The 62,803-nt window shown below is 41.1% G+C and overlaps 1 protein-coding gene across 1 annotated transcript; it reads right to left on the minus strand.

Annotated features, from left to right (window-relative positions):
• Nucleotides 1-19,614: 19,614 nt before the first annotated feature.
• Nucleotides 19,615-46,605, minus strand: AIFM1 (apoptosis inducing factor mitochondria associated 1). Its single transcript, XM_031945243.1, has 16 exons — nucleotides 46,382-46,605; nucleotides 39,137-39,279; nucleotides 33,235-33,334; nucleotides 32,380-32,504; nucleotides 32,141-32,271; nucleotides 31,177-31,267; nucleotides 29,624-29,708; nucleotides 28,913-28,989; nucleotides 28,177-28,285; nucleotides 27,012-27,119; nucleotides 26,025-26,113; nucleotides 25,116-25,256; nucleotides 24,553-24,695; nucleotides 22,702-22,826; nucleotides 21,163-21,359; nucleotides 19,615-20,502 (listed from the first exon to the last, which is right to left on the minus strand). Exons 1-16 carry the CDS (start codon nucleotides 46,485-46,487, stop codon nucleotides 20,431-20,433), a joined length of 1,842 nt encoding a protein of 613 aa, XP_031801103.1. The 5' UTR covers nucleotides 46,488-46,605; the 3' UTR covers nucleotides 19,615-20,430.
• Nucleotides 46,606-62,803: the final 16,198 nt, after the last annotated feature.

Genomic DNA, 62,803 nt, shown 5'->3' on the forward strand with positions numbered 1-62,803 from the left:
CGCTTTAACTACTGAGCTCCCTGGCTTCCTTTAAGTCCCAACTAAAATCTTACCTTCTGCAGGAAACTTTCCCTAAGCCCTCTTAATTCCAGTGCCTTCTCTCTGTTAATTATTTTCTATTTATCCTACACACAGCTCACTTTATATACTAGATATCTGTTTGCACGTTGTCTCTCCTATTTGATGTGAAGCTTCTTAAGGGTAAGGACTGTTTTTTGCCTCTTTTTTTTTATATCCCCAGTTCTTACTGAACTGTCTGGTGCATAGTAGGTGCTTAATAAATGCTTATTGAGGGGCAGCTAGGTGATACAGTGGATAGAGAGCACCAGCCCTGAAGTCACGAGGACCTGAGTTGAAATCTTAACATTTCCTGGCTGTGTGACCCTGGGCAAGTCACTTAACGTCAATTGCTTCAGAAAAAAAAAAAAAAAGAAAGAAAGAAAGAAAAATAAAAAATAAATAAATGCTTATTGATTGATTATCCAGAGTCATACAGCCAGTAGAGGGGTGGAACTTGAACCCAGGTCTTTCAGGTCACCTTTATCCTACACAAACTTAAATAGAAATAGATCACTATGGCTGTATGTTGACTTAGAAAAGGACAAATTAACATTAGTCATGTTTTAGTGTTTGTTTTAGTTTATTTCATTAAATGTTTCCCGATTACATTTTAATCTGTTTGGGGCCACACCTGGGAGTTTTGTGGGCAGCCTTAGGCCTGTGGAGTTTGACATCTCTATTCTGTCCCACTGTTCCTTTTTTCATTCGGTCCAATCCCACTACAGGAGCATCAGTTAAGTGTCGGGCACTACCAGTTCCTGTCTTCTGGGAGTTTATATTCTTATTGGTATTAGTTGTACCAGGATGGAGGATGACAGGACTTCCTTTCCTCCCTGAAGGCAGCGGACTAGATCCAGTGATGTCTTATGGGTACCCGGCGTCTTTTTTTTACGACAAGAAATGTAAGCCTCTTGAGGGCAGAGACTATTCTGTTTTCTCTATTCCTCGAGCCTGATGCACAGAGAGGGGACTTTCTGGGCCGATGGATTCCTTCCACTGCAGTTCTAGAATGTTGGGCAGGCACCTCTCCAACAAAGGCTTAGTCTGGCTGACTTCAGGACTCCTTTCTACCCGTGAGATTCTGTGATGGTGATGGGCAAAAGGGCTGAAGGGTCCCCGTGGGCCAGAGAGAGCTAGCTTAAGAGCAAGGCCGGAGGCCATGGACCCAAAAGGGACCATGGACATCATTTCCTTCGAGAACCTTATTTTGGAGAGGGGAGAATGGCCTTCCCGTGAGGTGCTAGAGTGCCCGAGATCCCACACCTAGCAAGAAAAGAAGCCCTGGGTTTGAACCTCTGCCCTCTGACTCCCAAACTCTCTTTCCACTGTCCCAGGAAAAGCCAGGCCTGAAGGCCTGGAATCATGAAAGGAGATAATTCTCAAGATATATATTAAGAGCTGTTTGGTGAAGGTTTTTTATTATCTTCTGTCCCCAGAGCTGCTTCAGGTGAAAGTTGGATGAGGCTCACAGATGACACTGAGGGACAGTGGGTGCCCCCCCCAAAGGAGCTGGGTAATAGGGAAGATGTTTTACTCCTGTGTCTGGAAAGGGAAGTAGGGCTCCTTTCTTCCCCCAGGATCACAGATCTTTAACTGGAAGGGATCTCAGGAGCCCATCTGGTTCAACTCCCCTCCTCTTACAGATGGGGAAACTGAGGCCCGGAGAGGTGATGTGACTTGCCCGACACTGCCTGGGCAGAGGTAGGATTGGGCCCCACGTTCTCTGATCCCTAAAGCCAATCCTCTTCTCACTGCTCTATGATGGCTCCCTGTTCCAGGGTGCTTGGCCGGAGGTTTAATTAACCCATCAGTCACTGTTCAGGAAACCCAGGAGCTACTTCTGCTGGCCTCTCCTTCACTTTTAGAAAGTCTTGTTAAGTGACTAAGGGATGGCAGAGTTTCACTGCTTGATAGGGGTGGGGGGGCGGAGTGGAGAGCCTTCCTTTGCCACCATCAGAGCCTCTGGATTTCCAGGTCAGGTTCTGAGCTTTGAGAAGCAATGCCGGGTGCCTGGGCTCTGGCAGGTCACGCTGTGAACCAACATTGAACCATTGGCTCACTAAATCCTAACCTCCTCCCCCTCCTCCCCATTCTCCTCCTCCTCCTCCTCCACCCTCCTCCTCCTCCTCCTCCTCCTCTTCCTCCTCCTTCTCCTCCCCCTCCTCTTTCCCCCTGACCCCATCCATACAGGTCCACCCTCAGCCACAGCCTGAGTCCCAGCCCAGCACAACTCCCTGGATGTGGCAGGAGGGAGAGAGGCTGCCCTTCTGGGTGGCTCTGGGGCGGCTGGGCGGTGCAGTGAGCAGGGTAACCCTGCGAATGGGAGGCTATCCCAGGATTCAAAGGGTTCTTTTTGAATCTGACTCTGGGGCCACCTTGTCTATTCTGAAGTAGATTTACCCGCCTCGATGGCCTGGGGAGGGTTCAGAGCGAGCAGCTTGGGGGGGGGGGAGGGGGAGAGAATGAGTCTTTAGAGGGACCCGAGGAGGCGATCCCAGAGGGGCTGAACTGGGAGGATGCTTAAAGAGCATCTAATCCAACTTCATAGAGGAGGGAAGGCTCAGAGAGGGAAAGGGATTGCTCTAAGGTCACACAGCCAGAATGAGAACTGACCCACGACCCGGAGCCGGCCGGAGGGGGAAAGAGGGGGAGGGGGCGCAACTCTGAGTTTGGGCTCCCGGGCTCCTGACCGGCAAGCACCGCTTCCCGCTCCAGCCCTCAGCGCCGCCACCTACTGAACGGGCTTGGGCAAAGCGGCTCTCGGGCCCGCGCTGTTAGGCGGCGGCCTCCCGGCAGTCCTGGCGGTGGCGTTCAGGGCTCTAAGCGTGCTCCGCTCCCCCAGGACTAGAGGAACTGCGTGGGGCGAGGCGGGGCGGGACGTGCAGGCCGGGGCCCCGGCCCAGCGGAGCCCATCCCCCACCCCGCCGGCTCCAGAGCCCCGCCCAGGCCCTCTCCCTCCCCCCCCCTTCCCGCCGCCCCGGGCAGGGGCTCCCCGTCCCCCCCAGGCAGCCACGAAGGCACCCGCAGGCAGGGCCAGGAACCGCTGACTCATTAAGGATCCCCCTTCGGCCGGCCCAGCCCTGGAAACTTCCCCGGGTCTGGGCTTTCCGGCCCCCTCTCCCCCTACTCCGGGAACCACCGCGGAGCCCGAGAAAGCCGGTCCTCGGATCCCGGGGCCGGGACACCGCGGCCGCCGTCTCGTCCGGTTTTCCACAAGCCGGGCGGGGGGGCGGGGGTGCGGGAGGGGCGGCGGAACACCGCCAGGGCCACACGGCCAGCCCGCGGGATCGGACAACCGGGCTCTGGTCCCGGCTCCGGCGTTCGGTGACTGGGCCCTCGGCACGTCCCCGGATCCTTTCCAGTCGGGACAAGCTAAGGGGGAGGAGGGGCCTGGACTGGAGAGGGAGAGCCCCCCCCCTCCGCCCCGAGCCTCAGTTTCCCCATCTGGAAGAGGGTCCCGACGACGCCCGGGGCGGGAAGCGATCTCGGGCCATTTTGCCCACTTCGGGAATCCTGGGAGGGCGGAGCGGGCCAGGGGTCGGGAGCTCTTCCCCTCTAACCCCTTTCTGGCCCTTTTCCAGATGGGGAAACTGAGGCCCGGGGAGGCGGAGTGGCCAGCGGGGACGCTTGTTCCTGTTACCCCCGAGCGTGTGGGCGGAACCGGGGCTACGTTCTCTGCATCCTCTCACTCCCAGGCTCTCGGCGGCAGCGGCGCCCAGCAAGGCCGCTGGTAAAGCACTTGCTGTGTGCCGAGCTCCCTGCCAGGCGCTGGGGAGACGGCAGCGGGAGGGGGGGGGCGCTCCCCGGGCTCCGGGAGCTCCCTGCGCCAAATCCATTGTTGTTGTTTGTTGTTTTCCCTCCGTTCTCCAAGGCAACCGGGACAACATCCTGCCAGAACTGGAACAGCCAATATTCCAGTGTGACAAGGGCAGAGCCAAGGGAAGGCTCGGGGAACAGACTCCCGGTGGCAGAGGAATCAGGGAGGGCTTCCCGGAGGAGGGGGCATTTGACCCGGGTTTGAACACGAAGAAGAAGAGGATGGACAGAGCGGACGAGAGGAAACACCAGAGCACAGACACAGATGCAGCCGAGTGTGTTTGGGGGCTAAAAGTAGTTCCGCGTGGCCGGGCCTGAGTGCATGGAGGGAGGGCAGAATCCTTTTAAGATTATTGTCGAAAATTATGAAATAGAACCAGAAATAAATGATTAGCTATTATTAAAATAATGATTAAAGAATAAAGAGTCATTAAAACAATGAGCCACGGGGACGGAGCAGGAGGGTTTGGTCCTGCCCTCCCAAGCTCGGCCAAAACCATGGACATTTACTCTAGGGCTTGGCCCTCGTGCAGAGAAGGGAGAGAAACAGCTGGGAGTGGGGAAAAGTGGGGCATTAGATTGCGGAGAGCCTTGAATGCCAGGTTGCTTGGAGTTAGAACTTTGTTGTTGTTCGTCCTTCATTCTCAGAGGACGGATGACATCAGGAGGGCGGGGTCTTGACTTGTGTGGGAATTGGACTTCAGTGAGGCAGGGCTGGGCGAGGTCACCGGCCTCAGTCTCTCCTCCAGGATCACGTGACATAGGTCAGGACTAGCTCTAAAGATGACAGGATCCATGTGTAGGAATGATCATTGGCATAGTGGAAGGAAGGATGGAAGGAAGGGGGGAGAGAGTGAGCTTTTTTTTTTTTTTTTTCCCTTTTAAAGCTTTTTCTTTTCAAAATCTATGCACAGATAATTTGTCAACATGGACCCTTGCGTAGCCTGGTGTTTCACATTGTCCCCTCCTCCCCCCCCCCCCATGGCCAGCAATCCAATATGTGTTAAACATGTTAAATATATGTTAAATCCAATATATAGAAACATATTTATCCAATTCTCTTGCTGCACAAGAAAAAAAAAAAAGAAAGTAAACGAGTAACAAAAGAAAATGCAAGTGAACAACAAAGAGTGAGCTTCTAACAAAGGCTGGGTGGCTGCCTTTCCTGGATGTCGGGGAGATGAGAATCCTCTTCACATTCAGCTGGATAGAACAGATGGCTCACAGAGCACTTAGGAAGTGTCTACTGTATACTGGGCATTTAGAACAGAAAGGTGGCTTTGAGCTCCCTTCCAATATTGACATGCTGGGATTTTGTGGTGAGAGAAATCAAGAACCAAGGGGGCTCAAACAAGGCGGCTATTTACACCTGGGGAGGGGAGCGATTGGGACTTGAAGGGCAAAGCGGGGCAGGGCGGAGATCTCTTCCCAGATTCACCTACTCACCCTCACTCTATTCACTCTCTCTGCCACGTGCTGGTCCCTAAGCAGACCAAGAGCCCCTGTTCCCTTTTGCCAAAATCCCATGAAAGAGCCTCAGAAGAGGCCCGGCCATGGTGACGGAGCAGGAGAGGGCTGTCCTTGCCCGGCCCGGGAGCTGGAGGGTTTCTTCCTGCCCTCCCAAGCTCGGCCAAAACCATGGACATTTACTCTGGGGCTTGACCCTCATATAGAGAAGGATTGGCCAAAAAGCCCTCCTTCCTGTCACTAGTTCACTCTTGGGCTTTGGGGAAGTCCCATGCCATCCATCAGGAAAGCGAGCCTCAGTTTCCCCATCTGTAAAATGAGGGGGCTGGGCTGAGCGCCGGATCCAGCCTTTGGAGGATCAGCGCCGACAACCATCGGGATGGCAAGAGGGAGAACAGCGGGGCCCCCATTTCTCTAAGTGCTGTCAGATTTCCAGAGTGCGTCCCACACAGCCACCCTGGGAGGCAGGTAACTGCTCTCCAGATTGCTTCAGCTCCCATTCTCTGAGTGAATGAGCCAGTCCCAGCACCTGCCTAGGTGGGCGGGAAGGATTATGCAGCCTTCCCTCCGTTCTCCCTAGGGGCAATGCATGCAGGAGGAGGGCCTGGGTGGCCCAGGAAAGGGGGGAGTTCTAGGCCTCTGGGATGGGGGCTCTAAAAATGAGTTAAGCAGAGACAGCCTGGGGGTGGGGTGGGGGAACAAATCATTGGGTCTCTAGGCTGAGAAAAGGGATTGAGGAGAAAGGGGAGGGGTCCAGGAACTCAAGGAGCGAACTCAGAGAGGGAGATGGGGGCAAGGGAAGAGACCTCTGAAGAATAACTAGCCATTGGCCCCAGGGCAGTCCATGCAGAGGACCAGAAAAAAAAAGCTGAAGCGAAGGCAGGCTGGACAGCAAAGACAGGTGGGACAGCGAGTGGTTTGAGGGGGCAGAGGGCTTGCTTTGAAATCAGAATCTGGCATTAAGAGCTGAATCTCCCCTTGTGGAAACTGAGGGAGTTGAAGGGACCTTAAGTGAAAGTAATGTCAGGAGCTCCAGTGCTCAGACACCAGGAGGTGAGGAACTGGGCTCAGGGGCAGAAAACTGGGGTGAGCGGTTAGACCCCCAGGCCTGGGAGTCAGGAAAACGTGGCTCTGAATCCTGCCTCAGGTCCTAATTCTGTGACTCTAGACACATCACTTCACCTGACTGGGTCCGAGTCTCCTCATCTGTAAAAGGGTCTAAGATCCCCTCAGCTCTGATTCCACACTAAGGTTCCTGGATGGCCTTATTCTTTCTGCTCCCTGCCTCCCTTCTCTCCTTCCCATTTAAATAAAGCTCTAAGGGGGGGGAGGGGACAGGCCCCCACCCTCCAGACTGTGTCTCCTCTCCAGGACTTCCTCTCTCTTCCTCTTTTCCAGGCTGACTGGGCTCTCTCCTGCTCAGTGATCTCAGCCAGCAGCTCTGGGAACCCTGGGATTAGCTTCATGAAGTCTCTCATCCTGCTGGCAGCGTGGGAGGGAGGACCACTGATGGAAGATGCTGCCAGAGCCACAGTTGGCAGCCAGAGCCCGGAAGCCGCCTCTCCCAGCGAAAAGGAAGATTTTCACATTAGGAAACTGAGGCCTGGGAAGGGGCTCGGCCAAAGGTCACACACAGGAGCCATTGCCGGGATACAAAGACAGGCAAAGGACAGATTTCTTGCTCTCGGGGATACCCTGCTCTGACTGGTGAGATCACACGCCAATAACGAGATATAAACAAGATGCAGACATTGGAGATGGAAGGGAATGTCAGGGAGAATGCACTAACTGCAAATATACATATATACATACATATATACACATACACATATACTACATACATACATACACACATATATATACATACATACACATATACACAATACATATACATTCATATATATTATATATACATATATACATCCATATACACATAAATACACACACATATAATATATATATAATATACACATACACATATAATACATACATACATACACACATATATACACATACATACACATATACACAATACATATACATTCATATATATTATATATACATCCATATACACATAAATACACACACATATAATATATATATATATATAATATACACATACACACATACATATATAATATATACACACACACATACATATGTACACAAAACACATACATATATACTATATATATATATACATGTATACATCCATATACACATAAATACACACCTATACATACATACATATAAGGAAAGGCCTGTCTTGAAGAAAGCCGGGAGCTGGATGTGGGGGGACAGCATTCTAGGCCCAGAGATGGGAGATGGATGGGTGTGTGTGAGGAAAAGCAAAGGAGACCAATATAGTTGGATAATAGGGTGTGTGAAAGGGAGGAAAGTCAGGCAGGCAGCCCACAAACATTTATCAAGTGGCCGCTGTGCTAAGCACGAAAAACATCAAAGAAGGCCAAAAAACCCGGTCCTGCCCACCAGAAGCATACATCCTAATTTGTTGTTGTTTTTAAACTCAGATTTTTTTTTATTTTAGAAATCTTTTTCCAATTACACATAAGAACAATTTTAAACATTCATTTAAAAAAAATGTTGAGTTGCAAATTCTCTCCCTGCCTTCCTCCCCTCCTCCCTCATCGAGAAGGCAAGCAATTTGATATAGATTATACATGTGCAGTCATGCAAAACATATTTTCATATTAGTCATATTGTGGAAGAAAACAGAGAAAAAAAAAGGAAAATAAAGACAAGTAAAAAACAGTCTGTCTCGATCTGCTTTCAGACTCCATCGGCTCTTTCTCTGAAGGCGTATTGCATTGTTCATCACAAGTCCTTCAAAACTTTTTTGGATCATTGTGGCGCTGAGAATAGCCAAGTCTTTACAGTTGATCATCGTACAGTATCTTCTTATTGTGTACAGTGTTCTCCTGGTTCTCTTTGCTTTCTTTTGTATCAGTTCCTATAAGTCTTTTCAGGTTTTTCCGAAATCATCCTCCTTGCCCATTTCTTACAGCCCGACAGTATTCCATCACGACCATATATTGCAACTAGTTCAGCCATTCCCCAGTTGATGGAGATCGTCTCAATTTCCAATTCTTCGCCGCCACAAAAACAATCTTTTGGGACCTCTAGGTCCTTATCCTTGTCCTTTGATCTCTTTGGGGTACAGACTTAGTATTGTTATTGCTGGCTATGCACAGTTTGCTTATGGTTCCAGTCGTTCTTCACAACGGTTGGACAAGTTCCCAACTCCACCAATGACACATCCGTGTACCTATTTTCCCACATCCCCTCCAACACTTGTCCTTTTTCTTTTCGGTCATTTTCACCAATCAAATAGATGGGAGGTGGTGGCTCAGAGTTGTTTTAATTTGCATTTCTGTAATCAATACCGCTGTGAACCATTCATTCTCTCTCTCTACTCATATTTCTATAAGTAACTTTGCTTCATCGGGAGCATTCACTCTAATGGCAGAGGTGACATGTAGATAACTAGGAATATATAATTCCTAGAGTACATGGAAGGTATTTGGCGAGGAGAAGGAAAAAGGACGATAGTGGGGAAAAATCTGAAGGAGAAGATGCGGGATGTGGAATCAAGGCTTCAGAGACCAGAATGGAGACAATATTTGTAAGATATAGAATGAAGAGGAGGGTTCAAGAGGAAGCTCTTGGTGAAAAAACACTTCATCTTTCCATTTTTTTTTTCCTGCGAAGGGAGTTGTGAAAGGATTCCTTGCCATGGCGAGAGCCCAGCTGAGATCTGGTAGCATACATTTATAGTGAACCCAAATTGGTTTCCAGCTCTGTTCTATAGCACCCAACTTCTTAAACTGTGGATCAAGAGCCCATATGGGGGTCTTGTAACTGAATGTGGGGATCATGGAATTATGATTTATTATAGGTAAATGTTTGATTTGCATACTTAGTTTACATACCTATATATCCAGGGTCACGTAAAAATTTCTCAAGTGAGAAGGGACTGCAAATGGGAAAAGTTTAAGAAGTCCTGCCATAGCACATGAATCCTTTAAGATTACTGCTGAAAATTATGAAATAGAACCAGAAATAAATGATTATATAAAAGAGTCATAAAGGAAATGAATGTGGGAATCATCTAGGGTTGGGGTTTGATGGGTGACAGGACAAAGGGGAAGGGATTTGAGTGCTGAGGATAGCATAGGGTCGAACTGATTCATCAAGGGGTCAAGAGAGGGAAGGGAGGAGAGTGTAACCAGCATAAAGGTGAGAGCCCATACAAGACATTTGCCCAAGTGTGATGGCGGGCTCCAAAATTTAGAGCTGGAAGAATCCCCACGGGCCAGCTAGTTCAATCCCATCATTTTGCAGAGGGGGAAACTGAGGCACAGAGACATGAATTGATTTGCCCAAGATCACACAGGGGCATAATATCCTAGAACTAAAGCTGGAAGGGACCTCACAGGCCAGCTAATCCAGCTTTCACCATAAAGTTTTTTCTCTTCCTTTAAATTATTACTGATTTTTGGGTGGAAGGTGGAGGGATGGAGAAATGAAGGCGACATAAAAACAAAATGCATCAAAAAATTTAAAATGCCTAAAAGAAAAGTCTTTAAAAGGAGGACAGGAACTATAGATTTGTGTGTGTGTGTTTTGTTTTAACATAAAAAGCAAATAAATCAAAGCAGAAGGAAGGGATAGACTTAAAACTATCTCCTGAGGAATGTTTGAGGACACCCACTATAGATGTCAAAAGAGTTAAAGCAGGGGTTCTCAATCTTTTTGCACATCCTGGACCCCGTTGACATTCTGATGAAGTTTATGGACCCCTTTCTCAAAATCTTCTTTTTAAATGCAAAAAATTACACAGGATTACAAAGGAAACCAATTCTTATTAAAACAGCCATTGAGATTCTCTTTCTTTTCTTTCTTTCTTTCTTTCTTTCTTTCTTTCTTTCTTTCTTTCTTTCTTTCTTTCTTTCTTTCTTTCTTTCTTTCTCTGTCTCTCTCTCTGTCTCTCTCTCTCTCTCTGTCTCTCTCTCTCTCTCTCTCTCTCTTTCTTTCGAGAATGAACACATATCACCTGCCTACCCAGCCACGCTCCAGTAATCTACACATATATCTTGATGAATAGCTAGGCAAGACATTGTGATAGTTACTTATCTTACATTCTACATTATGTATTTGTGCTTCTGAATACACACACACACACACACACACACACATACACACACACACACACTTTTACACATACAGACTTCCCCTCAACTTTCCTCAATGTCTCACTGTAGTCCACATTTTAGACCATCTATAAACATTTAAGTAACTGTCAGTGCATTAAATCAAGCTCCCTGTCCAGTGATCGATGAGTTGACCTTTCTCGCTAGAAACAAAACCAGGAGACAGAAGCATATCGCGCCTAAATGGAAGGCTGGCTCGCAGATTCTCCTTGGAGGGACAAACAAAAGGAGACAGTAGAATTGGTTTGATTGTGTGTCCAACGGCAGGAGAAACATAATTTTTACACTTAACCTTGGCTATCGTCCACTACCGGCATTTGCTGAAAATGCTATCACGAAGATAATTGCTGTTTCTGCAACAATATGTCTTAATGAGGATGAGGAGGCAGAAAAAGTATACAAAGAACTAGATGAGACCCTCCAATTTACATCACCATCCGTCTTAATACACGGTGATTTTTTTTTATACTTAATAGTCTCTTTTTCCAATTACATGTAAAGATAGTTTTCGACATTCATCTTTGTAAGATTTTGAGGTGCAGATTTTTCTCCCTCCTTTTCCCTCCTCCCTCCCCAAGAGAGCAAGTAATCTGGTCTAGGTTATACATGTACAATCATGTTTCAAACATATTCCCGCATTAGTCAATACATGGTGATTTGTATGCAAAGGTGGGCACGGGGGAGGGGAGGGAAATATATGGGGAAAATAGTTTTTTTCAGGTTCGGGTTGGAGAAGCTAACTTCACAAATACTTTCTATAGGAGAGGAAGGGGAGCGCTGCCTCACATCACACAAAATGAAATCGATTTTATCTCAACAGACAGGAAACAAGTGGTTACCGATGTTGGAGTCATTTCTGAATCAGCTGTCTGTGTACAGTCAGCCCCTAGACTTGTTAGAGCAAAGATCATGATCGACACCGAATTGTAAGGAAAAAAATTTAAAATGGAGTCCAGGTAAAAGGACTCCAACCTAGTAAAACCGATTATCCAGGCCAGAAATGGGACATGAACAAAGGAAGAAAGACTGATGCAGATGATCGCTATTTAAAAGGAAGATTAACCAGTGTAAATCAATTGCCTCAACTAGGAGACCAAAAGAACCTAGAAACGGTCTCAGCCATCACACATTTGATTTCCCTGCCAAGCGAAGCTATGGCAGCCAAGGGAAACATTGGTTTAGAATATAAGTGTTTGTAAAATCTTATAGAGAAGGATTGTGAGCAGTATTTTCTCAAAACAGCAAAAAGTAGTGGATGGAAATTCACATTTACGGGAAGCTTGGCAAGAGACCCAATTGAGCCAGATCATCCTCAAAACATTTAAGTATGAAACTGGAAGGAGGACAACAAAGAGACGAACGGTGGAAAATATCCGGGAAGATTTCGGCGAGTCTTTTCTCCATCAAATGACAGAAGTGGGTGACTTGGGGTCGCCGCATTTGAATCCTAACTGCGGTCTCTGATGTGCCGCCTGAGGAAGGGTCGGAGGACCGGCGTAAACATACACAGAGGAGATCTGTGTTGGAGGTGACACAATTGGAGAACCCTGAGGTATTTTGTCTCAAGATTTTTGAAATAGGGAAACCTGCCAAAAGAATGGGAGAAAAAACCCACACGAGTCGTTACTACCTTTAAAAACAGGGATGGAGGGACTAGCAATAACTTCCAGTCCACAAGCCTACTTTCTCACCTAATATCCGTAGCAATGGTAGCCGTCACTGGGTCCCCTCAATCACTACACAAGGAGCTTCCATTTGGAGAAGCCAGAGTTCATTTATTCTTACCACCCTCTGGCTCGCTTTCTGATGTTGCCACTGTTGGTACAGTGTCAAAAAGAAGGCCACCTAAGATCTGAGGTCATTTGGCATTCTGTTTTGTTTTATAGGTTGCCGTGGCCAGAGAATTCATCACCGGGTAGCCAACCTACATGCTAATGAACCTTTCTGGACTTGGCTGGGCTGTTCCTTAGAACCCATGGTCTGTCTCCATGTTGACATCATCTGTCGCCAGGCTCCTACTCCAAACTTTTCCACCAGACTCGGATATCCCCGACTGTGCTTTCCACTTGCAGAGAGTTGGAGAACACAGATCCCCATCCCCAAACGAGGAGATCTGGGAACAGGGACTTATGCCTAGAGCTTAATCTCTTATCTACTATTTCTTCTCTGTGTGTATCCTGTTCTCTACCCAACTAGACCATGGGCCTCCTGAGGAGAGGGACCTGGATTCTTTTTCTACTTCTATTACCTCCTCAAGTGACTCATACAGGGCAGGGCTTATGTTATGGGATCATAGGATCAGAATCTCAGTCCAAGCTGGGTCTAAAGGAGAATCCCCTCTATAAACATTTCCTACCCTGAGGGGTTGTCCAGCCCTTGTTGAAAGACCGTGTAAGATGTATGGAACCACAGTAAGCACTCCATAAATTCTTGTTTGCTGACTGATGACCACCACCGCGTAATCTAGCCTGGATATCCAAATTGGCCACTGTCCAACTTGAGTCCAAGAGGTTAGCTAAGGGCGTTATTACTATTACAATTACTAATTATTGGTAGTAATAATTATTGCTTAATTACTTACCGAACTATTCATGGTTAGTAATAAGTAACTTCCATTTATCCAGAGCTCTAACACTTAGCCCTTTGCTCACAACAACTTTGTGAAGTGGGGAGTGCAGATTGTGTTTATTGCAATTTAATTAGGAGGAAACTCGAGCTTAGAGAGAGGCGGTAGCTTGCCCAGCATCCCTCTGCTTGGAAGTATTAGAGCTGGGATTCCAATCTCGATTTCCTGACTCTAAAGCAAATATTCTTTCCATACCCCACTAGACTGTTTCTCACGAGGACCGTGGTACAAGGGGGAGTACTGCACCTGTAGTAAAAAAGGTCTGGTTCAGATACTAACTGCCTGTATGACCCTAGGCAAGTCCCTTCCCCTCCCTGGACCTCAGTTTCCTCCTCTGTAAAATGAGCGAGTTGGACTGAGATGGCCTTTCAGCTTGAGATCTGTGCTCCTGTGTGTGACTTTGGAAAAGTCATTGTAGCTTCCCGTATCTCAGTAAAAGATCCAGTGACCTCAGGCTCGAGGGTCCTATGGTCCTTCCATCTTGTTTACCACCTCTATTCCTTGGAGCTTAAATGGGCAAATAAGGTGGAGGAAACTCAAGCAGTAGCATGGAGGCCATCAAGGCAATCTCTAAGGACAAATGAAAGCAGGCTGGCCTGCATACATTAATTGGGCACCAGGCCCAGGGAGGTAGGATGGAGCCCCTCCCAATGGGACTCGATTCCTGCCCAGTTCAGGCTAAACCCCCTACCTTGGAGGTTCCACTGGCACTAGAGCTTTGGAGGTGGAACAAATTAAAACTGACCAGGGTCTCTTCCTGGCTGCCATCCCTTGAGTGTACTCTGGCCTTTTGTTGCCAGAAGGACATTTTCAGATGATTCCTCTCCTCCCACCGGTAGCTGGCAACACGGAAATCTCAATATAAACCCTTCCCTGTACTCTGACCCAGTCACACCCAGAAGCGAACACAGCCGGGTAAGGTAACGTCATTGACCGTCACCAGCTCGGGCTGTGACTCTGTGAATATAGATTCGTATGTTTGTGCATGTCAGAAAGTCCCAGAAGAGACAGAAAAGGAGGCCAGAGGTAATCTTCCTTCACCTCCACGTCGTACACCTCTGCGGGCAGCAAGGGCCTGAGTGCCAAGCATCCCTCGGGGCAGCAAGATGCCAAGTCTCTGAGGAGGTCTGGGTGAGAGATGCTACAGGATACAAAACCTGAGGGAACAGGAGGCATGGTGGGATTTCAAGTCAGCCAGGACCTTGGAGACCATGGAGTTGAATTTCTCGGCTTACAGAGGAAGAGACTGACAAGGAATTATAGAGGAAGAGGGGAAATCATTTGCCAATATCACATAGCTAGTAAAGTAGCAGAATTTGAATTGGGACCCAGATCATCTCTAATCCAGTGATCTTTTGACCCCGAGAAGTCTAACACTAAAAGAGGTCCCGGGAATGGCTGAACAAGTTGTGGTACCTGAAGGTAATGGGATATTATTGTTCTATTAAAAATGATGACCAAGCTGATTTGAGAAAGGCCTGGAGAGATTTACACGAACTGATGCTGAGAGAAACGAGCAGAACCAGGAATACATTGTACACAATGACAGCAAGAATGTGCGATGATCAACCAGGATCAACCAGGTTCTTCTCGGTGGCTCAGTGACCCAAGGCAGGCCCAATAGACTTTGGACAGGGAACGCCATCGGCATCCAGAAAAAGAACTATGGAGACTGAATGTAAATCAGCACATGCTCTGTTCACTTCTTTTTTCTGGTTTTTTTTCTCTCTCCCATGGATTTTCCCTTTTGCCCTGATTTTCCTTTCTCAGCATGATTCATAAAGCAAAGTGTATCAAAAGCAAATAAGTACATAAATCAATAAAATTATTAAAAATAAAGAAATTTAAAAGAGGTCCTGAAAAGCCTGCAATGTCTCGTCAAAGAACTGGCAAATAACAGGGCACGGTGGCAGTTAGGTGGCACAGGGCATAGATGGTTGGACCCGCAATCAGGAAGATCTGAGTTCAAATTTTGCTTTGGACATTTATTTGTTGTGGACTCCTGACTGTGGGAGGCCCAGAGAGGTTAAGTGATAATTCCCTTATTATGTGAGTTATCACTTTAACTTTTCTGGGCCTCAGTTTTCTCATCTGTAAAATAGGGATAATAATAGAGCTTATCTCACAGGGTTGTTGTGAGGACTCAATGATGTGCATAAGTCCTCTGTAAACCCTAGATCACTATTTACCTAGTGGTTATTACCCATTTGAATTCAGCCTTATACAGCAGAGCCCCTTCTGCCCCCAGAATCAGAGAAAAATAGACTGTTTAAAGCTGTTTAAAGCCCATCTTCTGGCCCAGTTCCTTTTTTGTACAGACGAGAAAATTGAGACCTACAAGAAATCGACTTGTATGTTTTCATTCCGGTTCCTACCTTGTGGGTGAGAACCGGAATCGGCGCAGTCTCTCCCTAATGACCTTTCCCTAGCAAACAAACTTCCTCCTGCCTCCCTCCTGCCTGGCAGTAAAATAAGAGATAGAGAAGGCATCTATTTCCCTGCTGGGCTCCCACTCACAGCAGGTGGCCACTGAAGGTCATCGAGTGTAATTAAGCAGTGCCAAGGTACCCAGTGAGACTGGGGAGAACCAAGACTAGAATCAAGTGGGTATTCCTGAATTAGGAGCATCTGGATACAACCCTTGGCCCTTGCCCTCCCTACCTCTGTCTTGTGGTGTGGTTCAAACTCAAATAGAAATGGAAGGAGCCCTGTGGGCTGGATACTGACTTTGAAAAACTCATATTAACCTTATTTATATTCTATTCCTCCCTCCCTTCCTCTCTTCCTTCCTTCTTCTCTCACTTCTTCCCTCCCTCCTTTCCTTCCTTCCTTCCTTCCTTCCTTCCTTCCTTCCTTCCTTCCTTCCTTCCTTCCTAAGCGTGTTTGACACCCCTGGCCCATTCAATCCCAGCCAGTGATGCGGTGGGACCCTGAAGCCGCCCCAAATTCCAATTCTCGCTGCTCTTACCGAGGGAGCTACAGCGTTAAGCTTTCGGGGATAGCTTCATGTCCATTTTCGATTAGAAAGGACCGGCTGCTATCAGGAACCCTGTGGCCGGGCAGAGTATAGCCTAACTTTTTACCTGCCTTCCTCGGGCCCTCCTTTCCTCTACCACGCCTTGCCAGCATGTAGGGCAGGACCGGTTGGTTGTTGTCCTTCGTTCTCGAGGAAGACCAAAATGACATCACCGTGGTAAGAGTCAAGTTACAGTATGTCCACCTATGGCTGATCAAAAAATAAAAGCTCATTAGCTTCTACCACGCGTCAGGCACAAATAAGAGAGGCCACAAACGGTTGCTGTGGATTCTCCCACTTTGCTCATCTTGTTTTTCTTCTGGTCCACTTCAATCCTGCTTTTCTCATAGAGCGCACGGCAGCTTCTGTGAAGAGGGTCCACACCATCCTGAGCCATCCCGTGCTGGTGTTTCCCACGTCACGCAATAAACTCTAAAGTTCTGAAGAGAGAACCAGTAGGTTTCAAGGCCCAATTTGAAAAGCACTGCTCTTGGACCCACAAGTCACAGGTTCGGATTCTGACTCAGATACTTGCTAACTGTGTAACCTCAGGCAAATTACATCTCTTGAAGCCTTGGTTTGTTCGCTTGTAAAATAATAATAGGACTAATAATAAAAACCACCTTATTTTTTTATAACCAGTTAAGGGTCATAAAGTGCTTTATACATGTTATCTCATTTGTTCCTTACAACAAACGGTTGCGTATTATTATGTCCATTTTACAGATGAGATAAGTGAGGCTGAGAAATGTAAAGAGATTTACCCAAGATCACCCAATGATGGAGCTTTCCAACACTCTTTCCACTTCACCACTGCCTAGAAGTAGATGATTTCCAGAGTCCCCTCTGGTTCTAAATCCTACAACTCCAGCCAAGCCTTCCTTCCAGGGAGCCATCAGCCCCCTTCGAGCCTAATCACCTCGGCTGTATCTTTCTGTGAATTCCCTCCAAGTCTGGTACCTGGTGCTCATCAATCTTTGTCAAGTCCTTGCTTTGTCCTCAGCCAGGGACTGATACCACCTTATCTTGTCCTCAGCCAACACAATCTGGCCGGAGAGATACGGCACACGTGCAATCGGCCTTCCCCCACATGAGAAATCTAGGGATTTGCTTGTTGGTTTTGGAGAAATGAAGCTTTGACTCCCATCTCACATATGCCCTAGATGTGGGACCTTGAGCAAATCACGTGACTTTCCTCATCAGCAGTTTCTTCATCTATATAAGGGGATAACAACACCAAGGGATGAAGAGCATTCGATGCTCTTTAGAGGGTCGCGGTGAGGACTGAATGAGAGAATGGGTGTAAGGTGCTTTATAAACCTTAATTCTCATTATTACTCGTAAGCTCATGGGAGGCAGGACTATATTCCAGCAGGCGTATCTTGCAGGAAAGGGAACGAGAGTTAGAAATTCTGTGGGCATCCGTGATGAGTCTGTCCTGACTGTAGCAGAGAGCGCATAGTGGGGAGGAGGAGGCTCTAAGTCTGGTTAAGGACAGGGCTCACTCATAGAGGACCTTACAAGCTAAACAGAGAAGTTTTGTTTTGTTTGCAAGGCAATTGGGGTTAAGTGACTTGCCCAGAGTCACACAGCTAGGAAGTGTTAAGTGTCTGAGAGCAGATTATTTGAACTGGGGTCCCCCTGACTTCAGGGCTGGTGCTCTAGCCACTGCACCACCCAGCTGCCTCAGGAAGCCTTTTTTAGCCCCAGTGCATTTCTTCCTCAAACAACCTTTTATTCATTTTAGATTCAACCTGTGTATTTAGGCACATTTGTGTTGTTCCCCCCAGTGAGCTTGAATCTGAGGAGTTCCTCCAAACACGCCTAGCAAATTCTGATAGGGAAATTCAGGTCAGTGTCATTTGTTCTAGCCCAGCTCAGCAGAGGGAGGTAGGCCGGGAGGTCTTCGGACAACGGGGAGCGGATCGGGCCAGGAAGATGCAGCACGGGGAGCACTCCAGGGCACACCAGCACAAAAGCAGCTCCGACTTCCAGGCCTACCTTTCCACAGAGCCAAGAGTAAACGAACAGCTTTGTTGACCACGGCCCGGACCACAGATACACGGCCCACTGAGAAGTGGAGCTGGGTAAGGGCTTGGTGTCCTGAGTAGGGAAGCCCTGGGCAGTATATGAGACCGGAGGAAGTTCAGAAGTCAGCAGCTAGCAGTGTGGCTTAGACCCCCTACCCCACCTCATCCAGGCCAGGATTTCAGTTCTAAAACCCAGCCCAGCCTGCGAAGGGCAGGAATCTCAGAGGAAAAGGGAGCCTTGAATTCTGCCACTTTGAACCAACAGTAGTTGACTTGCTCAAGCTCACACAGGCCAGTGTCAAAGACCAGATTTGAATTCTGGGAAATGAGACTTCCTGACTTCAGGCCCAGCACTCTATATGCCACCTAACTACCCTCAAAAAAGAATCAGAAATGGAATTAACAGCTTGGCACAAGATGTGGAAAACGTGACCCAGACTCCATGATAATTAGAACAGGCCAAACAGAAGCTGGCTTCATGAGGCAACAAGAAATATTAAAGCAAAGTCAAAAGTCTGAAGAGATCAAAGAAAATGTAAGATATCTTATAGAAAAAAAGCAACCAATCTGGAAAACAGATCAAGGAAAACCCATTTAAGAATCAATGGACTATCTGAAGTCTAGGACTAAAACAAAAAAGGAATCTAGACACTATTTCAAGAAATCTTAAAAGAAAGCTGCTCAGAGAGCTTAGAATCAGAGGTTAAAGTGGAAATAGAAAGAAACCCCAAAATGAAAACTTCCAAGAACATCATAGCCAAAATGCAACTTCCAAAAAGCCCCAAAGCACTGCAAACACTTAGAATTCTAGTTAACAAGGAGCCACGGACGGGATCGCACACAATTTTGCAGCCTCCAAATAAAAGGAGCAAAGGACTTGGAATATGACATCCCGGAAGGCAAAATACATGGGCTTACAGCCAAGAATAAGTTAGCCAGCAAAAGAGAGCATAATGCTACAGAGGACTTCCAAGCATTCCCGATGAAAAGACCAGAGGTTTGGTAATACTTTGAAGTTCAAACACAGGAGTTAAGAGAAACATAAAAAGGTAAATATGATGATAAAGGATGAGACAAGTATAAAGTGCTTAAATTCAAATACAGGGGGATGACATATCCTCTCTGAACCCTATAATCAGGTGTCATAGAGAGTTTAATTCGAAAGGTCTGGGAGTAGTTGTTATCTTTCGATATTAAAAATGGAGAAAGGAGAAGTTAAGAGAGGGATACACTGGGAGGAGTAAGGTAAGAACTGATCACATGAACAGGGCGCACAAGAAGACTTCTATACACACAGGAGGTGGCGTGGGGGAGTGGCTGACCCCTGAACCTCATCTCATGTGAACTGGTTAGAATACACACACACAGCTGAGTACAGAAATACATTTATTTCACTTAACAGAGAAATAGAAGACAAAGGGAAAAGGGAAGGGCAAATTAGTACTGTGCAAAACAAACTCAAGGTATACAAAAACATTTAGTCCTTTTTGTGGTGGTAAAAATGGGAACCTGAGGGAGTATCCACAAAATAGAGAATGGCTAAAGTTATGGCTTTTAAATGTGGTAGAATATTTTTGCTCTGAACTCTTATCAGTGTAATGAGCAATCATGATTCCAGGGCACTAATGATGCTACTCACCTCCTGAGAGGTAAATAAATGGCTCAGAGGGCAGAGTGAGACAATTTTTTTTTATATGGCCAACATGGAAATCGACTCTCCCGTGTTTATAATGGGCTTTTGTTTTTCTTGGGTTCCCAACGGGAGGGTAAGGGTCATTGGGATGGGAAGGTGAAAAGGCAGATTTGGCCAATCAAAAATGAATACATAAACAAACTACCTAATCGAATAAGACCAGACCCATAGTTGGAGTCGGTCCCAATAATCTTCCAGGAGCTACTATGGAAGCTTTCATCTGTATGCCCACCTTCCCTTCCTTTCCTCTTTCTTTTTATCTTTTTAAAAACAGAACATTAACAAATTGAGAAGAGACCAACTTTATTTCAAGGTGCAAATAACTTCAGAGTTTTTCAGGATTCTACACCATTTACAACAGTCTTGGGCTACATATGGACAAAAAAAACCTGGGGAGGGGGGTTTAAACTGGATATAAAGTGTTGTCTTGCTATTGCTGTCCATTGCTTCTTATTCCCAAGTTTCACTTGCTTCTTCACTTATTTCAGACTTCAATCTTCGTGGATGTTGAAGAGTTTGGCTACTTCATTAAGATCTTCATGTTCTTCTCCATCTTTAATGATCTTAAGGAGAAAATAACACCAAGTCACTGGCCAGCTCCATGTGTATTCGGCCCAAGCCCATAAGAACCCAACCATCCTCATCCTCCTCTCAATAACATGGTACAGAACTAACTGATGAAAACAGATTTACGCTAACCCAGAGTTGTCCGTCGTCTCCTACCCCACCAGATCACCCGAGTAAAGAAGCAACATCCGTGAGTCGGGACTGCGCTTTTGTCTTGCTTCTCTGTACGTACCCCGTGGGCTCTGCCCTGACCCAAGTACCCTCCTGATGCCTCGGGAGGGCTTGGAGGCAATCCTGAGCTCCTGAAGCTCTCCCATCCAAGCACAAACTCAGAGAAAGTTGGAAAGCTGTTCAGTACAAGTTTATGGAAACCATTATCTGAAGATTAGGCCAGTTAGCTAAATGAGGTTCTTTATCAGAAGGTTGGCTACCAGAGGATGGATTTCACTAGGTAGATAAATTCATGAAACTGATTACTAAGGTCTGCCAAGGGAGTCTGAAACTACATTAGTAGAGGAAGTAGCCATTACTAGTGAAATCCCGGATTCTTTTGGAAATGTGTAGACTGAGAATTTGCAGGAATGAAGTTATGGAAGCATATCCTAGTTTATAGTCCACTTCTCTCCTCTCCTCCAAAGGCTTAAATGGATACCTACCTTTCTTGCTATTGGCATCCGGTTAAAGATGTTCCACAGTAAGATTCCCACCACAACTTTGTCCCTGAGATAGAAGATGACACCTTTGCCGAAGTCCTCCCCTGTAACGGAGTCCTCTGGGGTCACTTCATCGCTGGTAGGGATCTCGATGTCAGAAGCCTCTGACTCTGTCTCACTTTCTGAACGGATACCAGTCCCTGTGAAAAAAGCACCCAGAGACAATCTGAGAATACTTCAGAAGCAATGGATTCTTCAAGACCTACCCCCCAGTGAGCTTCACTGATCCTTGTCAAAAGGCCTTCTTTGTCACCAAAGTCAGAGCAAGCTCTGTCCTGCTGTCTCTGGGGTGCTTCAAGAGCTGCTAAACTCTCTCTCACTTGCCACTTCATTTTAGAATTCTGCTCTGGACATCTCCTTTCTTTAACAACTATTTATTAAGTGTATATGTACTAGGTGTAAGGCACTGTACAAACTGTACAGGAGACGCCGCTGCAGCCCGAACAGCATTCTGGGAATGCTCAGGCCAGAGCAGGGGAATATAGGCAGAATGGGGGTGGGGCAGATGGCTTCCATCCTCTGGGAATTCCTAGGCTCCTGCCCAATGGGCAGAGAAATAAACTGGGATCTGATAATCCCAGCCCCCTTTTCTAGTGCTGCCAATATAAAATACTTGTCTTTCTGCCTCATGGGAGAGGAGAGGTCAGAATCAAGGATCATGGATATAAATGTACTTCAAATTCCCCAGGAAAAGAACCAAGCAAATGGTCTTGTTCTCTTCAGAAAAACAAAACCAAAGCAAACCAAACCTGCCATCCTTAGAACACACAGAACTGTGCTTTGGGTGCTAGATGGCTGTGTAATTCCATCCAGAGCTCTACAGCAGGGAACCAGGGCAAAGCTATAGGAGCTAATGAGAGCTACACTGGGGAGAGAACGCCATGCTAGATACATGTCTTCCATCGAAAGAAAAACTGACATCAGGGGCTGACAAATGGGAGGGATTAAGAGGCCATTCAGGAAGTAACCAGACTGCTTTTTTTTTTTTTTCCTGAGCCTGGAGCCCCCTGGCGGCCAACAGATACCAAACAGAGGTTTCCATATCTGGTTGCTGGGTACTGAATCCATTTGTGGAACTAAACAGCTTCGAAAGGCCTGGTTTTCATCAGCCCTCACATCTTTCCTTTTACCCAGAAAAAATACAAGGAAGATGGAAATGGCAAAAATCTAGGTAGCCCAGACAGGGGACCCCTACTTCTCGGCCCCCGGCTACCAACCCAACAAATTGGTTTAACTATTTGATCCACTTTGTTGAGCTCAGACCTACCAAGGATTTGGGGACCTGTGACCTAGTCTCCTTTAAAGCTTAGCTTTAAACAAAGAGATAATTCTGCTGATAGCTCTTTATCGGAAATATGTAAATCCTTTTCAGAGAAAGCCAGAAAAAATCTGATGTGGGGAAATAAATTCAGAATTGTGGCGCGGATCACACCACATTGCCTCCTCATACTGTTCCAGGGCAAATGGTTGACACCGCTTTACCTGATTGTTCAGTTGCTGATTTTGGTGTGTCTCTTGCAGTAGCCTTGGCAAAAACCCCAACTGTGGGCAAACTACCATCCACAAGACCAATAGCTTCATACCCAACATCGGGGCCCAGATCGCTCCTGTGGGAAAAGGAAAGATGGTATCTGGCTGAGATGTTACAAAGAAAAAAAATTGCAGTATGGGTGTTCTGGGACACTGACTTTTTTATACAGGCCTAGTGGCTTTACAAATATCATACTGGGTTCGGTCTAGCGGTGGAATCCATCCACTTTGGTTTGTGGAAAAGACTAGCTACAAGACATCAACCTTAAAAGTTTAGGGACACATTCTCAAAAAGTTTTTACTTCCCTTAACTAATTACAGGTTATTAATCCATGAATTTACCTCAATTGTTCTTGAAAGCTTATGATTTCAGCCTGTATCACCTCTTGGGGGATAATGAATCCCTATCACATACTTAGTAAAATAATTCCATTTATTAAGACTACCCTTCATGGATCAAGAGGGAACCCCAAGTTAGGTATTTATAGTTGTGACAAATTCATGAATTTATCTATAGGGGAAGGAACTGTTTCATTGTTTCTTGGCCTACTGGCAATTCAACGGGCTAGTGCCCAATAAATGATCAGTTGAGTCTATCCCCTCTTCCAAATGGAAAAATCCTTTTAAAAGATAAGAAATGTTTATTTGTTAAGTTCCTATCTATGCAAGGCACCGTGCTTAAAGGGATTCTATCTTTGTTCAGAACAATCTCCAACTGACCTTCCTTCAAAAATGTCCACTTTCTGCCATATCTTTCTGATGTGCAGGGGGCTAGAACTACACACAGCACTCCAGAAGAGGACGTGCCACGGTTCTGAGAAAGGGCAGGAGATGCTCTCTGCTTTGTTTTCAGCTCCCTTCAAGACAATACTATATTTTAATGACCTTTTTTTGTCCCAGAAGTACACTGGTGATCTTCAGGGAAATGTCTACAGTGATTCTTAGATACCTTTTCTGGGTCACAAAGGACGGTTAATCAGTCAACAAAAGATTTACTGTCTGCTATGGACATGGCACTGTGCTAGATACAAATATAACGAATGAAACAATCTCAACTCAAAATGAATTTATGTTCATGGGAGCCTCCAAGTATACTCTGGACTTTTTCTCAATTTCACAGAAATTCCAAAAAATGTTACAACTAAGAAGGATCCTTAGAGATCTAGTCCTACTCCCTGATTTGATAGGGGAAACTGAGACCTAGGGAAGAAAAATAATTTGCCCAAGTTCTCATGGCTCTAAGCCCACTTTCCCATACCTTTTCTTGTCTACTTAGCTGGCCTAAGGGGTATTTTACTACCAGAACAGTCTAGTGTCACTTGTAGCCTGGGGATTTCAACCGGACATTCCACCTTCCACATTATTTAAGAAAATGCTACCTTCTTTACAATTTCAACACTGATGAGGGCCTACAATTACCATCCTATGTCCAACATGCCTGATTATGCTCCATTTGGTTTTACTGCTTTGAAGGTTATAAGAACAAGCTGTTTTTTAAAAAATTAATTCTTATTGCTGTTTCTTAGGAATTTTAGACTAGTAAAGTACTCATAAAGACGGACTTTAGTGGGGTTATTAGACTCTGCACTGTCATGCAGAGCACAGTAACACCATTCATATTTTCTCTTCCTTAGCCAAGCTCATGATAACTGGCACAGGTGATCATGAGACTGAACTGTTCCTTATTAGAATGCTAACTGGTTCACATCAGGATCAAATCTACAACTCTGTGGCTAACATCATGTTCTCTCTCACCAACTGATCGAGAAGCCCAGAAAGTTCCCCCAAACACACAAACATTACCAGAACATTGACTGATGCCAGTATGGTTTGGCAGCCCCGGTCATATTTTCTCCTGCTAATCTTCCACTCACAACAGCATGGTCATGATGCTCTACCCGTCGCCGCCCTAACTTGATGTCATAGAAACACGCAGCATCTCCTGCCTTAGAAACAGACACACTGTAAGCATAGGGAGGGGAAAAAGCAGAGTACACCAAGGAGATCCTGGGAATCCAAAGTCCCCTTGAAATGTCATTTAGCTCATTCATCTTTCTCCCCTGCAGAAAGAACTATACTCAGAATCATTTTACATAAATTGAAGTCTGGTGAGGTCAAGTTACCCAGGCCAGGATTTGAACCCAATCTTCTGACTCCCAAAATCAGTAGCCTTTTTGTTACACGACACTACCTCCAAGAGAGATAGGGACTGGACTCTTTCTTAAGTATTTATTTCTACAATCATGTCCCCGATACTTTTACCTCATTTGCTTAAAACCACTGCTTACAATCAAATAATGACTGAACAGACTCGCTCCCAGTCTGATGCCATCGGATGTACCCTGATCCTGGTGTGACATACTTACCACCCAGATGTTAGAGCGTGCCTGGAGCTCTGCGTTTACCCGGAAACCCCCAAAATCAGAATCAACTTCCAGGCCACCGGTCTTGGCCAATTCAACATTGGGCTCCAAGCCCACAGCTGCAACAATGTGATCAGTTTCTACCTGAAAGGGGAGAGAGAGTTGATCGATCTCATGAATTTTCATATGTGGCCAAAACATGTGCTTTAAAACAAATGTCTAGCTTGTCAATAAGATTAAAGACTTTTAAAAAGATCACTAACCAAAGACCTCATTTGTAAATATGTCTGAAACTGGTAAGGAGTCTTAGTGAGAGAATTCTGTTACCCAATATGGGCCCAGAGAGATGAAATAGAGACAGAGTGGAGCAAAGGGAAAGTGGCTCCTAGGTGTTTGCTCTAGCTCACTAGATGTCTTTTTTTTTCCCCTTTTCCTTTTTTTTTTTTTTTTTTTTTTTTTTTTTTTTACTGGGAAGGCACATTTCCAGAGAAAACTATGGAAGGTAATCATGGCTGCCAAGAAACCATTCCATTAATGTTAAATGAAGGGGAAAGAAAAAGCAAGGACAAGAGCACAGCTTTCTCTCTTCTCTCCCCCCTTCTCCCTGGTATGTGAGGTGGAAACTACATTAAATTCTCCCTCTTTGGAGGTGACCACGGTTTCTCAAAGGCTCTGTTAGAGAGTGCAAGCATTATAAATAAGGCTGTCACTTGAGAAGCAACTAATGTGTCCAGAGTCCCATCCCGAAGAGGGCTGGCCACACAGGGACACATGTTTTGGCTAGACTAATAGTAAGGTGTGGTAGAGGCTGGGATCCATATTTGCAAATTATGTGGATTATTACACATGAAATGTTCTAGTATGTGAGCAGAAGACACATTTTGTGCAGCACTAATGACATCTTTTTCTTACCTTCCTTCCATCTTTTAGTGTGATAAGCAACTTGCCACTTTTGACACCTACTGACTGCACGACTGCATTGGGCATTACGTTAACTCCCTCTGTGAAGGAAAGAAACAGTCTTGAAGTGGTGACAATGACCAAGGGAAGTACAAAGGCAGGCGAGATCAGATATTACTCTGAGGAAAATTAATAATGGGAGCATCAGCAAGAAGGTAGCCTGGGGAGGACCCAGCCCAAACCTATGGCTCATTCTTAGCGGCTGTGAAAATTTGGCATATACCCTTCAAGTCACCTGTGAGAATCTAGAAACTGGGCAACCATAGCTGACACACATGGAAACAACACCTAAAGAAGTGAAGAAGGCCTCAGGCTCAACCCGGGGCAGGGGGCAGATAAAAACTGAACGTGGTACCACATGGGATCGTGGGATTGAGAACTACAAGAGATGTTATAAATAATCTAGTTTAACTCCTGCATTTTACAGAGAATTAAAGGATCTTGAGTTAGAAGGGATGCAAAAGGTCCTTTATTCCAAGTCCCTCATACCTGACAAGTAGTGACCCTGAGGGCTCAAAGAGAAGTGGTACAGCTAGAATTTGAAGGCAGTCTCTTTTCAATGGAGCACACTGGCTATCCAAATGAATCCCACGAGGAAAGCACACAAGAAAGGGAAGTGACTTGCCCAAGCTAACACTGGTAGGTAATAGGTAGCAAAGCCAGGACAGATTTGATCCCAGTGTCTTTATTTTAAATCCAGGCCTTTTCCCATTATAACAGATACCAGCTACTTTTTGCTCTTGAGAAAAATTACTTTGAAGTTTTGTTTAAAAAAAGAATGCTTTATGAATGCACTGGGGGTCAACACTGCAGTCACTTCCCAACACATGCCCCTCACTATGCAATCTCCCTCCAACCCCATGTCCTAGGGAACCCTTCATTGTGACAACAAAAAATAGGTTAGCTAGTTCTCTGGATCCCTGGAAAGCTCTTCGTTACCTCGTCTGACTTTTTCTGTGGTCCAGTTGCTGAGGTACTCTGGGAGGATCTTCCCCATATTTCCTTTCTCAGGGAAGAGCTGAATAACTTCTGTGCCCATAATTCGAGCTGGGAGGTAAAAACAAAGGCTGAGAATGTATCGATTAGGAGAGCAGAGCCAATCCTGTGTGTGTGTGTGTGTATATATAGAGGGCAGAGGAGGCTGATTGAGAAGAGGAGAACAGTAAGACAGTGTTCAGTCACTTAATTAAATACAGAGAGAAGCTTGAGTCTATTCTATAGCCATAATTTGTAGAGTTTGCAGAATGCTAGGTATCAGAGCTCATTCACAAGTCAAACGTTAAGGCTGCTAGAATGGAGCTGTCATTAGGTCCAATACTGTATCCTGACCTCAGACAATACACTTGAATGCACAAGCTAAAACTGATTTTGAGAATCTGGGCAAAAGTCCCCAGTAGAAATGCCATGGGGCTTCTGAATGGTGCCATTTCTGGGCCAACATTCTGATTTAACAGAACTTTCACATTAAGAGAAAAAAAGCCAAGGGGTCATCTTATTTTTTTTTTTATAACAAGCAGTGTGATACACATAGTAGATGCTTAATAAATACTGGAAGAATTGACCAAAAAAAAATCAGATTTGAGCTCAGAGACTTGAAAATCTGCAAACCTATTCAATTTATCAGAAGCAGTGTGGTATGTTTTGCACACATAAGCTGTTGAGCAAGAAGCCTAAGACATTTTTCTGTCTTCTACACTTCCCTTCCAACACTTTTAACAACCAACTTTCCTTAATAATTTACTTCTAGAGAGACTCAGTCCAAGGACTGGTGGTATGGAAAAAAAAGATGATTAATATTCCATATGCCAAAGTTGGAGATTCCATATTGCCTGCCATCCAGAGAGAAAGAGAGCATTCTTGCTGAGTTTTGCCAGTCAGCTAGGGATCACAGACAGGAATTAGTCTCATGCTCGGCGTCATTAGGTAAATTCCCAAGTCAAACAGAACTCCCCTCCCCCCTCTCCTCAGGGGTACTAGCAAAGTTATCTCTGTGATTTTTGCCAGAAGGTGAGAAGGGAGAAGATGGAAGAAGCTTCTATAAAAGACAGATTTTATTAGCCTTCTGGCTAATAAAAAGAAATGGAAATTAGTGTAGGATACTCACCTTTTCTGCCAAGGGCACAGGCCAGTTCACTACCCAAGAAGCCTCCACCAATAACTGTAATCGACTTGACCTCTCTTGAAATCTTCTCTAAGGCTCTAAAATCTCCAATCTATAAAATTATATCAGCTTAGCCCAATAATTTTCCAAAGGGGACAAATGAAGTTCTCAGGAAATATTTTCCCTCCCAAATTGTTACAGAAACCACTTATAAGTATAAATAGATATATAAATTATAAATGTTCCTATATAAAAAAGTTTTATTATACTTTCTAAGTTCCCAAGGTCTACTTTTTCCTGTTCCCACCTAGAACACCCTTTTATCAAGAACCCCAAAGATCTTAGAAATATCACTGAACCATCACCACTGAGGCTTTCGTGTTGTTGACAAAGCATGCTGGGAGAACTTCGCTGCCTTTTGGCCATATGTCTGGATATGAAGTTTCCTTAACACTTGCAAGGAGAAATACAAAGAAGCCAGGGGCAGTTTTGATAACTTAAGCCTTCAGGAAAAGGCGAGCGTGAAAGGAAAACAGGCAGGAATAATGGAAAACAACAAAAACCACATTTTTTTCCTGAGGAACTGAAGCCACCTGAGTGGAGAAGGGCATCGCCCAAGGTCAGAGAGCCAGAAATCAGAAAATGTGAATCTTCCCGTTCCTGGATCATAAGGAGACCGCAAGATTATCCTGCTTCTTCCAAAATAAGCAAGACAGAAATGATGAAAGCAGATGGTTACCTTTCTGAAAAGCGTTGTCCTACTCTTTACCTCTGGTCCAGCCCTATCAATAGCTGAAAGATTTCTTGGAGTGCCTCCTGGAAAAATGGGAGACAAATTCTTTTAAAAGAAGTGAATAAAACAGTTAGGCCCAAACAGCACCCATCCCACCAAGGGTTGTTCAGAACTGAGGTGTGTGCGCCCTCTGCTGGCAGCACAGGTACATCAACAGGACACAAGAGTCCTGTACCAGGCTGATCTTTCAGCAGACTCATCACTTTCTTTCCCTGGGCCTACAGAATAGAGTTCCTCTTCACAGGGCCCTATTTATCTCCCCCCCCCCCAATTAAAAAAAAGCCTTTTGTTTTCAGGCTCTCTTATACTTTTCCCTAAGGATTTACAGGACACTAAAGCTTCATTAGTATAAGCAATTGCTTTGTTTCCCCTACCATACTGTCTGATTTGAATCCCTAATGAAGCCACATGGGCATATAACTTTCAGACTACCCTGAGAAAGAAGGTAATTTCTTTAATCGATATATCCCTTATATGGAATAAGAAAGGTAATTCAGATACACTGCTATTCTGGGACATCTGTAGGCTCTAGCGAAGACTAATAAGGTCTGTACAAGGTAGAGGATCTGGATTTCACTCTTTAAATGACACCTTCTACAGTCGCTACAGTTTGGATGAGCTGTGCCAACAAAGGAAGCTACATCGTAGACCACTAACCTGTTGCAATCAAGCACTTTTCAAAAGTTATCTGAGAGCCGTCATTAAGTCTCACCAAGTTGTCCCTCACATCCAGCTGTACCACCTGGCATACACAATACAGAGAAAGAAATATAGGTGGAGGTGCCTTTCACCTAAAATGATTACTTGAGCAATAACCTCCTAACTGATCGCTAGCACCCAGTTCTTGGTCCACGTATGATCCTGGGGTGTTCTGAACGCCCAGGGCAGCCAAGAATTGTTCAAGCTAGGAGCAGGCCTGAAATACCTTTGAGATTTGTGGAAATGGGTGTGTGTGTGTGTGTGTGTGTGTGTGTGTGTGTTGTGTGAGTGTGAGTGTGTGTGAGTGTGTAGGGATTCAGAGGAAAGAAAAGTACTCAAACTCTGAGAATTGGATAAGGGAAATCTAAGCCATAAGAAGTGAGGCTGCTCCATAAAAGAGAGATATTCAATGGGAATCAGCCAGGTGAAAAAATGGTAGGTTCTAGGTGGGACCCAATGCTACCTCTCCTAGATTCCCACTCACTCTGCCTCAGCTACCCCAGAGTTTGGCAGAGGTAGAACTGGGTTAGTACCTGCTCAGTTTTCTTCATGTCCCACATCCTACTTTTCTCCCCTGTACCAAATTTAGGAGTTATGTGCTCCATCTACCCTGAGGGGGAAAACTGGATCTTCCTCTTATTTAGGGCAAGCTGCATCTTACCTAAATTTGATACCTCCCCTAGCACAGTAATCTGCACACAGTAGGCGCTTATAAATGTTTGCTCAAGTTCAGCTGAAGCAAGGTTGCAGTTTTTCAAAAGGAACTATGAATTCAAAGCAAAAATCCTACCAGATACAAAAGCATAGAAATGAAACCATTTAGAGAGTACAGGTTACTGATCCAAATATAATTAAAGCATAATCATATGCTGTTTGGCATTACTTACGGGGAACCCAGTACTAGATCTTGTCCCTTGTGTTAACTGTCTCAGGAACCTGATAGTAAGCTTCTTTGCATCCTGGAATATCTTCTACTTCCTTCCCACCTCCACCTTTCCCCATTCTCTACTTCATAAAGGTTGGGGCAGAATGACTCAGGCTCCCTAAGCAGACAGGCCAGCTGCCTTTGGATTAGTGGGCTACTCCTCCAAGTGGAGTCACCCATATACATATGTGGAGTGAAAACACACACATATGGAAAGATCCAGGGGCCATTTCCCACCAGATATTTTCTTTTTGAAGTCAGAGGATGAGTTTCCTGAACTCTATTAATATTTCTCACCCAGGCCTGCGCTTAAAGCATTCTCTGGTTCTGGGCAATCTGTATTTTGACAATCCTTCCTCATCAACAGCCCCCAAGATCTCCTGGGGTGGGGAAAAGACTGAGAAGCTGGGAAGGAAACAACTTTTAGAAAAGCCTGGATGATCTTTGTCTCCAGGTTGGACAACAACTCACTCTCAGAAGCCAGTACAGACTAAGCAGTGTACCCTGGCCACACGGAGACGTTTTAGTTGACATGATCACACTGGTGGGACAACGTAAAGGGTAGGAAAGGGGACCCCACACCGACCTTCTTGCCGGTGAGGACAGCTACACCACCATTCTCAATGTAAGGCAGGTCCTGAGCAGAAACGTAGAAAGAGGGTGGCTGGAAATAAATGCTAGAGAGGGAGAAAAGAGAGGGAACAAAGAGTTAAAAAAAACTATTCATCGACCTTTCCTTGACTTTGTACTTCTGCAGTTAAAATGTCTCCAGTAGTCGCAAAACTGTTCATTGGGTCACAAGAAGGCCATCAGGACTGCTGAAATTTGGTCCCAGCTTACAGAGTGACAACTACCCCAGATCCCGAATCGTTCCTGAATCAGAGCAACAACACCACCTTGCCCATGGGGAGGGGGCAAGAGGCATCCGGTGCAGGAGATAATTTTGCCTCAGACTATTAGCTGTGGGACACTGGGTGAGAGAAATTATAATTTGTGTGGCCAGCTCAAAAATGGAAAAGAGAAGGCACTTGAAAGCATATTCAAAAGTCTTCTGCAATGAATTCCCTGGAGGAAGTCTATTGTGGTCCTTGGCACTCTCGCTGTTGTGTGTGTAAGCTTTCTAAGTTTCTCTGCAGGGTCCTCCCAATTCCAGCGAGTTTGTTAGGGTTCTGAGGAAATGGGCCCTTTTAGTTGTCTTTCTACTGTTTTTATAGGGAATTCTATATGTGCTCAGTTCAACTGGATGAGTAAAAGGCCCCAGTCACGTGATTTTTCACAGAAGTACTATATTTTAAAGGCCAAAGGTAGAAGATGACACCACGCAACCAATCATTGTTGGATCAAAATCTCTGGATTCTGTTTAGTTGATCTTCCAACCACTGGACCCCTCTGCATTCTAAGCTAGACTGTGGCTCCCAACAAATTACCAAGTCATCCCATCTTCTACTTCCTCAAGGTCAATTCACTGCTTTCCTATCCTTTGTGGGGTACAGTCTAGCTGCTCAACCCCCTCCTAGCCAGAAGCATTTTTGACATTCAAATGTACATACCTCCTTTCTTTTCCATTCCACTGTTTGAAGCGAAGTGTGTTTATAACATTTGGGTCATCTGAAAACCACAGCTCTTTTGAAAGAGGGGGGCGCATGTATGGTAGTTCAGGATCTTCTGAGATAATTAAGACCTTCAGACATGCAAAAAAAAGATGTATCAGTGCCAAGTCACTTCGTGTGCAAATGTCAGAATGTTCATGAGAGGAACCTGAACCAAGCAGGAGAAGATGCAACCTTACCCTGGCCCCAGGGTCACGAGCTCGAATGGATCTAGCGGCAGCAAATGCTGCTGTGCCTCCGCCAATCAGCAGGAAAGGAGCATGAGTGGGCGCTCTGAGTTGGGCAGCCATCTCTCTCTCTGGTGCTGTAAGCAACAGATCAGACACGGTGAACCTTCTAAAAGATTCTGATAGCCCCATATGACCAACAGCAAAAAAAAAAACATCATCTTGCAACTGTTTTCCTTCTTTTGGCCCAACAAAGTGCTGCATACTTATTAATTTGACTAAACCTCATACTGTATTGATGGGAAAAGAAAAGAAAGGAAAAAAAAGAAAGGAAGCTTCATCTTTATTGTCTCTGATGGCAAAATGATAAAGAGGCCAATGATTCTCCTGAGGTGAATCTGTCTTGCACTGAAACCTTGGCTTGGAAATTCAGAGGAGTCTTAAAACATGTAGATTCAGCTTTGCCCTCCCAGTGAGGAAGGATAGATAACAGAGTCATAGGTTCCACCCTATGCCAGCTGGGAAAATAAAACCAGAATCCAATCTGGCAATGAGACATGGACCAGAAAGTAAGCAGTGAGGAAAGAAATGGAGATCACTCATCTAAGGGCCAAAAAAGGGAGCAAAGGGGCCCAAATTTCCTTATGTTCAACCAAAGGCTTCATTGTTTTATGTTTGAACTTATACTTTCTCAAAGTTTCACAATCACAATTCTCTTTTAGTTCTGAAACACATCACTAATTTCTAGAGATACATAATTTCACAGATGCCACAGATGTTCTTAAATATGGCAACCAAATGGCTTAGAGATTTCATTTCCATCGTTTGTGCTTTCAATTATGTCTTAAGTCCAAACAGAGTACTCACCCGTTAAGCTATCCCGTCTCTGTTTTTCTTCGGGGGTCAGTCCTAATACTGACATTCTTTCATTGTATCTCTTTTGGTCCTCTTTCACAGTCATATAGGCCTGCAGATACAAATATATCCAGAACATCATTCTACCATGTGCTTAGCTTGCACTAGTCACATAGTACTGTTACCTTTCAATTAAACGATAAGCTTTTATGCACATCAAGCCAACTCCTTTTAGTTAAAAACACTGAGGCAAAAATGTGCTTTCTCATCAGTAAAAAGAAATAAAGCACTGGGTCTATTTTAGATGTTAACAGAAGAGTTATCAACAAATGAAAACCTTTCTAGTTCCAGGCTCTCCTGGGCTCTATTTTAGAGCCACAAATAAATACAGTATTTTGTTCTTCAGGTGGGGCCTAAGTAAAGCGAATCTTTTACATTGGGAGATATTAGAAAGTATCTCACATTTCTACATTTCCAAAGTGTTTTCTCTTCATTAACAACTCTGGATAGTACAAATCATATGTTCTTTATTTTATATAATGAGGACATGAACTTTCAGAACAGGTAAATGGAAAACACTTGCAATGTAAAAGGCTTTTAGAATAAGCTAGGTACCAGGCTGAAAAAAAAAATCACAGTAGAGATTCAGGACCTGGGTCATATCTTTTTCTGGCAGAATTTCCAGCTATCAGGGCAATTAGACAGAAAACAAATTCTTCTTCTTCTTCTTCTTCTTTTTTTTGGCTAAGGCAATTGGGATTAAGTGACCTGCCCAGGGTCACACAGCCAGGAAGTGTTAAGTGTTTGAGGTCAAATTTGAACTCGGGTCCTCCTGACTTCAGGGCTAGTGCTCTATCTACTTACACCAACTAGCTGCCCCAGAAAAAAAATTCTTGAAGCATAACAGACTGTATACCAACCTAATTCACTTTCCTCCTAAATGGGCTTTTTTCCCCTAAAGGACCAGTCAAGGAGAGTCTAAGGAGGAGATTCCATGCATAAAAATATGTAAAGAAAGCGACAGATACACAGGTATCCATTTCAAGCACTCCAATACACAAGTAGTATATCCTTCTGGCTAAAAATGGGTCATTGCTCTTGCCAACCCTTGTGACTGCAACCCTGCTCTCCTCTGCCCCCTAGCAACATTACTTAGAATTATTTAGAGTATCAAGATTCCAGGAAATTATTAAGAACACTACATCTAAGAAACTTATCATAAATCTTATCCCAAGTTTACTTCCTAATACAAAAAAATATCAACTATTAGCTCCAATAAGTTAATTTCTCTCTCCTCATTCATTTTGGAAAAAAAAAATCAACATGGTACCTGGCACACAGTAGATGCTCAATGGTTGTGACAGCCAGATTTGCCCATGTATATAACAAATTGCAAAAAAATCAATTAAATAAGCTATTTTTACTTTTTTATTATTAAAGCTTTCTAATTTTCAAAACATATGCATAATTTTCAATATTCACCCTTGCAAAACCTTGTGTTCCAAATTTTTCCCCTCCCTTCCTCTCAAACCCTCCCCCAGATAGCAAGCAATCCAACATAGATTAAACATGTGCAATTTGTCTATATGTATTTCCATAGTTATGCTGCACGAGAAAAATCAAATCAAAAAAGAGAAAAAAAAAACCAAGCAAGCAATTTCCCAGTGTCCTCTCTGTGGGTGCAGATGGTTCTTTTATCACAAGGCCATTGGAACTGGTCTGAATCATCTCATTGCTGAAAAGAGCCATGTCCTTCAGAATTGATTATCACATAATCTTATTGCTGCTGTGTATAATGTTCTGGTTCTACTCACTTCACTTAACATCAATTCATGTAAGTCTCTCCAGGCCTTTCTGAAATCTTCCTGCTGATGGTTTCTTATAGAACAACCATGTACCATAAAAATAAGCTATTTTTAAAGTTAAAATGCATTTCTTCTCACTGAGAAGATTTTACCTAACAAATCCTAATCCTGAGTGATATAAGGCCAGATCAGACAGAAAAAGTGACATAGAAACTTGAACTATACACAGACAAAAGGGAACCCCGAACATTTGAACGTAGCCCCAATCCAGCTCAAATCTTCCAGGTTCACATATCAGTAAAACTCAAGCCTAAGAAAAATCTAGAAGTTTAGGGGTAAACAAAGTAGTAAAGAGGCTTTTCTTTTTATGTAGAAGTTATAAATGAGGTTTACAGAGAGCTAACCTAGCAAATGACTTTTTCCAAGGGTTTAACAAAGTCCTAATAATAAATACATTTATATCGGATTTACAAAGTACTTTCCTAATCTGTGCATTTCAAATCAAGGACTAAAAGCCAGGTTGGGAAAACTGCTGTTACAGGAAAAAGACTAGAGGCGTATTAGAGTCTTGAGGACTCTACTCAACTTGAGGAAGGCCTCTGAGAAGAAACATTTTTTCAGTCTAAGGCGATGTGAACAATTACTGTCAATGACAGCTCAACAATGACAAATGGACCCAATTCGTAACTCGGGGCCCAAAGCTTCAATACCAACTGCACTGTAAATCTTGGCTCTGTCCATCACTAGTTATGGGCCTGGGGTAGCTAAAGACCGAGTAAGGTTAAGTGCTTTGCCTAACGCCCCACAGATAGTAACTAGCAAAGTAGTGATGATAACTCACGTCTTTGCCAATCCTGGCTTCAAATTTGCACTTTAGGAAGCATTAGGTTTAAATCACAGAGTTCCAATAGAAATTTCCAAAAAGTCCCTTCAAGTGCACAGAACAGTTTCTGCCTTTGAGGGTGAGGTGGGAAGAAAAATTTTAAGTGTCTAAGTTGGGAATGAGAACTATTTGGAGGAAAAATTATAAGAACAAACACTGAATAGCCACACACCAACAAATTTGACTGGTTACAAGAGGAGAGTGTTGTTGAGACCGAAAAGTTTCCTTTCTGGGATGTGCATTTTATTTCCAGGCAAGTCAAATTACAAATTAAAAAGTATTTTTTAAATTTACACATGAAAACACAAAAGCATCTTCAGGTAAAAGCTGAAGTAGAGAGAAACAAAAGCTTATCACCTGAGCTAAGGTCACATCTGATTATGTCATTGACTACCCAACTAAACATTTACCCAGGAGCCTACAAAAATGCCCACACGGCCCAAACTTTTCCAGGAAGGGATACGGTAACTATGGCTTGCTGTCCCTGGATACACCATCCAATGAGCTGGCAGCCCGAGAAAGAATTTGCCTGGCTGGCCTGGTAGAGGTTGCCCAACCTTGCTTAGGGCAAGGTCTTTAGAGCACCAAAAATCCTGGGATCTAAAAGTAACCAGAAGCATTTACAAAGAAACACAGAGGAAATCCAAATTCTAAATAAATGCCTCTTCTTCCTTTTTTTTTTCCTGAAAGAATAAGATAGGAAAGGAAGAGTGAATGAGAAATGTGAAAATGCAAAAATTTCAGATTCAAGGGCATCTTCTGAAAAATGGAGGGAGCCATTTGGGAAAATATTTTGCTCCATCAGTATAGATTTGGTTTAGTTTAGTTCAGGTGCTAAACTCCAAGGCAGAAACAAGAATAAAATATCATTGGGGAATACATAAAAATACACATAAAAAATACAATAGAACCCAAATAATGTCAACATGTGGTTTTCTGAGTCAATATGCAACCAGCACTTCTGATTAATACTTCCAAAGGAAAACAGTCAGTTTAAAAAAAGAGAGAAAAATGCATTTTCAATGGTTTTTCATATTTGCTCCAAATTAAACAATAAAATGCACTTGCACGATAAAGGGTGATTTACCTTAAAGAGAAATGTCATCTGCCTACAATTATTAAGGTGTCAGTAGCTGTTCTGCGGACTTTTGAGTACAGAGCCTGATGCATTTGTGCCTGTGGCCCTAGTGTGTATTCCAGCTTGGGGTTTTTTTCTGTCTCTCTCGCTCATAATCTACCCCTGAAACAAAACTTGAAAACTCAAACTCAAATATATTTATGACATTTCTAAATAATTTTTTGTACCAAATTCCCTCTGTTCCTCCTCCTCTCCCATCCCCTGAGAAGGCAAGAAATGTGCTATTAATTATACATGTGAAATAAAGCAAAACATATTTCCATATTGCAACTTGTGAACCAAAAAAGAACTTACACTTTTTCTTAGTACTATGGAGTCATTCATTAACCCCTGAAATAAATTTAGGATAAGCAGCTTACATAAATTCCCATTCCAGGAACGACCATTCCTACAATGTAGTATTACCTACTAGGCTGCTGCCATCTTTCCCAGGAGCATCTAGTAACCTAGAAAGGGATCTTGTTGATGACATTGCACAACTACAGGTAAAGACAAAGTCAAGAGACAAAGATAGAAGACAGGACAGGTACTAAATATTAATGAGAAACGTTTTCTGGTTACCTCCTAGCTATTCTCAGTCACTAGTGCCACCTTCCTACCCTCCCTTGACTCTATTGATTGGCTAAGTTTTCACCAATATGTGCCACTTCCTCCATTATGATAGAAACTCTAGGAGAGCAAGACCTGTTTTGCTTTTTTTTGTTGTTGTCCTCAGTACTTAGAGTACAGTGCCTGGTACAAAGCAAGCAATGAATAAATGTATGCTCATTAAGAAAACATTTCATTATAAAGCCCTTTAGGAAAGAGGAAACAAGGCAATTTTGTAATTTTTGGTTACCTTGTTCTCAAAAAAAAGGGGGGCTAGCCAGGAGATAAAGCTCAATCTGTGTCTGACTGGAGTCTGTAATATGTCCAACCTCATCTGTCCAGAGCACCAGGCCTTAGCGTCAGGAAGACCCAAGTTCAAACTTTGTCCAGATCACTTACTAGCTGTGTGTGACCTTGGGTAACAATTGAACCACTCTAGAACTCAGTTTTTCCTCCTCTGTAAAATGAGAAGGCTACATCTGATGACTTCTGAAATCCCTCTCCCTTCTAGATAACACTTAAGGATCCTATTATCTTCCTTATGATGATTTTACTCACAATTAGAAAGTTATCTGACTTCCTTCATGCATTTTAAGTTTAGGGTATGAAGATGTGGGCAACTCCACATGGCTTTCATGAGTAGGTTGAATTTTCCCTAATGATCTGGTAGGAAGAATAATTCTTCACCAACTTAACTAATAACTTCCAGCTATTTGTTCTTAGCAGAGAAAACAAAAGCTTCTTTCAAGCATGGGTACAACTAGGTACTAGCTTGGGTACTGCCCTTACCCTGGCATGAGACTAGAAACCGATCTGCTGAGTCACTATAATCACTGCCAAATTCACACACACACACACACACAACTAAAGCTGATGAAAGTGCAATTAAGCATTATTATGACAATTCTTCAAAATTCTACTTTTACATTTAGACACCTCAAACAAACTTAGCCTGAAAAAAAAAAAGGCACATATTAGGCTGCTTTTGAAATTTCCAGGGAGGGTGTGGGAATTTTCCCTGAACCCCTCCCCCAAAAGTCTACACACACACACACACACACACACACATATACACACACAGATTTTGTATGGCATGCTATGCTTTTTGGTATCTGTGCATGTCAAGCAGCAACATGGAGAGAAGATATGGCAACAGAGACTTTAAATCACAGATTAGACCAAGAAGCTGCTGGAATTTCTGATCTTATTCAGGCCAGTATATCTACTCTAATAAAGGGACAATGCTACGGTTAAATCACATATGTAAGAAAAAGGTAACTGAGGTGAAGAGAAAAGGGTCTGACAATATGAGGTTAAATTTCAGTAAATCTCAATTGGTACTCATGGGATATTAGATAGCAAATATTTTAAAGGAGGTTTTTGGTAAGGCTTCCAAAAGGAGGAAAGGGAATTATACAAAGTGGGAAGCAAAATAAAACTAAAAGAACAGCTATTAATGGAAGTTGGCAGCTTCTTTTCATAAGCTGCTTTTCTACTTACATATGCACCAGCTCCCATGGTTGATAAGCCCACAACAATGGCTAACATCGATTTATCGATTTTGTTCCCTGAAGCACTAGAGCTGGTCATCTGTCTTGTCAACTGGATTTTTACAGGAGTATGCCATAGCTGCAACAGGGTGCCTAAGAGACACATTATATTAGACAAAACAACATAAAAAATTGTAAATATGTTAATAGCAAAGTCAATGTGAATCAATCATATTGATTGAGTTGTTGGTCAATGAGCTGAACAATAATTCATTGCTGCTTTACCAACATCCAAAATAAGAGTCAAATCTTATACAATTGGCATTTGACTTTTCACCTCTACATTTCTAGCACCACTTAATGTTAGTATTGGTGAGATAAATCAATACTTTAAAAATGTGTTCTGAATGTTGCTAATTAAAGGAGCTTTCTAAATAAGCCTGAACTTGGAAAAGAGACTTTACCAATCTTCTTTCACACCTTCTACAAGTACAACTGAGCATAAATAGAAAGATTACTGACACAATCCATAATGCTCATTATAGGGCACTTACCCGAGACAACACTATATTAACCTAGAAATCTAAAAATTTTGAGTAAGTTTCCTTTGGCCTTACTTTCCTTATCTGTAAGATAACAGCATCTACCTCATAGGATTATTGTGAGGATCAAAATGAGATAATATATGTAAAACACTACATAAATACCAGCTATTCAAATGAGTCAATTTTCAACCATTACCAGAAAAAAAAATATACCTTAACATTTATTATTTCATCTTTATTATAATTGGACATATTTTAAGATTTTTTTTTCCTTTTTATTTTTGGCCAGAGGGCAAAATAATTCAGCTTCTGACCTCATGGTTTTAAAATGTTCATTAAATTTATATTTCTACTGGAGCAGGCTTCTTTGGAAAACTGCTCAGAAATATACCTGACCTCCAACTTAGAAAATCAAACTATCTCTCTATAGAGAGATTATAGACATACCCACACATATATATAAAATCTATTTATTTATATCTATGTAGATATATAGATAGATATACATATACATCAACTGCTTGTTAAAGGATCTCCACTGAAAGCAGGTAATATGTGTTGAGGGACAATTTTTTTCCTGCTCATAACTAGGGTCTACGTCAGGGCTTCTTAAACTTTTTCTGCTCAAGATCCCTTTTTGCTGAAGAAATTTTTACATGACCACAGGTATACAAGTATATAAAATAGATGTACAAATCAAAGATTACTGCTAATAAGTCCTAAAGAAACTTATTTTAAAACAATTCTTTGTATACATGTAATATTAGCATTTTTTGAAGATGAAAGCAAATTTGCATACTCATGAGATGGATGTGCTTGTTTATTTTTACATAAAGAATTAAAACTGGCTAAATATTTGATATTTTTCACTGTTGCTAAATGTTCTATCATCTCTACATTTGGTTACATGACCCCATATGGGTCATTTTCTAATCAACTTCCTAAAGATAATTTTTCTTCAATTGCCTCATTTTTGCTTAATACCTTTTATACTATCAGAGACTAGCACTAAGATAATACCAAAGCCTGCAAACTCAAGATATTCACCAAGTCTTTTGCTAATTCTATTTTTTTTTCTTTGGCTAATTCCTGTGGGGATCATTCTTTCCAGAGCTTTTCTGTAATGATGGGAGACATCCAGGATAAAGGGAATGAATTTTGAGACTCATTAATATTAGAATGCATGACCAAGTGTGAGATGGACAAAACTTGTTTGGACATGAAGGGAATAGTTCTTTAAGGAGTCTACTACACTATATGCCTCCTCTATGAAACGTGAACACCAATTTATCCAACAAGAGTTTTGTGGTCTGTTTTTTTAAAGCATGTTAAGATGTTATTATTTTGTGATCATTTAATACCAATTAATATCGCCAAAAGCTGGGACATTTGGTATTGAGGGTTTATGTGTGATCTTATACAATTTACTTTGTTTATGATCAATGTATGGCAAGAATTTGGATACAGCCATGCTTTAAAAATGCTTCAAGAAAATTCAGGGTTATTCTAGCTACATACCATAGAGAAAGTCCCCTTAGTAAACACAAAGGATTTAAACCAATAGAGTTTCAAGTAGGAAGTAAACTATAAATCTTTTTAATTTCACTGAACTTGCATAGGAATTCAAGAGAAAACGGATGCAGTGTATAGTGTTAGACTGATGAGAACATCATAGAGTAAGTAGAATATGTTCACCAAAAAGAAGTATCAAATAATCATGTGATTAATTAGGTATAAGAGAGGGAGATTATCCAGAATGACTATAAGTTGGAAGGTGATAAAACACAAACAAAGACAGAGCAATCATTGATGATTAGGTTTGGATTTTTCTGTTTTGTTTTGGTAGATCAAACACTGCAAGTTAGTTTTTTTAAAAAATCACCTGGAGGCTCTTTAAAATTAAATATCTTGCCCAACGTCTTGAAGTCAGCATGTATTAGGATCAGGACTTGAATCCAGTTCTTTTTATTGATTATGTCATTCAGTCTCTGAAATTTGGGTTTTAATGATTAGGCAAGGATGATGACAGGAAGGTGTTATTATGCAGCCAAAAGAAAGCTAACATAGATAGGAAATGAATAGATCAATAGCCAAAGCACCAAATGAACTCTTGGAACATTTCTAGAAAATCCAATATCCCAGGACAATAAGTAAAAAGAAGGTAACTTGTCTTCTGTTTTGAGTCTAAAAGATTCCTTCGGGAAGTCTGGGAGAAGTTCATTCTCTACAATACAGAAACCCATTTAAACTTTTGGACCTCAGGGTCAGGGGCCATTGATCAGTTTGCTCACGTGGGGAACATGTTTGGCAATGAAACAACAGAACAGAAGCCAAACTCTATTGTGTAACTAACTGGTTTTTTAGCACTCACATACTGACACCTATGTAGCAAGAAATGTATGCTATGCACATCTCATTTCAGGCTCACAAACCTGGTAAGTAGTAAACACTGCTTTTCAGCACAAGAATATCTTTAGCATCAATATACTTTAAATTAACTTAATGTTGGTAAGAAGTGCAGAGCACTATTGAAATGTCAGTTATGATTATAACCATTTATGTTAACGACAGGGGCCAAGTTCATTCAATATTTAGGAACAACATAACTGACTTGCTTGGCCCTAGAGAGCAAAATTAGGAGCAATGTTGGAGAGAGGCAAAATCTTGATGTAAGAAAAAAATTTACTAACATTTCAAGCTATTTAAAAAGTGGAACAGGTTGCCTTGGAAAGTCAAGCATTCTCTTATCACTGGAGGTCTTCAAGTGGAAGCTATAAGATTTATCAGATATTCAGCAGAAGGGATTCCTATTCATGTATACATTGGAAGAGATTGCCAATTTTTAAGGTCCCTTCCCAACAATGAGATTCACTGTTACATAGTCTAGTGTCTTACAGGAGAAAGTCTTAGTTTTCTTCTCTGTAAAATGGGAATAACATTTATACTTACTTCACAGGATTCCTCTGAGAAAAGTTCTTTGTAAACATTAAAGCAGCACCAGAATGTGAATTATTGGTAATCATAGATATTTTGCAAATGATTTAAAAAAATCCTATGAGAAATATCTTTTTTTTAAAAGTATGAAAAAGTCAGGATCCAAAAAGATGACACATCTAATAGGGAAAAATTAGTGTGAAATTTGTTTCTTAAAAATCAACTGCAAAATACAAGACAGAAAAGTTGTATATAAGAAAAGCAACAGGAGTCCACAGTGTGAAATGGTAGCCCCCAAAGCTAACGGGTTCTATCTTGAGTTGCATGATGAGAAGTATCCAGAAAGAGGGAGAAGATTGGGAGTACTGTTCCGTTTGGAGCCCCACATTTCAGGAAAGTCACCAAAAGATTCAAGTTCATAGAGAGGAAGATAACCAAGAAAGGACATGCCATTTGAGGATTATTCTATTAAGTAAGGATCAGTTAAAGGAGCTGTTTAGCTTGGAGAAAAGATGATTGGTGTGGAGGTGGGTGGGAAAGGATAGAATTTGTCTTCAAGTATTTATTTGATAGGCTGCCAAGTGAAAGAATGGGTCAGACTTACTTTACTTGGGAAGTCATAAAGTGATAGACTTCTTTTTGATGTAAAGGAAAGCTTCCTATCAGAGGTGTCCAAATCTGAGATGAGCTGCCTTGGAAGGTGCTTTCACTTGAGGGCTTAAAGGTTGGTTGATCAATTATTGGATATGTTTTAAAAGGGATTTTTCTTAGATATGGGTTAAATTACACAGCATCTGAGATCATTTCCACCGCTGAGATTCTATGAATCTATATAAATCTATGAAGAAGGAGCAAATATTAGGCAAATCAAAAGTAGGCCATGTCTGAACAAGTTACTAATGGAGGGAAAACAAAACTAGCCAATTCTTTTTTAGCACAATCTAGATAAGTCAAGAGAAAGAGCATAAGCATGAGTTAAGACATTTTCCCAAGGAGTCTACAATTTCACAGATAGGAGTAATGCTGTTAAATTGAAGGTCAAATTGACAAAAGGACAAAATAGTCACATTATTTGACAATTTTCAGAACATCTGAGAATGTTGTATAACTTTATCGATGATACCATCATTGTGTGCAGATAACCCTGAAGACTGGGGTATTTATCAAAACCCAATCTTCTTATGTTTTTATATTAGTTTTTTTTTTATTTTTCAAAATACATGCAAAGATAGTTTTCAATATTCACCCTTGCAAAATCTTATGTTCCAAATTTTTCTCCCTCCCTCCTCCACTCCCCAAGACAGCAAGTAATTCAATATAGGTTAAACATGTGCAGAGGCCTTCAGATTCTAAATCTAAGATCACTTAAAATATTTAAACACTAAAACTTCATTCAGGAAGCACTGCTGAGGCAATAGCTCCAGGAAAACATTACAAAAAACTTAGGGAAACATTTTCATATCACTTGTGATATTAGTAAGAACTCATAATGACTTCTGAGAGAAAGGTTGATTCATCTCATAAAACTGGTAAATTTATTACCACAAGAGTTCAAGGGTGTAAAAAGTCCACGAACTCATGGATGGCATGTGTATAATGTACTAGTAAGAAAGGAATTTAGAGGCATTTGATTATAGCAGACTTTCTTAAATTTTTCCCACTATCAACTGCTTTTAGCCCAAGAAATTTTTATGTGAGCCCGGATATATAAGTATATAAAATATGTATACAAATCAAATATTTACTGTAATAAGTCATAATTTTGAGACTCTCACATTCAGTTACAAGATCCCATATGGGGTTTCGACCCACAGTTTAGCTGGGGAGTAGAGCATTCTGAGTTGGAAAGAACTTTCCAAAAGATTTAATACAAATTTGTTATTTTCCAAAACATAAAACTGACCCAGAGCTTAAAGAATCATACTTATAAATAGTTAGTATCAGTAGCAGAACCAGAACTAGAACGAGTATCTTTATTTTTTATTTTAGTATTTAAATTTTCTTTCATCTTTAATAAATGGTAAAAATCATATATATAGATATGTACATATCTATATATATCAAAGAACTTTATAAAAATCAATTTCTTTAAGATTTATTATCAATAAATTTTATATTTGTATGACTGTTTTATATGCCTATATACCTAAGTTGGCATTTTGATTAGTTAACAGATTGTTAATTAATTAATTAATGCACTGTTAACTTTTTGAGGTCAGCTTCATGAAGGACAAATATTCTATTTTCCCAGCTGCTAATGTCAGAGCAGAATATTAGGCTGAACAGACTACTGATATGGCATTATTTACTTTCTAACAGACTCAGAAGGTAATTTTACATTGGTTAAAAAACAACTCTAAAAACTGGCCTCTAAAAATTAACCTTTTCTTTTTTAAAAATTAAATAACAGCTTTTTATTTTCAAAATATATGCAAAGGTAGTTTTAACATTTACCCTTGCCAAACATAGTTTCAAATTTTTCTCCCTCCCTTCCCCCCACCTCCTCCCCTACAGAGCAAGGGGTCCACAATGTTAAACACGCGCAATTCTTCTATGTATACTTTCACATTTATCATGCTACATAAGAAAAATCAGATCAAAAAAAAGGGGAAAAATGAGAAGCACAAAAACCCCCAAAAGTAAGCAACAACAACAAAAAGGTGAAAATTCTATTTTGTGATCCACATTGAGTCCCCACAGACCTCTTTCTGGATACAGATGACTCTCTTCATCACAAGTCTATTGGAAAGATCATTTTTTCAATTTACCTTTGGCTTGCCATCGAAGCTATTTGGGATTTATCTCATGATTTATATTTACAGAAGTTACAATGATATTTAACATAGGATTTTCTGGAGTCTCAAAGTGCTTTTACATCTATATTCTCAACTTTAAGATAGGTAAAGTAAATAACCTGTTACAGATGAAGAAACCAGGAAGAAACTACACTAAGTGGCTTAATTATGTCACATTTATAATAAATGGCAGAGATCCAAGGATTTTTCCATTAGACTTCCCACCTTTCACGGTCCAATATTTCTGAACTTTCTTTTCTCTTCTATAGTTGAAATCGTATCCCTTCTTTCTGGGACTCGGGTAAAATCCCACCTCCTCCCCTGCAGTAGTATTCCCGGCTCCCACTGAGCATAAAACACTTTTTTCGCCTCTAAACTCTTCAGGAGTTTCTTTGTGCCACTTTTTTTTTCTTCCTGGAGCTTCTAGATTTCTGCCCTCTATCACGCGTTCTCTGGGGTCGAGTCTTGGAGCTCTCCCGTACTAAATGCTCTCCAAAAGCTATAACTAGGACTTCTTTCTGATTCTTGTTCTAGTCTCCCCCGGGGCCTAGCTCGTTTAAACAGTACATAATACACGTGGGTTTCCAGAAGCCCGCTTCACGGCAATGAAAAGAAGGGGAGTGGGGGTCGGGGGGGGGGTGTGTTCGGATACCGGTCCTGGCAGCTAGAAAGCTAACGGGGATTGCTCTATTTGCAGGAGCTGGGCTGGAGGTATCCTAGCCTGCAGCTCATCGGCTAGGGGTGGGGGTGGGAGGTGATGCCTCTGAAGGTCAGGCCGGCGAGTCCTGCCTGAAGAGTTTGGAGCGCTCCCAAAGAAAGGCGGGAGAGAGCGTGCGGACGGGGCTTGGCTGCGGAGGACAGGACGGCGGAGACAACAAGTGCCCGGCAGGGGTTCCCAGGGGTCTGGATCAGGGTTAGGATAGGGACGCGCAGGGAAGAGGAGGAGATAACAGTAGTAGTAGCCTCGGGTAACTAACTTACCTGGAAGCCGGTTCTTCTGCTTCGGGCCACGGACGCTTAGAGTCTGTACCAAAGGTGCCAGCTTCTGCCCCAACCCCGCCACGGCGGCGCTGCCACATCGGAGCATGACGACGAGAAGTCCGGGCCAAGTACGGCTGAGAACGCCAGCCGCCTTCGCTCCTCGGCTTTCTCACACCGCTTCTGACCCGTTACCCACCGTCTGCTTCCAACTGCCACTCTTATATTCCAGTCCACCTCGCGGGCGGAGTCTCCCCAGAGACGCAGCTTCATTGGGTCACTGTAACCGCCTGCGCAGACACTGCCCTCCAATTGGACACTGGGTAGTGGGGGAGTATGAAACCTGCGTTGCCCCTAGAGCTGCGCAGCCATTGGCTAACGAAGCGAGGGTGAGGAGCCATCTCGCGCATGCGCACGTTTTAGCATTCTGGCCGGGACAGTAATGGTCCCACTTGGCGTTCCGGGGCCATAGGTCACTAACTCCTTCTTTGGTTTAGGGCTGCCCCTTTATCCGGGTACTTCGGTTGTCCACTCCGCTTCAGTGACGACGGCTGTGGCGGGAGTTCCGAGATTCAGGGGCCCGTCTGGTTTTGTTGCCAGACGCCTGGGCTCCATAAGAACAACTCTGAGCCGCTTCTTTACAGGTCAGAACCTGCCCTCCTGGGCTCCCTAAGCCCTGGTGACCTCGGCAGGTTGGGCCGCCGGCTCTTCTCCTTTGCAGCCCCCGGCCTTTTCCTTCCTCCATTTAGCATTTAACTTTAATGAAGTTCTCATTCCACTTTACATCTAATTGGTTGTGTTGCTTTGTCCAAGTCCTTTGTTTTCTCTGAAACTCAGTTTCCCTTTAGGTCAAATGAGGTTGGCCTCCAAAGTTCTTCTCAGCTATGACTCCCATCCTCTCCTCTCTCCATACTCAAATGGAGTCGGGAGCACCAGCAGCAATAACTTGGCTTCCCTTGGCTGTGTTTTCAAAACTGTAGAATGAGAGGGGCTGAATACAAATGAATATTGCAGGGCAGTTGGAAGATGAGGAAAACTGGGAATCTCATCTTTGGAGCTGCACAGAAAATTAAAAAACAAACAAAATCAATTACTACTATTACTAATAAGTAGTAAGTTTTACCATTTAAGCATTTTCGTAATGGACTTCACGTCTCCAAATTCGATTTTTAGCATTTTAACAACAAGGATTATATATTATTTTTATCTTTGTGTTCCTTACATCCTTACATAGATCTAGAGTTGGAAAGGTCCTTAAACACTGTCTAATCCAACTCTTTCATTTTACAGAGGCTTGGGTCAGATACCCAAGGTGCCAGATTCTAAACAGTAAAAGCAGCATTTCAGCCAAGTTCTCTTAGAGCCAGCATTAAAGTAAACCATGTTGCAGTGTCTTCTGGTCCCTAGTACCACAGGAGGCAGGTACTCATTTTCTTGAATTGTTACCCTATCTTTCAACAACATCATGGATTCCAATTCTCCTTTTAGCCAGGTAGCTTTTCCCCCACCATTCCATAGTCATCAGTTAGGTTGTATTTGTAAGTACAAAGTATTCTATAGTGATTCCTATTATATTTGTGACATATACTTTTTTTTTTTAACTGAGTATGATTACCTCAACATCCTGACACCCAAAGGATCATAGGTGAGTGGTACACTTCAGTGCTCTTGGAGATCGAATACTGCTTCTATGATATGAAGTTGATAAATGTTGGCTTTCTTTTTTCTGCACACGCAAATTAACTAGGTCATTGATTCTCAGAGTATGGTCCCCTAAACTCTTTCAGAGGGTCCTTGAGGTCAAAACTAATAACAATAAATACTAAAATGTTATTTAAAATGCAATTCCTTTTTTCAACTACATATCTGTGTGAGGATAGATTTTTTTCAAATATTTAAACATTTAACAAAAGATGGAAATTCAGCTGTCATCTATTAAACCAGACATTAAAGGGATTTTAAAAATATGTAAAATGATACCACTTATTATTTTTTTTTGGAAAACAGTCATTCTTCATGAAAATATGTTACTTTTAAACAAATAATTAAGATATATCAGTTTTATTTCTAATATAATAGATATTGATAGATACAATACATATAAACAAAAATTCTTTGAGGGTTTCAATAATTTTTAACAGTGAAAAGGGGTCCTGAGACCAAAAAGTTGGAGAATCATTGAGACAGATATATAAAAAATCAGGCCAAGGATTGGTAAAATGTGAATGGGAGAGAGGAATACCCGGTCAGTACACTCTGTAGATTATGTTCTATTCGATTTTGGTCTGGAAAACCTGAAAAGTGAACAGAATGAGGATACCATTGCATGAAATAACAGCCATATTGTACATTGATAAACTATAATGACTTCTAAAAAACACAAAGATCCAAGATAATTCTGAAAAATACTGTCCATTTCTAGAGAAAGAAATAACAAAATCTGAATGCAGATAGAAATATACTGGTTTTTTACTTTATTTTTTTTGTTTCTTTTTTGTTTTCTTTCACAATATAACTAATGTGAGAATTTTTTCCTGTCCGCAATATGTAACTTTTACCAAATTTCTTGCCTTCTCAATGAGGGAGGGAAAGGAAAGAGTGGGAGAAAGTTGGCTACTAAAAATTGTGGGAAAAAACCCCTAAGATTAAAAATGGTTTCACAAGTTATGTAGTAAGTTTGTTAAAATCCCAGTTATTTGTTCAGTCATGCCAGATTCTCCATGACCCCATTTGAGGTTGAGAGAAATGATTCATTTTGGACCCCTACTCTATCCGCTCAATATTAATCAATTTGATACAGTCATATCAAAGTTCTGTATATAAGGCCACAGAACTATTGCAGAGCTGCAGATTCTAAGCTTATTTGCTTACCTATAGGAAGTTAACTAAAGACCCTCCACCCTTGTCTTGCCTTGTGATGATGGCCAAAGCCCAGCATGGCAGAGATCACAACCACATGGAAAGTCCCCCCCAATATTTTTGTACCTCTGGACCAATCACTTGTCCAGTAGGAGCAGGTGTCCATCTCATGCCCACTTAGGTCACTGACTGTGATAACTGGTACCATTTCCTCCTGTCTGAATTAAGGAGAAGCCTGTCCATCTTGCATGGAGATATTCCTGGCTCCATCCAACTTGTGACCCTGCCGACATACTATTTTGCTTATTCACTGAAATTATTCTGTATTTAGTATGGCTGTTCCAGAATGACTGGACATCTAGACATTTAAAAATAGGGCCCTGGATGGAGGTGGTATCTCAGATCATGAGGAAGATCTGAGGTCTACTTCGTTAGAGGGGACCGTGGAGCCTTTAATAAAGTGTCATTGGCTCAGACCTCTGCCTCAGTCTCTTTTATTGTAGTGGGGATAATTTTAATCTCCACTGTGTCGGTGACCCCAAATGGGTTGAATTTTTACCCATGCCTCCCCCATGAGCCCTGGGAGGTTGTACCCCAGTTCTCTGAGCCTGAGGTAAATCTCAAGATTGGTAAGTCTGTCTTGATTTACCCTAGATTCATTTTCACTGAGAAGGAGCCCCAATTGGCCTAAGGAGGAACTACTTGACTTTGTGATTAATTTATCTAAATCTATAACCTCTATTTTTGTAAAATATTCTATTGCAATAATTTTAATTTTTTTAAACACAGATTACTGTTTTCTTTTTTCTCCATTTTTCTTACTGTGGTTGTTAAAACTAGGGAGATTTTGCAGTGGTATTGCTAGTTTCTCATTTTCAGCCAGCTAGCCACAAAAACTTCCTGCTGCTTAAAAATAGATTTTTTTGCCTTTAAATTATTTTAACAAGGAATAATTAAACAATTTTTGTCATCAATAGAGAAATCGCTTAAATTGGTTGAGTGGGAATTTTCAGTGGCTCAGAGTGGCAAGGAACCCATTTTAGGATTAGTCACTTGATGTGTAGGATTTAAGGGAGAGATTCCTCTCCCTAATATTCTAATAACACCTTGAGAGAGTAATAATTTGGGGTAGAACTGACAGCCTTAAGGGGAGAGGTTCCCTACCACAACAGTAAGCTGTCAAGGCACATGACAATCCTGGGAGCAGTTCTACCCTCTTCTGACCTGAAGAAGGCTCGTTTAATTTTACAGATATGAGGAAAGGAAAAGATTATTTTCACTTATATTTACTTTGGATTGTTAGTTGTTGACCATCAGAGCTAAATCTTCAGGAGGTTTTAAAGGCTATTAAGTATAAATTTTGACCTTTAGGCCCTGTTTACCAGTCTTAGTATCCAGAGGTTAAGCACAAAAGTTAAGATTTAGAAGTATTGGAGAATTTACCAAAACAAAACAAAAACTGATTATTATAGTGTTAAGTATAGGAAAGATGCCCATGTAGATGGGTTTTAGGCAGATAAGAAATTGCTCACCCTTGCTTTATATTTAATGGGGCTAATCTTTAATGAACACATTCAGTTGAGAACTTCTCAGAGGAAAAGTCCTCTGGGAATTATCCCAGGAAGTTTCTCCCAAACAGTTGCAGCTCCTGGTCAGGGATGCCTTGAAGGAGAGATGGAGTTAGGCATAAGGAGAGCATTGAATGCATCCTATAGGATTTCAGTTAGGATAGGTGTGGACTCCCTGTTGGGGGTTGACTAAAGAAAGAGCTACCAAGTTGTGTAAAGTTTGGTTTGAGAACACAAAAGGTTTAGGGGATTGTGTTGGCCAAAGCATGGAACTTTTTTTTTTAAATAGCTTTTTATTTTCAAAATACATGCAAAGATAGTTTTCAACATTTACCCTTGAAAAACCTTGGGGTCCAAATTTTTCTCCCTCCCTTTCCCTATCTCCTCTCTTAGACAGCAAGTAATCCAATATACTTGTTCTAAGCATATTTCCACATTTATCAAAGCATGGAACTTTTGATTACATAGAAAGCTATGGAATTTTATGGAATACTCACCCCAAATCAGCTTAGAACAAATGAACTATTGCTATTGTTATATTCTTCATCAATCTCAGTTTTTTTTTCTTGTGAGATTATACTTTAAAAAAAGGGGGGGTCTAGAGAAATAGAACTTTAACCAGTTCTTCTAGGGACTAAATAGAAAGTACATTTAAAATGGGTGAATCCAATTGGCAAATTAGACTAAAGCAATTTTGTATTGTTACTAAATTATATTTTTATAATATTCTATAACTATATATCTATATATAATTTTTATAAGATTTTATAAGATTCTTAACATAATCAAGAAACAGAAGGATTATCCTAGTCTGACAGATTTTAAATTCTATACTTAAGAGAGGAGACAGGTAAGAGGAAAAATTTAGGAGACGTTCAGGCCTGATTTAATGTGTCTTGTTATATGTTCTTTGTGTGTCTGTTTTTTAAGTGATGAAGTCAAGTTTAGGAATGGTGGGTTCTTTATTTCAGATAGAAAAGGACCTTTTGCAACCAGGAAAATCTTTTAAGAGAATGGGAAATATGTGTCTGTTTTGTCTATGCTATTTGTGCTTTGTGCTAAACCTAACTAACAGCTATTTTAAATAAGCCCTTTTTTTTTTTTGGCATGATCAACCAAAAGAAAACAGGCTACAAAAAATAAACTTTCAAAAAAAGGCTTAAAAGAGGACAAATTTCTTCTTTTTTTCTGTTTTCAACACTGGCCATGTTGGTGATTAATGAGAGGAAAGACAGATATTAATTGAAAACTAAGATACAAAAAAAAGATTGGAAACTAAAGTTATGAAAAAGTATAATGAAATTTTATTTCTAAATTATAATTTTGGTGACTTTATAAACTGACTTGATGAGTCAATGGGACACTATTAAACTATAGAGTTTAATGAAAACAACATTCCAAAAACATTTTTCCTTAAAGGGACCTTTTAAAATGACTAGGGATTCATTGAAAGCTGAAGTTTTGCATTTTTTAAATTCTATTTGTCTGTCTCTTATAAAAAATAAAACAGAACAAAACTGTGATTGTAACTAAGATTGCCTAAATACCCTTAAAGATATTGGCATGAACTGTGCATGGGTACCCATTAAAGAACCAAAAAGGGATTTGTTTACTAGAGAGATTAAGTACAAAAAAGAGTAGTGTTGCATAAAGAAATAAGAAAAGGATGTGTAAAGAAAATTGGAGTTTGCACTGATGGTGTAAATTCAGGATGTGAAAGTAAAGGTTTTTGGAGTTTTGAAAAGGAAATTTCAGAGGGTCTTAATCCCACTGAAATAGAAAAGATTTAGACATGTTCTTTTATTTATTTATTTATTTATTTTGGTTTGTGAAGGAAGTTTAATATGTACCGAAGGGCATAAAACCCATACCAATTAAATCACAGGTATTGGAAAATTTGAAACAATTGTTATATACATTTATCAGTTTTTATAAATAGCAGTCTTTCAAAATATTAACAAGTGTTAGGAACATTCTTAAGCATTGCCCTTTTGATAGTTGCTACATGAGTTCCTTTCCCAATCAATGTAAGACTATAAATTATATATTTTATAAATGCATGTTGATTAATTGATAGAGAAAGAATTATTTCTGTGCTCTGGTTTCAATAGTTATACTAAAGGGTTGGTAATTTAGACTATTTAAAGGAATTGGTTTGGGTCTTTGGGTAACTCAAAGAAAGCATGAAGCAGTAATGGAAAGTTGGGGGTATCATCATGAATCTTTTAAATATAAGCCAACTAAAAATAATGGAACCTTATGCAAAATCAAGTTTGGTTCTTGCCACTAGTCATTATAAATCAAAATTTACTGAGTTGGAAATACTGTAATGGTAGAAAATTAAAGAATCCATTCATTCCTTGTATGTACAAAGGGAATAAGTATTTATACCTATTTCCTAGGGTTGGGAAACACAGTTAAATGATGTGCTTACTACAGTGGCTGGCTTGTATAAAGGATAAGGGCTATACTATTCAGATCTTGTGGCAATATTATTGAGCAAAATCCTATCCCATTTATAGGTACCTCTTCTGAGTGCCATGGAATATTAACAAAATTGGGACGATATAGGCTAAGCATATTTTAAAATATTACTAAAAATAGGCTTAAGCAATTTTCAAAGCATAGAAAAAGCCTGACATGTGGTGGACACTGAACAAACTATGAAGATTACTATGAAAATGCCAGGGAGTGATAAGATAAAATGACTTTCTATGAATTGATAAGTTTAAAAGGTATTTGACTAAATTATCCCATGCTTGCTTAAGTTTTAAATGTGAGAAGGTTAAGAGAAGCTGCTAAAGTAAATTTCTTCCTCTTTTCAATTTGAATACTGTTACAGTATAATATATATTTTTATATGAGCGTTGGAGTTGGAGTATGTTTTTAAAAAACTAGAAAATTTAATAATAATAATAATAATAATAATATTAATAATAAATGACTTCTTGTGGGAAAAAAAGCATGGTAAAATCCTCTTAGGACATCTTTGTCTGTGAGGTTCCTTGGGATGAGCTCTATTGACAGGGTATTGCGAAAGTATAGCACTGCCACCCAAAGTGAAGACATAATATTTTTGAATGGTAAAGTGGATGCCATTTGGGATCACTTGGAAACTTATATATCTTTTAATGCCATTATTGAATCAACTATTCACTGTGTATGAATCTGTGATGAACTAGAAACAGCAGTATGATGCTAAATAGGTCTCCTGGGTCTGGGTGATTGAGGAAAGTAAGGCACTCATTCCCAGCACTTCTGTCACCAGCTATACTTTTTAATTCATAAAGAGGTATTATTTTATCACATATGGGATAATAGATTTAATTAAACAAGAGTAAGTTACTTCAGACAACTTGCATGACAGCCACTTGTCCAATTTGTGAAGCTTTTAATCAGTTTGCCTTTCAAGTCACATTGATCATCTGCTAGCTTGCACCCCTTTGTGCACTTACAGAAGAAGATTATGATTGTGCCCAAGTCAGTCCTTGACTATGGTTGAATTATTCTCTAGTTCTAAAGCCAAAGCTACCTATGATAACATAGTCTTCACTGAGGAAATTGTGCCCAGGTATGACCTACTAGTCTACATGGACTCTGTTGAGGGAATCTTATCCCAGTCTTATCCCAAATCTATTCTAGAAACAGTCTGATATTCTCCTTTTGGCTCTATCTGCAGACCAAGTTGGAGAAGGATAGTTTAAAAAAATCCTAGATGAGATTTTTGAGGCTAATATATGAGGAAAAACAATAATTCCCTAGCCTTAAGTTATAATTAGTGAAATTTTGCTGTCTGAACAAGAGTTTCTTGGGACTTCAGTTTGCTGCTATTCTGAGTCTTGAACCCCGGTGTAAATGTCTTGATCCTGCTGGTTCATCGCTCAAAAGAAACACTATGTATCCCTTGCAGTGTGAGGACTGCTGCAGGTGAATGTCTCTGGGAAAATCCAGAGAATGACCTTTTGAAGGTGAAGGTTGGATTCCCATGACCTATCCCCATTTTGGTGAATACGAAATTTTCCTACCTGGCTAATTCTGAACCTGGCCATGAGATCCTGTCATGTAACTGACTGCTTATGACTCATACTTGAAATAAAACCAAACTAATGCTGCTCTTTCCTTTCTTTCTCTTCACATAGTATATTCCATTGGTAAAGACAAGTATAAAAAATGACAAAAAGATGAATCCTATTGATGATAGTTATAAATGCTATAAAATAGTGAGGGATCATTTTGAATTATCGTTTGAATCACAATTAATAGAGACCATGAAGTCTTACAATTGGTAGGTTATTTAGTTTATAAGATACACCTATAATATTCTTTCATTATGATAATATGATTAGTAAGAGATGGCATAGTAAAAAATGTAGCACAATTTCCAAAATTAGATTAAGAATTTTACAAGTGAAATATTATTTGAATCATCAATCTAATGATATTGAGATAAAGATTCATTTTCCAATTCAGGCACTTACCATGTAACAATTAAAATTCTCTAAAGCTTTAGGTGAATTTTGTATTTTCAATATACTAATTGTTCTTATAGCTCTACTTTATATTGAATTTGAGTTAAGTCTTGGCACCTGAGACACAGATCTAGAAGGAAGAAGCCCCTTTAGAACTTAGAACCTAGCTTATTTTAGAAATGTAAAATTAAATGCCTTGCACTTTTCCTCTACATCAAAGATATGATCCTTAGTCATTGAAACCACCTAAAGATATGAAGCTGTGATTATTGGAACTTGCTGTTAGAACTCATAGGACAGTAACTGCTATTATTCGGAGTCTGATTCCAGGATTGATCATCAAGGAATCCTATTGGGCCAATAATATGTTTCAATAATATGTTCATATTACTGCTATTAAAGTTTGAGCTGACTCTCAATACCTGACCTGATTTGCAGGCTAGAATTGTATGTATTTTGTCAGGAATTTTTAACAGAGAATGGGATCTCTGCAAGTGATTTTAACTGGAAAAACATATGCACTAGACTGCAGGGGTCCTCAAACTTTTTAAATAGGGGGCCAGTTCACTGTCCCTCAGACTGTTGGAAGAACGGATTATAGTAAAAACAAAAACTTTGTTTTGTGGGCCTTTAAATAAAGAAATTTCATAGCCCTGGGTGAGGGGGATAAATGTCCTCAACTGCCGCATCTGGCCCGCGGGCCGTAGGGGCCCCTACACTAGAGGATGCTCTGCAGCCCCACTCATTTCTGTATTTCTAAGATGGGCGATCTCCAGAAGACTAGAAGATTATAAGACTGGTTCAGAGGCCTCGAATCACCATCATCATAATGGAATGATTGTTTGTCAAAATTGCTTGAATCTTTTTTCTAAATCCAAAAGGTTTACAGAACTCATATGCAGGGCAGGCAATGCTCGAATTGCTGTGCTTGATCAAATGCCATATGGACTCCCAATTTTCATATCTTGCAGGACATGTTTTACTAGGAGGTACCTCTCCCTCATGTTTCTTGGTCAGTGAGAGAGTCACCCCAGATATTCATTGTATATTTAGGATATCATGAGTTAATGTATAATCAGATGGAACATAATCAGTCTATTAAAGATTGTGCCCATTTCCCTCCTCTCTAATGTCACCTATAAGTTTCCACAAGAGGATTATCTCCTAGTTTTGTGTTGCCCTCCATGCATTTAAATTGTAATGATTCATAGAAAGACTGGTGTCCTTCTGTGTTTTGAAGGGGTAGAATGAGAGAAATAATTCATTTTGGACCCCTACTCTATTCCACTTAGTATTAATCAATTTGACACAGTCATATCAAAGTTCTGTATGTAAGGCCACAGAACTGTTGCAGAGCTGCAGATTCTAAGTTTATTTGCTTACCTATAGGAAGTTAACTAAAGACCCTCCACCCTTGTCTTGCCTTGTGATGATGGCCAAAGCCCAGCGTGGCAGAGATCACAACCACGTGGAAAGTCCCCCAAAACATTTTTGTACCTCTGGACCAATTACTTGTCCAGTAGGAGCTGGTGACCATCTTATGCCCACTTAGGTCACTGACTGTGATAGCTGGTACCATTTCCTCCTGTCTGAATTAAGGAGAAGCTTGTCCATCTTATGTGGAGATATTCCTGGCTCCACCCAACTTGTGACCCTGCTGACATATTATTTTGCTTATTCACTGGAATTATTCTGTATTCGGTATGGCTGTCCCGGAATGATTGGACATCTAGCCCTATAAAAAAAAGGGCCCTGGAAGGAGATGGCTTTTCAGATCATGAGGAAAATCTGAGATCCACTGCATTAGAGGGGACCGTGGAGCCTGTAATAAAGTGTCGTTGGCTCAGACCTCTGCCTCAGTCTCTCTTATTGTAGGTGGGATAATTTTAATCTCCACTTTTCAAAGATGCTATAGCGATTTGCCATTTTGCTTAGGCTCACACAGCTAGTAAGTGTCTGAGGCCAGATTTGAATTCAGGTTTTCCTGACTCCAGCCGAGCTCTCTATCAACTGAGCCAGCTAGCTAAGCTATTTGCTAGATGTGTGACCTTGGGGAAGTCACTTTACTTCCCTTTTCTAGTCCCAGTATCTTCATCTGTAAAATAAGGGATCCGATCACTTCCAGTTTTATTGTTCTATGATTCTGTAACCTACTGAATAGAACTAGCACTATTTTTTTATTATAGTTTTTTATTTACAAATATATGCATAGGTAATTTTTCAGCATTGACAGTTGCAAATCCTTTTGTTCCAACTTTTTCCTTCCTTCCCCCCACCCCTTCCCCCAGATGCAGGTTAACCAATACATGTTAAATATATTAAAGTATTAAGTTAAATAAAATATATGTATACATGTCCATACAGTTATTTTGCTGTATAAAAAGAGTGGGACTCTGAAATATTGTATTACCTGTGAATGAAATCAAAAATGCAGGAGGACAAAAATAGAGGGATTGGGAATTCTATGTAGTGGTTCATAGTCATCTCCCAGAGTTCTTTCCCTGGGTGTAGCTGGTTCGGTTCATTACTGCTCCATTGGAACTGATATGAAAACTAGCACTATTGAGAAAGCCATCCTGCTATAGCAATTCTAAATGTATTTGAAAAGTAAAGAGCAGAATGTAAGAGCTGTAGATGATTACTTTTTTTCAATTAGCAAGCATTGTTTTCTTCTACTTCCCTCCCCCCACTATAGAAAGCAAAGACCCTTGTAACAATTTTCCATTATCAAGTCAACCAGATTTCCATGGCCATGACCCAGAATATATGACTCATTCTGTATTAGGACACCGCCACCTTTCAGGAGGTGGGAAGCTTGCTTCATCGTAGGTTCTCTGGAATCATGGTTGATCATTTCATTAATCAGAGATCTAAAGATTAAAAGACAGTTTTGAAAGACTGTCTTTATATTTTTATTGCACAAATTGTTCTTCTGGTTCTGCTTACTTCATTCTGTATCATTTCATACACATTTTTCTGGGTTCCTCTAAATGTATCTCCTTAGTAATTTCTTATAGTGCAGTAATATTTAATTAGTCACATTATTCAGATATCATAATTTGTTCAGCCATTCACTATTTAAGGCATATCCCTTAGTATCTAGTTCTTTACTACCACAAAAAGAACCGCTATAAATATTTATGTACATAGGGGTTCTTTTTTTCTTTGGGATATAGGCCTGCTAGAGTATATTGCTGGGCCAAAGGGCACAATTTAGTGATTTTGGGGGGATGGTTCCAAATTGCTTTCCAGAAGGATCCTCCAGAAGGAGGACCAACCCCCAGCTCCATCAACAATACATAAACATGCCTGTTTCCCAAAGCCCCTCGAAATTTTGTTGTTTTTCCATTTTGTCATCTTTGCTGGTTCAATAGATGTGAGGTGAATCCTCAGTTCCTTTAATTTGCATTTCTTTAATTCATGGGAATTTGGAGCATTTTTAAATATGGCTATTGATAGTTTGGATTTTATTCTTTCATATGGTTACATGTGGAAAAACTTTATTTAAAATTTTTTAATAATATTTTATTTTTTCCAAATACATGCAAAGATGGTTTTCAACATTCACCTTTGCAAAACCTTGTGTTCCAAATTATTTTCCCTCTATCCCTTCTTTCCTCCCTCCCTACTCCTTAAGACAGCAAGCAATTCGATATAAGTTAAACATGTGCAATTCTTCTAAACATATTTTGGGTTTTATTATTTGAAAACTACCTGTTTATACTCAATGCAGAATAAAGAGCCATAGACTCTTTTGTGGAAGAGAGAGCGGTAGAGGCCATTGGGGTTAAGCGACTTGCCCAGGGTTATACAGCTAAGAATTGTTAAGTCAGATTTGAAGTCAGGTTCTCCTGACTTCAGGTGCTCTATTTACTGCCCCATCTAGCTGCCTCGAGTCATAGACTCTTTAGGGACTTTCTAGATCTTTTAACTCCTTGCCACTTTCCCTAAATATTATAAATGAGAAGGGATGGGTCCTAAACTGAACCACCTACTCTTGCAGTTGTTTTGAGGAATCTGAAATGGATTCAAAAGTAAGTTCTCCATAAATGTAAGGGGTTATTATTCATCAATTTTAAAAGATTGGCTTAAGGCTTTCTTTTGTCTTTTGAGTCCCCCTGGGTCACTTAGCTGCCATGCTCTGGACTTAGTTCTAATATCCTTGAGATTTATTTGCCCAGTCAGGTGCTTTACTGAATTTAAAAGGAAAATGGTGGTCAGCACATGTCTTAAAAGGCAAGAATAGGGGCAGCTAGGTGGCCCAGTGGATAGAGTACCAGCCCTGAAGTAAGGAGAACCTTAGTTCAAATCCAACTTCAAACACTTAATGCTTTGCTAGCTGCATGACCCTAGGCAAATCACTTAACTTCAATTGCCTCAGCAAAAAAAAAAAAAAAAAAAAGGCAAGTATAGGAATATTCAGCTCGATATAGTTAATGGGGTATTTATAAAAAATATATCAGGTATGCTGTGAGAAATGATGAGCAGGTTGATTTTTAGAAAAGCATGGAAAGACTTGCGTAAAATAATGAAGAGTGAAAAGAGCAAAACTAAGAAAATGTTGTGGACAGTAAATAGCAGTATTGTTTGAAGGATAATTTTGACTAAATTATTATGAATATTATATTCAAATCAGCAACAAAGGACTTATGAAAGAAGATGCTATCCACCACCAGAGGAAAAAATGATAAATAGAATTATGAATAATATGGTTTTACATATATATTATCTATTTCTATACCTGTATCAAATGGTGACCTTTTCTAGTGTGAGGGAGGGAGGGAGGGAGAAAGATTGGAACTTAAAATGTAACAAAATAAATTTTAAAAAGTACATTGGATCAAAAGGTTTTTGTAGACCAAGTTAAGTAAAGCTGTTAAGCACTGCTGTATAATTCATTCAACTAAATGAGGGCATATGGACTATTTTGTGGAAATGTTTCAGGGAAAAGGTCGCCCCCATCTTTGGCCCAGTACTTAATTGAAAAAGCAAAAAAAAAATTGCTTTCATTTAATGAGAAAATGCATTTGTGTTTCACTTGGTTATATTTAGCTTTATGCTAGGTCTCACTTTGAAAAACCAGTGCCACCCATTAGAAAAAAAGCAGCAAATGCTTTTATGTTTTTCCCAAAGAGTTCCTTTCTTTTTTCTTAATTTAATTTAATTTTTAAATAATATATTTTTATTTTCAAAATACATGCAAAGATAGTTTTCAACATTCACCCTTGCAAAACCTTGTGTTGCAAATTTTTCTCCCTCCCTCTTCCCCACCTTGCTCCCCTAGACAGCAAGTAATCCAATATATATTAAACATATGCAATTCTTCTATACTCGTTGGCACATTTATCATGCTGCACAAGAAAAATCAAATCAAAGAGGGAAAAAATGAGAAGAAAAAAAGCAAGCAAATAACAATAAAATGAAAATAACTGTTGCTATCTACATTCAGTCCCGATAGTACTCTCTCTGGATGCATGTGACTTTCTCCATCACAAGTCCATTGGAATTGGCCTGAATTACCTCATTGTTGATCACCGTATAATCTTGCTGTTTCTATGTACAATGATCTGGTTCTGCTCACCTCACTCAGCATCAGTTCATGTAAGTCTTTCCAGGCGTCTCTGAAATCATCCTGCTGATCGTTTCTTACAGAACAATTCACATACCATAACTTATTCAGCTATTCTTGAACTGACGGGCAGCCATTCAGTTTCCAGTTCCTTGCCACTACAAAAAGGGCTGCTCCAAACATTTTTGCACATGTGGGTCCTTTCCCTCTTTTATGATCTCTTTAGGATACAGGCCCAGTAGGGACACTGCTGGATCAAAGGTTGTAGCTTTGGGCAGAGTACCAGATTCAAAGAGCTCATTTCTAAGCATGGTTTATGCCTGAAATAGATTTTTCAATACAAATAAAACTGGTTGGTTTTGGTCATGTTTGGCAGTTTCTGTCCTCATGATGATGTATGGTCCATTTGGCCTTGGTCTTATACAGAATGACAATTTGACTGTTCATTCATGTGCTGATGGTATAGAATCCCATGAAATAAGATTGCTGGTGATTGTTATCAAGCTTGTCAAGATGGCACATATTGTTGCTTATCTGTTGCTTGATCATTTCAGTCTCTGTGACCCCATTTGGGGTTTTGTTGGCACAGCTGTTAAGAGTAATTTGCCATTTCTTTCTCCAGCTAATTTTTCAGTTGAGGAAACTGAGGCAAACAGGATTAAATGTCTTGTCCAGGGTCACACAACTGTCTTGAGGCTGAATTTGAATTTGTAATTCTAAAAATAATGTTTTATCCACTGCAGTCTGCCATCTTTTTGCACTTTTCATTTGAAGATTATTTTGGAAGCAAGGGCTTCCTTTTCCTTAGAAATAAGGAAGCACCCAAGGGGCTATCAGATTGTGTACTCAGTGATACAATACCATTACTAGGTGTATATTCCAGAGATCAAAGAGAAGGGAAAAGAATCTATTTGTAGAAAAATATTTATAGTAGCAAAGAATTGTAAATGGAAGGGATGCCCATCAATTGGGGAATGGCTGACCCCAAATTGGGGTATATGATTATGATGGAATACTATTGTGCTATAAAAAAGGATGAACAGCATGGTTTCAGAAAAATCTGAACAGACATATATGAACTAGTGAAAAGTGAAATGAGCAGAACCAATAACAACAGCATTATAGAAAGATCAACTGTGAAAGACTTATTAATCTGATCAAGACAATTCTAAAGGACCAATAAAACATGCTAGTCACCTCTACAGAGAGAACTGATAAACTGTGAGTTTGAAGCATATCTTTAAAAGCTATTTTTTTGGTAAAAACTATTTTTCTTAGGGTTTTTTGGTGTGTTTTCTTTGCAACATGGCAATATGTTTTGTATAACCATACATATAATAAATATATTGCCTTCTCAAGGAGTGGGGGGGAAAGAAAATTCATAATTTTAAATGAATATTTAAAAATGTTATCTTTGATCTGTTAATTTTACAGAAAATAAATATTTGTTGTATTGCCTAAATCCTTAATATATATAAGGACTGTGCCCATAGATTCTAGGACCATAGCTTTGTCACATTGCTCAAGAGATCATCTAGTGTACATGTTTGAACTCTATCAAAAAGTAGCAAATAATTAAATGTCAAAGTGACAGAGACTTTGTTTTCTTTTACTAGAATCTTTTATTTTCATATTGGGCATAAAGAGACTTTTCCAAGAAATTGAGTTGTCTCATACTATCTCTATCTTTGCCACCCACATGTGTGGTATAGATAAATGACTTCCCTTTCTAGGACCTTCGTTTTCCCTTCTGTAAGGTGGGTAGGTGAGACTTACATGATCTTTAAAGTCACTTTATAGAATCACCAAATCTGAATTGGAAGGTACTTCAGAGGTCATTGAACCTGAAAAAGAAGTTTCTTCTAATATATATATATGCTTACACATTTAGACAAAGCTTATACACAGTACTTCAGAGGTCATTGAACCTGAAAAAGAAGCTTCTGCTAATATATATATA

The sequence above is a fragment of the Sarcophilus harrisii genome, chromosome X (genome assembly GCF_902635505.1).
Source record: "Sarcophilus harrisii chromosome X, mSarHar1.11, whole genome shotgun sequence".
NCBI classification, from domain to species: Eukaryota; Metazoa; Chordata; class Mammalia; order Dasyuromorphia; family Dasyuridae; genus Sarcophilus; species Sarcophilus harrisii.

What these genes read in the sequence shown, in the direction of transcription:
- AIFM1 (XM_031945243.1), bottom strand. Translation starts at nt 46,487, where the DNA reads ATGCTCCGATGTGGCAGCGCCGCCGTGGCGGGGTTGGGGCAGAAGCTG. An exon ending in CTGTGCCCTTGGCAGAAAAG is followed by an intron (nt 27,120 to 28,176) that starts GTGAGTATCCTA and finishes TTTACCTCCCAG; the next exon opens with CTCGAATTATGGGCACAGAA. An exon ending in CACTAAAAGATGGAAGGAAG is followed by an intron (nt 25,257 to 26,024) that starts GTAAGAAAAAGA and finishes CTCCCCTTTCAG; the next exon opens with GTAGAAACTGATCACATTGT.